At 37.2% G+C, this 64,328-nt stretch overlaps 2 protein-coding genes across 2 annotated transcripts in view; both read right to left on the bottom strand.

Moving 5' to 3' along the window:
* Window positions 1-41,705: 41,705 nt before the first annotated feature.
* Window positions 41,706-60,703, bottom strand: LOC115835069 (tripeptidyl-peptidase 2-like). Its single transcript, XM_030812465.1, is given in 15 exon segments — window positions 41,706-41,787; window positions 42,044-42,200; window positions 42,203-42,287; window positions 43,821-43,958; window positions 44,778-44,874; window positions 46,173-46,273; window positions 46,510-46,626; window positions 47,802-47,956; window positions 50,724-50,830; window positions 52,787-52,863; window positions 53,856-54,013; window positions 54,705-54,873; window positions 55,392-55,507; window positions 57,081-57,198; window positions 60,638-60,703. Coding segments are annotated over 15 exon segments (1,743 nt in total).
* Window positions 60,704-61,695: 992 nt separating this feature from the next.
* Window positions 61,696-64,328, bottom strand: part of LOC115835070 (tripeptidyl-peptidase 2-like) — a 5,554-nt gene continuing 2,921 nt past the window's right edge. The window contains exon 3 of the mRNA XM_030812466.1: window positions 61,696-62,116. Coding sequence (XP_030668326.1) covers window positions 61,927-62,116 — 190 coding nt within the window. The 3' untranslated portion in view covers window positions 61,696-61,926. The remainder of the gene's footprint in view (window positions 62,117-64,328) is intronic.

Raw genomic sequence — 64,328 nt, forward strand, 5'->3', positions numbered from 1 at the left:
CAGTCTGTTTTTTTTCACCTTTGAATATCTCATCATGCTCCTAATGTATATGGAATTGAATCAAATTTTACTCACTATGAAAAGTATGACTGTTGAGATGCAATTGGGTTAATTGACTCAAAAGAGACTTGCCAAATTTCCAGCTGTCTTTCCTTAGAATTAAAGTCCGCTTCTTCAATATGTTTTTATTACTTCTGACCTGAGCTTTAAATACTGTGGCACTCATTTAAATTCCATAACAACCTGTCAACAGTACTTGGAACCAGATTTCTAATGGGTCAGTAACTAAGACAGTTGCCAAAGTTCTATACTGAACTCTGTTTAATTTTTTTTTTTAAATAGGTTTAGTGATACAAGTGCAAACTGGTTTTTATAAAAGTTGTCTCTAAACCACATCTCATATAAAATATGGCTAGTAGTCATCAAACTGAAGTTCAAATAAGCCCAACCATCAAAGGAAATCAACAGGACATTAATGTGTGTTGTTCACATTCTGAAACAGTCCACACTCTAGATGGTTTTCTTAAAATGCTTCCGTGAGCTATCAGACTGTTGCCTCAGCCCAGGTGTGGACCACCTGATTAATTTTCCTCACTCACAAACCACATTTACTCTAATGGAATATTATTTAGTTTAAGTAAAGATGAAATGAGTATGCAGTTAACTTTTATTTAAAAACTACAAGCCATAATGTATTTCCCCTATGTTCTCAGGAAAGCACATAAGCACGTTTTCTCTTAACCAGCCTTCTTAGAACTATGTGAAGATACTGTTTATAAACACAAATAGAAATATTTGCACACAACTGTCTACCTTGTGATCACGCCCTTTGGGGGTAAAGGCTTTTCAGTTATTTCCTTCCTTCCTTCCTTCCGTCCTTTTCCTTCTTTCTTTTCCTTCTTTCTTTTCCTTCTTTCTCTTGCTTTCTTTCTCTCTCTCTCTCTCTCTCTCTCTCTCTCTCTCTACCTCCCTCCTTCTCTTTCGACAGAGTTTCACTGTTGTCACTCAGGCTGGAGTGCAATGGTTCCATCTCGGCTTCCTACAACCTCCGCCTCCCTGGGTTCAAGCAATTCTCCTGCCTCAGCCTCCCGAATAGCTGGGATTACAGGCATCCTCCACCGTGCCTGGCTAATTTTTTTTTTTTTGTATTTTTAGTAGAGACAGGGTTTCACCATGTTAGCCAGACTGGTCTCGAACTTCTGACCTCAGGTGATCCACCCACCTCAGCCTCCCAAAGCGCTGGGCTTAACAGGCATGAGCCACTGTGCCTGGCCAAGGCTTTTCAGTTAATAAGAGTGAATTACTGTTAGATCCTTTATATTTAAAGCAAAGTACTTGCAAATTAGTGTGGATACCTTGGTAGCAATCACTCACCACTACATTGACTTACTGTACATAAAAATATTCAAATTAAATTTTATTTTATAAAATAAATATGTTTATCTGGGAATAATATTTTTCAAGCTGAACCATTTTAGATCTCCTTTCTGTGGTCCAATGTAAAAATATGTTGATCTTTTTGAATGTAAATGCTATAGGTGGAAACCCTGTAATCAATGATATATTTATTACAGTCTGTAATCCACCACCATCTTTCATAAATATTTATTAAGTATGCAAAATATTGATTGCAATATGTTGAAATGTATGTTGGCAGTTGATAATAATTAATAGATAATGCCATTGATAATTTAAAACAAACACATTACGCATTGAATCCAATATCTCCTGAGATTCTGGTTACCTAACTCCTTGGTTGAATGTGCTGAAATGCTCTGAAAATTGAGTTTACAAAATGACAGGCAGTTCCTATTTAATTTTTCCACTTAGTAAGCTACTAGTTCTGAATCACTGAATATATTACAAGAACAATGTGTCAGCCAAGCCCTACTGGAATAACAAAATAAATGAAACAGTTTTCATGTCCCACTTAGCTATATTTAACATTGTAATATTTCACGCTTTTAGAAATCTACTCTCCAATAATGCAGAAAACTCTCCATTGAAGATACTGATTATCAGTGATAAAAATGCCCAGAGATGCCTCTGAATTTCCATGATTAGGGATTTATAAACATTTACATTCAAGCTAGATTTTTCCCCCATTTTGTCAAATATTGGAAGACAAATGGAATAAAATAGGTGTTTCCTCATGAAAAAAATATAATTCTCACCGATAGAGGTCAACCATGGTCAATTAAATAATCAGGGGAAAATGCCTAATTATTTCTCTAGACCTACTTAATACTGGCAGCAATTTTCTTCTTTTCTCTTAAAAAAATAAGGATTTCTGTCTGAAACAATGGAAAAATACTTTCAGTCACAATGTGAAACTCTAACCTCCATCAGCAGATCATAATACACTGCCTTCAGAACACAATCATTAGTTTACTGACATTAAGAAAAGAGCCGACTAGCCTCATTTTTCTGTTTCTTAGTAAATGTCCTCTCCATCAAAACAGTGGGACAACTGTTTGGTTGGAGCAGAACCTCCTTACGTTAGAAAATTGATACTTTCCTTTGCATAAGTCATATTTTGCTGTGTATCCTGGATTTGGTTTCTGGACATAGTCCTTGCTACAGCCTAATCTGGATTCTGGAAATGTGTTTTGTTCTTGATTTAATCTCTAAATACCCCCGTGCCTTTGTAAATAAGGCACTATTGCAGGGATGGTGATTTCAGGGGCAAAGGAAAACCTTCATGCTGGTGGCTGCCGAAATTTTACCAGGTAGCTCCTCTTCTCCTAAGACTTTTTTTTTTTTTTTTTAAGATAGGGTCTCATTCTGTTGTCCAGGCTGGAGTACAGTGGCAAGATCACAGCTCACTGCAGTGTTTACTTATAAGGCTCAAGTGATCCTCCTACCTTAGCCTCCAGAGTAGCTGGGACTACAGGCATGCACCACCATGCCTGGGTAATTTGTGCGTGTCTGTGTGTGTATTTTTTGTAGAGATGAGGTTTTGCCATGGTACCCAGGCTGGCCTCCAACTCCTGGGCTCCAGTGATCCACCTGTCTCAGCCTCACAAGGTTCTGGGATTACAGGCAAGAGACACAGTGCCTTGTGCAAACACCGTTGGCAGTGAGAGTTCTTAAATCATCGATTGTTTATAGCTGAAGATAAGTAAATAAATGCCTCTAATTGTGTGACCCATGGCAAGTTATACTGTGGTTTTCTACCTCCAGTGTTCTTACGTACCAAATGAATTAATGATAGAATGTTGTATTATGGTGAGTTATTATTCTGAAGATATTATCAGAAATGAATGGGTAAGGTGCTTAGCACAGTGCCTGGCAAGTCATTCATGTTTAATAGATGTTGGTTGCTATTACTGTTATTGTTACTGAAACTTCTTTGCAACTTCAGTACAAGTCGGTGAGTATAATGATAGTACTGGTGCTGATGGCTGGTTTAGGCAAAAGAACAGAACCAAAAGGATCCTTAGTCCTTGGGGATACTGAAGATAAATGTACTACTTTACAGTTTTGACTTAGGTCACACCTGCTCCATATGCTTTTTTAGGGAGTGCGTGAGGGAAGGGGCATTGCAGGGATGGCAGAGAGCAAAAACACAGTGGGAAGTGAGAAGGTCCCTGAAGCAGGAAGTTGGAGAAATAAGACTGAGCCTCGGCCTCTGCCACTAACCTGGTGGACGACCATGGCCAATGTCCCCAGGTTTTGATAATGAAGAAGGACCCTCTGGCACTTATCATCCTGGATTCCTTGATGGTCAGTGACTTCTGCATTACTCTATGGCAGAGAACGGGAGAAAGAGTCCAAAGCAGGGTGGGTCCAGGACCTAAAATAAAGCCTGCTCAGGTAAAGGACCTCTAAAACAGTGCTACTCAGACACTGTGCAAATAGACCGCCTGGAGACCTTGTTAAAATGCACATTATTATTGAGGAGGTCTTGTTGGGCTTTGATATTTTGCATTTGTAATGAGTTACACATGATGTTGCTTCATTTTTGCTGGTTATGCCTATAAACATCAATGGCTTGTTCATACAAGGAAAATAACATCTGGAAAAGAATAGGAATATAATTTTACTTATAACCTGAGGTGCACTGTACCATTAGACAAAAAAAATCATGGGCTCAGTTCATAGAAAAACAAAATCTTATTTATATCCTAGCAGAGTATCAGAGTACCATCGCCTTGGTTTCACGAAAATAGTCAAAAAAAACTTGAGTATCTTAAGATAAGTTTTTTCTTTCTATTCTGTAAGGTGTGTGATCTAAAATGACATGGTTATTTTCATTACCCACTGAGAAAGTTGAGGTTTCTTTGCTTCCAGAACTTTCACTTTCTTCCTGGGCAGAGATATTTTTAGCAGCTTTTACTTTTAGCCTGTGAGCCTGTGACTTACCATTGGTATTCATTCTCTTACTTGGCTGTTCTACAGAGTTTAATCAGGAACTTTTACTTACTCTTTCTGTCCTCACCTCTTGTTTTTCTCTCCCCCCCTCAGCAAATTTCATCAGGTTTTGAAGGATGGCAAGTTGTTAGACCTTCAATGTCATTTCTGAAAAAATGGACTTTTTGAAGAAATAATATTTTGCCAGGCAGATGTCACAGATTCTCTTGTGATTTAGATCTTCCCCTGGAATCCTTTCCTCCTGGCCGTGTACTAGAACGAGGATTTGCAGGCCTGGAAGCTGGCCCAAGTATCCCTGAGTATACTGCGGGGAGAAAGGTTGCTCTATTTGAGATCTTAAAGAGACAGAGTCCTTTACTTGGATATAAGTTACTTTTGTGCTTCTGTGTTACTCTTTGACCATCAGTTACCCTATCTGCAAAATGGAATCATACCTGCTTTACTTACACGTAAGGTTAGAAGGATACTATGAAAAATGCATATGAAATTTCATCATCAATACATATTCAAATTAATTATCAGTGGTGGTATTTGAGTTACATGGGAGAGTCTGTCACCCACTGACTTGTCTGAATTATTGTGATATTAAATGGCAGGGCAGGGCTCCACGGAGTCTTGATGGATGTTCAACACTGATCAAGTCATTGGTAAAATAGTAGCCTTCTGCCCCTCAAGCTTCTCCCTGATGAGGAGGTTGGGCAAAAGCTCCTACTCCCCAACTCTGCTGGTTACAACAAATAAGCATGAGCTTTTCTACTTTCTGTATTAAGCTGGCAATACAATTCTCCGAAAAGAGCACTTCCATTTTTCTGACTTACATTGCCATTGCTTGTTAGACTGCCACAAGCAGTTTATTAAGCATCAAGTCAAGAACCATCCAGAATGGTAAGGAACCCACTTCTAAACTCATTATTTCTTGGTGACTTTTGACAACTAACTGCCTTTCGTTGCCATTTCTTCTTACACCCTGTTCTTGCTACTGCTGGTTTAGAGCTCTCTTAAAATGGTTTAGCTGAGAGCACTTGGAAAATGCCTGATACATACATGATCATTTGTGCAAAGTTAATCACTCATACCGACTTTATTGGATCAGTTTTCATTAGAGTTTGTCTTTTGTTCCTTGAAGGAATGCTTAGTAGGATAAGTATTTGGCAACTTCCTTCTCTTGCAGGGCGTATTTCATAAAGGAAAACTGGGCTGGGTGTGGTGGCTCACGCCTGTAATCCCAGCACTTTGGGAGGCAGGTAGATCACCTGAGGTCAGGAGTTCAAGACCAGCCCGGCCAACACAGTGAAACCCCATCTCTACTAAAAATGCAAAAATTAATGGTGTGGTGGCTTGCATCTGTAATTCCAGCTACTCAGGAAGCTGAGGCAGGGGAATCGCTTGAACCCGGGAGGTGGATGTTGCAGTGAGCCAAGATCATGCCACTGTACTCCCAGCCTGGGCAATAAAGTGAGACTCCATCTCAAAAAAAAAAAAATTGGGAAAACTGGTAGAATGTTGAGCATTCATTAGTACTCCTAAGAGTATGTGTTGTACACCTGACTTCTCTACAAGTTTTTAGACTCTTTGGAACTGCACTTTGCTTTGGGATGAATGCAAAGTGTATTTGAGATAAAGAATGGGTACACTCTATTGCCTTTTAAAAGTTGTATCATAATTATGTCGGGCAGACAGTTAAAAAGGTCATAAATGGTAAATTTGGCTGACATCTCTTTTTGTGAGGTGCACCCATGAATTATCTGTTTGCTCATCTTTACCTTTGGGTTTCTCTACATTCAAAGGAAATTCTGTGGTTATTATATCATATTCTGTTGAATTACAAAATAATTATAGGGGAAGGCCCAGGTATGTATGTAATTGTAAATAGTTAAATTTATGAAATATTTCATAATGTTCCCAAATAACCATTTTTCTGAATAAAAGGTCATTGCTAGACTGTCTGGGACTTAGTCTAAGGAATATGAGGAGATGAGTAAAGGGTCATGAAAGAGCACAGGATATAGTAGAAAGAATGTGAACACTAAAGCTGTGCGATTGGGGGCAAGTCGCTTTACCTTTTTTTTTTTCCTGGGGTTGTGGGAGACGGAGTCTCGCTCTGTCACCCAGGCTGGTGTGCAATGGTGTGATCTCAGCTCACTGCAACCTCCGCCTCCTGGGTTCCAGCAATTCTTCCACCTCAGCCTCCCAAGTAACTGGGATTACAGGCACCTGCCATCATGCCTGGCTAATTTTTGTATTTTTGTAAAGACAGAGTTTCACCGTGTTGGCCAGGCTGATCTCAAACTCCTGACCTCAGGTGATCTGCCCGTCTCAGCCTCCCAAAGTGTTGGGATTACAGGCGTGAGCCACTGTGCCTGGCCTCACTTTACCTTTTTAAGCCTCAGGTTATTTATCTTTAAGATATGAATAATGTACTGTTCTTAACAAATTGTTGCAGAATGTAACAAATGAATGTGTGTAAGGTATCCAGTGTAGTGGCTCCCGTGCTGTATATGCTCAAATGAGCTTGCTCTCAACAGGAGGCTAAATCATTCTGCTTCCAAGAACCAACTTGTGTCTTGCAGAGTCTCACCAAAGTATCCCCAAGTAACAAGCAGCTTGTTACTAGTGCTCAGACAGATAGTTCTGATCATCGGTCACTGATATCACTGTAACTACTGACAAGCCTTGTCTGTGCACCTGACATGCTGGCTGGACAGGCGGTCCGGAAGCACCTCCTTCTGTTCTGCAAAGCCAGGAATCTGCTGCTATTGCAGGTCAACCTCGAGCAATTAACTCCTTGTCTCATATTGCTAGGAGGGCTTGGCATTTTGCTGAAGGTTGGGAAGGAAATGGCTCTCTCCTTGTGGTATGCTGTTGTAGGAAGGGTTCCACAGCAGCATTGCTTGGAACCAAATCTGCAGATCTTGAAAAGGCAGCTTTTTTGGTTTGCATATATAATTCTCCTTTGACTCTTGGAATATATACTCTGCTTTCATGGTGAGGTCTCGAGGGTTTCAAGGCATTTGTCATTTTCCACCTGAATATATCATTTGATTTGATTCTTAGACCCTGGAACTGCATCCAGGCATCATACCATACTTTTCTCTCATGATGAATTGTCTTTCATGGAATAAGAAAAACCTAGCTTTTATCTTCTCCTAGCCTCATCCCAATCCATCAAGCATGTCTATACTTGTCTAAGCCTCAATTTAAGACATGAGTCTAATTTTTGCTTTCTTCAGAAGACTCCTCCACACCTAAATAAATCCATAGCTGTGAATAAATGTTCCAGGGAAAAGAATTACCCTGGACATATCTGAGTATCAAATATCCCATTGCTAGGGCCCTATTAAACCTAACTATATATCATAGTCATTATTATTAATACTATGGACAAATAATTCTTAAGAATTTTATTAAATAAATACCAATATACACATGCATTTATTAACAAATAATTTAATAATAAATAGTGCATCTTATTAACAAATAAGAGATGTTTTGAGGTATTTATAATGAATTGGAGGGAGCTTGGGCTTTGCAGCCGGGGCAAGTTGGGTTTAAATTCCTACTTGCTACTTGCTTATTATATGACTTCGAGCTTTTTTGAACTGAAAAAAAAAAAATGGGGCCAGCAGATGGTTGTAAGAATTAGGTGATATAACCGCATAAACTTCCTCGCTCAGTGTCTGCTCAATAATGGATGCTTAATAAATTGGCCCTATTTTGTTTTTATCATTGACAATCTGGCTCTAAGAACTCTTGTGTGGTTAAGAGGCAGTTGGTTGAGGATTTTAGAAAGTGGGATGCAGAGAGACGTTTAGAGAACAGTGCTTAGCGGCGCAAGAGCACACTGTTTCTCTGCACGTAAATACCCCGTTTTGCAAGTACTCTGTTATTTCTGTCCTCGTTCCACTAATTTTGGCCTTTGTAAAATATGCATTGCTTGCCATTTTTCATCCATTTATCTTCTTTCTGTGTCCATTCTTCTCCCTGAAAAACTATGACTTTTAGGACCATATCAATATTGTGTATGGTCAATTGGAGAAGACCCACAGCTGAGAAGGGATGGGGAGCAGGAGGAAAGAGGAATGACCCTCCCCCTTGGCAAAGCTGTGAGGTGGCTCCCTCCAGAGCCCTGCCCCTCACTGTTATATCCTTTTCTTTTTCTAGAGGCTTCCTTCCTGCCTGTTTCACATATGGCAGTCTATAGTTTCCTTTCCACTTCTAGGAAAACTGAGAGAAAATAGTTTTCTGTCCTTTACTTCTTAAAGTAGATTCAAGTCAATCTGTTTTCTCTCCTTGGGGTGTTTACATTTTGAAGTCTAAGTTTAACATAAAAGCCTTTACCTCTAGTTAAAATCATTTTAGGCAACAGGCCCATTGGAGGTTACCTGGTTGCAGGGGAGCCTTTTCTGTCCTAAAAGCACACTAGTCAATGTCCCCTGATAGGTCCTCTCCAAAATGAAGGAGTAGGGGCACACCCGGAGCACACAGACCTCGGGACTTAGTTCATCCCAGTTCTGACCTCCTCTAGTCTCAGCCATTTCTAATAACAACAATATTTTAACTTCTTCTGCTTTCTGAACAAATGCTTGCTTACTTCACAGCTCAGTATCTAAATCTAATCAAGCCAATTATCATGCACAACCTATTTGTATAAATATTTTAACAAATGTAGCAAGAGCAAATTATTAATAGCTGTAAATAGAACAGCTTTCTAAACTGTCACACACTGCCTTAGCATAAAAACATAAAATGTGTATGAGTTACTAAAAAAAATTGATACTTATATTTTGCTCATGAAAAAAATAATAGATCCTTTGTAAGATATAAATCTTAAGAGATTGCCTAGGTATTACACCTGGGTATATCAGCTAAATCATCATTCTAATTATAAATTTCTAGGGACACGTCTTTCTAGAAATGGAGTGCTGAATAAAAAAGCAAACTACTGACAGATTGTCTGTTTTCTGCATAGATGCAGGGTTGTGGAGATAGAAAGGAAGCTCTTGTTACTGATGGTGATATGCAGAACTAGCTGGTGGGGGGTCTTGAGACAGTTTCATCAAATGTGCAGAATTAGGGCAAGTCCAATCACAGGTGTACAGGTAATGCTGGAGATGGGACTCAGTCTACACCTGAAGAGGGAAAAGCCACACATGACTGTGATGAGGCCATTTTGGCTGCATGGTGAGCCCTAGTGCATTCCAGTGAGCAGCAGGTCTCCAGACTTGGGCTGAGGCTCAGCAGTTTTCCTCGGGTTGACTACTGATGGTGACGAATGGGAGCAGGCTCTTAGCTCACGGTTTTGACACCCATGTGCTCTCCCAGATCTCATCAGGGAGCTTTACACACGTGGCAGTTGTTATTTTCTGATCGTCTCTGCTCTGTTTACACAGAGTGGCTTCAAACACTCCTCAGAGTATTGTCTGAAAGATGTGCTCTGGGACAAATACAATTTTCCTGTATATGAAAGAGGCGAGGTTGGCAATTTGAAAATGGAAAAATGACAAACTCGTTCAGTCATCTTATACCCACCAGAGAGTTTTTGTGTCCCCAGTTTGGCCCTCAGCTCCAAAGTTACTTTTGTGCGTCTGAGTGTTATTGAGTCAGTCTAAGATTTTGGGCTCTTTAATCACTTGGACCATGAAGAATATGGCAAAGTGTCAGCCAAGCCTACTTGGGAGACAGAATTGCTGCCTGTTAAAAGGGAAGGTGATAAATATGTCTGATTTGTTACTATGATCAAGTAGGCAAAACTCATTAAACCATAAATTTGTCTAAAAGCATATTGGAAAACTATTTGACCCAGACAGATTCACCAAGGGATAATATATTTCTAACACTGTCTCTGACCAAATGCTTTTATAAGTATTGCCCTTTCTGGAAATTTGGGAAAATGTTGAATTCTGGATCTTTCTGCTCTAAAAGCCTTAGTCATTTTGGAATAGGAGGCACATGAATATATTTTGAAAGCGACATGCTAACCAATTAGAGATTTAACATAGTCAAAATTGTGAATAATGAAAGTTTGTCTTAGGCATCTTGTGGTAACCACCTAGGAGTTTTTAGTTCTACCTGGGAGGGATTTTTTCAAGAATAGGTTTATGTTTTTGTGTTTTCTTACCACCCGACACTACAGTGCTTAAGAAAAAAAAAAAAAAAGTTCTCCAGTCATTTGCGTGAAGCAGACAGCTATTTCATTGCAAGTATGGGAATTTATATGAGTACAGACTATATACAAATAGGCAATTACAGTGGCTGACAGTGGTCATAAATTAGTCTGGCTGAAAACATATCTTGTGGATAATTTCTTCTTATTGTTTTTTAAATTTCCCATTGTTCAAGCAAGGTCCTAGCTTATATATGGCCTAGTTTCTTTTTCTTCCTGACTGCATAAGGAATCTATATTTCCTGGTTAGTTGTATTTTGTGCCTACTCTCCTCTCAGAAGGGATATCCCAGGCATGTTTAATGGCAGCTTGAAATCTGATAGCTGTGGGTTGAAATCCTGCCTCTGGCAGTTGGAAACTGCACGTGCTTGAAAAATTCAAGTACCCTCTCTGAGTCTCTGGGAATCCTAAGATGTAAAACAGGGTAAATACAATACCCTTTCTTGATTGTTACAATAAGTAAATACAATCACATATGAACACATGAAAATATCATCATAGTGCATATTAAGTTTTCAGTGAATGTTACTTGTTCTTATCAATTTTCCTAAGTTTTCAAGTGAGAGTAACCATTATCCAAATTGGTGGTGTGGTTTTTTAAATTAAAGAGTAAAGTATTAATAAAGACCAGGACAACAGGCATAAGTCAGACTGTCCTTGGCATACCAGGACATTAGTCACCATTTTTTAAGGAGTACTAATCCTCAATTCTAATGAGTAAATGAGATTAGAGCTTCACCACTAGTTAATTCTGTTCATCATCTGGACATCAGCATCATCAGCATTTATAATTTTGTTTTTTAGTTCACTCTCGTCACTCTATAACTTATTGTTCATTCCTAATTTTACAGATATTTATGGAGTGACCTTTGCTAAAAGGTCATTATTTCTATTTTAACCTAATAACTTTTCTTTGACATACTGGATATATAAGGTAATGTATCCCAACTCTAATAACTTTGAATAAGATACAAAACAATGTCGTCTTTATGTCAAATAAAGAAATATATATATATATATATATATATACACACACACACACAAATTGTATTTAAATATGTACGGCTGATTGATGAATAACTCGAAGGTTTGGGGTGCTGACCCACTCACAGTAGAAAATTCATATATAACTTTTGACTCTCCAAAACCTTAACTACTAACTGTTGATTGAGGAGGCTTATTGTTAATATCAACAGTTGATTAACTCATATTTTGTATGTTATATGTATTGCATATTGTAGTCTTACTATAAGGTAAGATAGAGAAAAGAAAATGCTATTAAGAAAATTATAAGAATAGAAAACATACTGCTCTTCATTAAGTGGAAGTGGATCATCATAAAGGTCTTCATCCTGGTGTCTTCACATTGAGTAGGCTGAGGGGGAGGGGAATGAGGAGGGGCTGGTCTTGCTGTCTCCTAGGTGACAGAGATGGAGAGGTGGAAGAAGTGGAAAAGAAGGCAGGAGAGGCAGGCACATTTCACTTTATGAAAATACAATGTAATTTCTGTGTAACTTTTTGCTTTTTCATTTCTCTAAAAATGTTTCTATACAGTTCCAATCTTTCTTTCACCATTTGCTTTGTTTTCATGGGCCTCCTGTCTCACAGAGGGGCCTATGTTGTAAAAGAAGCCAAAAGGAATCTTGGATAATTGGAACCCTTCTGCCAAACTGTCTGACAACTGTCTGGCACGGATTCAGAAGCACTCATCTCCATCAAGTCATCTTCTGTTAATTTCTCTACTCTGGCTGTCCATTAGCTCTTCAATTTTTCCAAGATCCATTTCAGAAACCCTTCATCCTGACTTTTTTTCCCCAATATCCACAATCTTTTTAATAATTTCCTTGATAGACTCTGTCATAATTCCTGTGAAGTTATGCACATCTGGACACAGTTTTCTCTGGCAGGAATTTATGGTTTCTGGATCGATGGCTTTCAGGGCATTTTCTATAATAATGATGGTATCTCCAATGGTATAATCCTTCCAGGCTTTCATGATGTTTCTCTGTTTGAGCTCTCTTCCATAGTGTTCATAACCCTTTCCATAAAGTACCATGTATAATGAGTCTGAAAGGTCCTTAGGACCCCCTGACCTAAACGCTGAATTAGGGACATTGTGTTTAGGGGAGAGTAGACTGCTTCAATGTGTTCATTGTTGAACTATGGGGTTCTAGGTGGCCAGAGCATTGTCCAGTATTAAAATAACTTTAAAAAGGCAGTCCCTTATTGATGAGGTACTTCCTGACTTCAGGGACAGAGTCACTGAAGGAACCAATCCAGAAGAAGCATTCTCATTGTCCAGCTCTTCTTTCTGTACAGCAAAAAGACTGGCAACTGGTGTTTACCTTCTCCCTTCAAGGCTTGGAAGTTAGCAGCTGTATAAAAAGGGAAGTCCTAATCATAAATCCAGTTGCATTTGTGCAATACAGTAAAGGGTAACCTATCCCTTCCTTCCTTGTATCCTACCCCTTGCTTATCTTCATTACTAAGAAATGTCATTTGTGGATTCCCTGCCCCCTTCAGAATAGAGCACTTCTGTCTGTATTAAAAACCTGTTCAGGTAGATATCCTTTTTTTCTCTCAATGATTTTCTTAATGGTGTCTGGGAACTCATCCACTGCTTCTTGGTTGGCAGATGCAGCTTCCCTTGTTATCTTCATATTTTTAAAACAAATCTCTTCCTAAAATTATCAAACCATCCTTTGCTGGTATTAAGTTCTTCAGGTTTAGATCCTTCACCTTCCTTTATTAAGTTGTCATACCATGACTTTGCTTTTTCTTGAATCATATTAGAGTTTATAGATATGCCTTTCTTATAGCAATTCTGTATCTACATAAAAGCTGCATTTTCAATTCAAGATAAAAAGGTATTTTGCAAAAAGTCCAAGATTCTCATGCCTGCTGGCATAGCTGCAGCAGTGGCTTCATGAGTCTCCTCTCCTCTCCTCTTTTTTTTTTAACAGTGGTCCTTACACTGGATTCATTTATCTTGAAATGAAACCACAGCTGCAGACCTCAATCTATAATACATACCAAGCAATTTAACTGTTTCTTGTAATGTCGTGACTTCTCTCTGCTTCTTAAGAGCATTTTCAGCATCGCTATTGGCAGTTTGTATGGGTCTCATGTGTTATTCAAGGTTTATGCTATTGCATTAAAACATGTTTAAAAAAAATACACCAGAAACACGAGATCACTTTTTATTGTGATACGTAATTTACCAGAGTTATGACCTGCTCATGCAGAGATGGTTACCATTACGTGGCATTTTAAGTGGATACTTTTGACACTTGAGCTCACTACAATAGCAACAGGAGGTGACTATGAAATTATAGTAGTATGGTATGTGCTACAGTTAATTTTATGCAGTTATAATTTAATACTGCATATTTGTTTGTTTATAATTCTCTCAACTGCAGTGGTACCATGTTTGGTCAGTAAGTATATACATAAATTTTGATACAATTTACCTTTTTATAATAGATTTGTGTAAATTTTATGGTAGAAAATCATCAAATAGACTTGTATTGACATATATTTTATGCATTCATGACACACCTAACTTAAATTTTTTTTATATTTCTAGGCCACATGGTTTCTCTGCATGTTTTTGCAAATTGTCACAAATCTCCACAAATTTTTCTAATACATTTATTGAAAACATTCCACATAGAAATGGATGTGTACAGTTCAAACCATGTTGCTCAAGGGTTGCCTGTATATATATGTGTCCACACCACCAGGTTTCCCGAATAAAAATACACATGTATATCAACCATGCATGTGTATTTTCTCTCCTAACTTCACCTGAATCTTGAGGGCCCTCTAATCCTAACCTTATGCTTCATGCTGCCTACTTCTTCATAAAACCTTTGCTGTATAACATCTTTACTAATTTTTAGAATCATTTTCTTTCTTTTTCCCTTTTCTTCTCAAACCTTAAATGCCGCTCTGGTGTCTTGTGTTAGGGTGCTCCAGGGTAACTAGATTGATAATTGTGTTCACTCTGTGTATCTAAGGTAGTTGTGCCTAGGCATTTATGTATTATAATATGATTATGCACAAATGTTACTATTGATACCACATGTACTAGTTTTATTTCTTTCATGTTAAAATTAACATTGATTTTAAAATGTGTTTATAGGGGCTAAGAATTTCTTTTAGGATATTATCCTTTTCAGAAAAACTATCTTCATTATAACTTAGACTTTGAGACTTTTGCCAAGTGGAAAGAAGCATGAGGAGATGCCCTGTCAGTGTGGAAGACCCGTGGGATGACTTATCCTCAACTAAATTCATAAAGGAAATGGCCTCTTCTGCCTCTGCCTTATTTTATTCTGAACAGATATGGCATTACTGTAAGACATGATGTGGGCACAGTTTTGGCCACCCGTAATTGGAATAAGTGCAGTGGCACTTAGTGGGTAAGAGTCAGAGTTTTTAGACAAATAGCAATGCATAAAACTGTCCTGAACAATGAATATTTTCATATCTTGCATGGCATGGCTATATTTTACATAAAAACACAAAGTGTATTTTCAATGATTTTAATGTGTGCTAACTTTCCCAGGAATGAAACTACACTACAAATCAGGGCAGATTGTAGTTTCTGTCTAGTACATCATCAAGAGATCAAGAGTTGTTCACCATTTTTGAACCTAGCAATGGCAATGCTGCTAGTGGCTTCTCGGCCACCAATGTGTCATCCCCACATCAGTCAGTACCAGTAGCTGTTGCATTTATTATGATTTTATGCATATATAGAAGCTTATCACCAGGTCTTATTTCAAATGTCCAATAAAATGTTCGTCTCAGGAAAGAAATAATGTTGACAATATTCAGTAGAGGTAGTGGTCAGAGTCCACTCTGAAGACAGAAATGATACCAGCTATTTGAACAGAGAAGATTTAATACAAACACTTCTTAATTAGTAAAAAGTTGTCAGCTGGTAACTTAAAGGGTAGAAAAAGAAACTCTAAGTTATTGTGGAAGTAGCAACTTCAGGAAGCAGCTGCCTCCCACCCCCAGAATTGTGGGGAAAAAAAGGAAAACAAAAAACTTGGAATGTCTGGTGAAGCTCAAACTCAGACCTGTAAGCAAGGCGTGGCTCGGCTGGTGCTGGTATCTCTGAGCTCAGAGGAAAGACCCATGAAGCTGGGATCCAGACCTCTGAGGAGGACCAATGGCCTGCTGGTATTTGAGGGAAGAAAGAGACAATTAACCTGGTTCTCCAAGTGTTGAACAAAATTGCAAACCATATTCAGCTGCTTCCACAAGGAGGCTCTGCTGTTGCTGGGGTGATTGAAGCATCGCATCGTAGAGTGATGCTCACAAGATCCACAAGCAGCCAAGGAGCTCCCCTAGAGGGACACAGGAAGGGGCAAGTTTATTCCACCTAGTCCAGCTTTGAAGTCTCTGGTGCTCCTAGTGGCAGATCCTAACAGAGAGAATCTTGGCAAGGCAGAATGTAGTTTACAGGGTCTCAGCTCCAGCAGCATAAAGCAGAGCATAGAAGAGCAAGTTTAGAACCGAGAGACAAAGAGTAAGTAACTGGCACATTTGGCTATTGTTTTATACTTCCTAAATCCAGAGTTACCCATTATAACCACATCATCTGGTATAATTGTACCTAAGCATTTGCATATTATACTACTAGTACTCTATTTGTATGTGTTAATCTCTTACTATTGTCTTTTATGTCACTATTAACATATTACATTGATTTAAGATTATTCTTAGAGGGAGTTAGCAATTTCATTTCAGAATAGCAAAAGAGACATTAACAAATATTTATTATAAAAATGAGTTTCAAATATGATAGAACTGAGAGCCACTAAGTTGATTCAGACAGTATAATATATACTTAGACTTTAGACTACTGGCTCCGAGCCGACTCAGTGGCAATGCCACCTGATATCAGCTTCAAGGCTTGTAAACACAAAGGATCTCATGCGCTGTTAGATTCTGACTTCATTGAGGAAGGCATCTCGCAGTTGGCATACACTGATCTTTTTTTGGAATGGACAGGCATTAATGGAAATGTGAATCTCAGCAGTCATTCTGGCTGTCCTCAGCTTTGTAGCCCTACTTCTGAAAGCGAAAAAGGCACGCAGAGGACGTGGCCTACTTGACCACTGCCATCTGTGCCCTTTCAGTGGCACAACTCTGAGTGACCATTACAGTCAGAGCCTGGGCTTTTAGTGAAAATTAAACTTAAACACAATGGTTACCAGTGGTTGAGCTTCTACAGCAGTAAACTACTCTGATAAAGGTTGTAAACACAACATTTCCAGGTAGTAAATATCATTTTCATTTTATAGATATGGCGATTGACTGCCGAGACCTGGAACTTACCTAAGACACAGCTAGTGAGAGAACTGCCTCTTTTCTATAACCTAAAAGCCATTTCCACTCTGCCTTCGAATAGTAACACAGGAAACAAAGTCATTAATTTTAGGGGATTATTTTTGCAAGTGGTACAATTATGTGACAAATTAATTGACATCGATTACTTGAAAAACCCAATAAGCCTGTAATAGAAATGTCTGACACATATTAGAGTCTCAGTAAATATACGTTGTATATATGCAATGAGTATGTATCCACAACAAATTTTTGTTGCAGTGATAATTTTCAAATTGGTCCATTTTGTTTTTGACCTTTTTATCTAGGTAGTTTTTCTAAACAGCCATTTTGCCCATATAAAGCTAATCATCTAACACTAGAAGACAATTATTCAACAGGGTCTCTTGCCATTTAAACTTCAGATATGGCAAATGGAATTTCACGACACAAGAATAACAAAGACAAGGCCTTACAATGACAATTGTTTCTGGAGAGTTTCTAAGTATAAACCTTGGACACAGAAGGAAGAGTGCTTTCATATCTACATAGTGCAGAAAATAACTGCTTGTAAGAGAAAACTAATTAAAATGATCTGCAGAAATTATATGATTGATAAACCACTTGTCTCAGTCACTCAGGAAATCAGGCATCAAAACCACGATTCTTTTCCATTTCTATGTCTTGTAAGTTTTGATGAAACAGAATTGTGCTCAAAAAGTCAATATCATGAGGCACATTTGGTTCATAGCCCCCTTACGTACATTGTGTAGTAGTTGACAGAACTTTCATAACTGAATGCTAAATAATGTAAACTTCCTTGAAAGTAAAACTTAGGAAAAATGTGGAACGTTTAGGCAGTAATATTGACTAAAAGTGCAATCTTATGCCAGCTGTTAAAATTAGCTAACTGCGAAAAATACTAGCATCAGTTTCCAAAACATGATTTTATCCAGGTATATTAGTGCTTCTTATAGTCACACTGCAGGGCATGAATGGAAACCCATCTTACTGAAAAGATACTTGTTACATTTGAGCTTTGCTTCCCTCTGTCTGAAATATCAGATATTGGGTTGAATACCTGCCAGTGCCCTCTTCTGGATAGAATGTAATACATTTATAGACATTTTCTGCCCTTTTTACATAGGAGCTAAACAATTTCTCCTTGACCTCAGAGAATGGAAACAATTGGTAGTAGAACACAGTCTGGCTGTGTTGTGATCATAAAATATACGCTAGACCCAAATGAATGCAAACAAATATTTAAAATAGATTACCTTGCTTCTTAGTTTTCCCTACACTCCGGAACACTCCAGTGGGAAATTAAGATTGTATTCTGAATTCCGTATCTATGATGGCAGAAAACTGGGTTTTAGAAATATTTTCAACAGGTAAAGTTGAACCAGAAAGGATTTGACTTTCCTTTTACAGAAGCACAATCTTTGAAATCTTGACAGCTTGGCTCCAAATTCTGGTTAGGTGCTTTAGTTTCCTAAGCTACAATATGTGGATCAAGAATGTACCTACTTTATACAGTAACTTTCAGGATTAGATGAAGAACTTTATGTATAATGTGCTCATCTTTGTATCTGACCAATGGTAAACATTTTCTATAATATTTGCTATGATATGAGTTTGTATGACACAAACATGTGTCTCTTTTAATTTAATATAAAGTGCCCAAATTTGAAAAATTAATTATTAGATTTAGGATATATATTTCTAAATGTTAGATTATAGAATTTTAAATATATATATTTTTCCAGTTTAATACATATTTGTATATTTCAATTGTATATGCCAAATACCTTACGGATTCATTTTGATTTCTCAGTTAGAAAATATTGCAGTGAAGTATCTTTTACTATAAAGCTTGAAAATATGGAATATTTTTGACCTAAATATTATTCCCTATCTTGATGAATAAAAGAACACTACATTTGGTGTACTTAATTACATTAAATTTCTAAGTTATGCGAATGGTACATTGTAACATGAACTTTTAAAAAATACATGTTACATGTGATGGGTGCCACACTTTAAGATTCATTTTCATTAATATAAAACAAATAATTCTCTCTGCTTAGCACAGTTACCATTTTTATTACTTTTCCCAACTTGGCAGTGATTGTTTTTAAAGTGGCCTTCATTAAACTACAGCATTTCTAAAGTGACAGAATTTCAGCAGCAACCTAGTCTCTGACTGATTGCAGGTTGACAGTTGAGTACCTCTGTCTCAATTGTGTATCATAGAGAAACGAACCCAAACAGGAACAGGAAACTAACGCACTCACTAAAAAGTATGATTTTGGCACTTAACATTTCTGGCTGTATTTCCTCTTACATAAGATAATCATTTCAAATTCATAAGTTAGATATGAATATTAAATGACAGAACTGATACAAAGTTAAGTGACCACCATAAGTCATTCTCAAAATTATTTTTACATACATATAGAGAAGTAGAAAAGCCATGAGCTTTACAATCAGACAAACATCTGCATACATATCATCTTCTATACTTATTTCTGGAATTTACATTCCCTAACTGTAAGATGGTTGTTGTGACTATTAAATCAGTTGATATGTAAAAAGTGTAGTATCTGACACAGAGAAGGCACAAAGTTGGTAAAGCTAATTTAGACAACGTCTAATACCATTTTTGCATATCACCTGCTTCGTGCTAGGCTCTGTGTTAAGAATTACAGTCTGGGCCAGGCACAGTGGCTCACGCCTGTAATCCCAGCACTTTGGGAGGCCGAGGTGGGTGGATCATGAGGTCAGGAGATTGAGACCATCCTGGCTAACACAGTGAAACCCGACTCTACTAAAAATAGAAAAAAAAAGAAAAGAAAAACTTAGCCGGGCGTGGTGGCGGGCACCTGTAGTCCCAGCTACTAGGGAGGCTGAGGCAGGAGAATGGCGTGAACCAGAGAGGCGGAGCTTGCAGTGAGCTGAGATCGCGCCACTACACTCCAGCCTGGGTGACAGAGCAAGACTCTGTCTCAAAAAAAAAAAAAAATTACAGTCTGTATTTTTTACTATTTCTGGGCAAGGTAGACATGAGGAATCTTGCCCCAGGTCCCATTGCTAGGAAACCCTTAAATTGTAGCAGCTCTTCTCTTTTTCTTCCTTCCCTGATGCTTCACTGACTTTACTTCAGTCTGCCTGCTACTTCAGGTTACATAGATGTTCACACTTTAGGGATCATCAAAGTATATAATTTTGCCAATTACATAAAGACCTTTCCTAACCCCAGTCCCATCAACTTATATTAGTCCTGTGCCCTATTTCCCAAACCAACTTATCTAATGAACTACATTATGGCAGGATTATTTTGGGATATCTGTGTTCCTCCTAACAAATGACAAATTGGCGTCCTAATGACTGGTTTCTTGGCCTCAAATGCTACAAGTCAGGCTCATAGAGGAGCTTCCAGGTAATACAGAAAGATCAGCTGAGCAGTTTTTGGGGAATGCTGTGATTCCCAATTCACTCCACATCATCAGACCGCCTCCTATCTCAATTGCCTTTACTCACTCTACGTAATCCTGGAAAGTTTTAAAAGCCTAATGCACAGTTCTATGTGTGCCATCCCATCTTCAAAGAAGTTATGATTGTACATATTGAAATTCCATCACACATTAAGAAAAATGAATATCTTTCCCCTTCTAAATTGGGTAGATTATTTGGGTCTGAAATACAGAATAAGAGGAAAGAAAAACTAATTCTTTGTCTACTGTATAGCGGTTCTAGCATATGTGATCCTCAGATTCTGAGATTAAAAACATCTGGGTTTTTTGTTGTTTTATAAAAATTTTATTGAGAAAATACCTTAAATTCTCATTTGGAAAATGAAAGGCTTTGATAAAATAAGGTCGGAAGCACTTCTTTTTTTTTTTTTGAGATGGAGTCTCACTCTGTCGCTCAGGCTGGAGTGCAGTGGCTGGATCTCGGCTCACTGCAAGCTCCGCCTCCTGGGTTCACGCCATTCTCCTGCCTCAGCCTCCCGAGTAGCTGGGACTACAGGTGCCTGCCACCACGCCGGGCTAATATTTTGTATTTTTAGTAGAGACGGTTTCACCGTGTTAGCCAGGATGGTCTCGATCTCCTGACCTGGTGATCCGCCCGCCTCGGCCTCCCAAAGTGCTGGGATTACAGGCATGACGGAAGCACTTCTTAACTTAACCCTAAGAGCATATATGTAATTGGAGTTGAAATTAGCAAATTGCATTTAAAGTTGAGAGTAACTATAGACCAGGAAGTTAGGTTTGAAATAAGCATTGTTTTTAGCTTTTAATCAAGACTTGTCATTTAGCATAACTTGCTAGCTAGTGCCCTTCTGTTAATTAATCCCTACATGGGTTTTAAAAGCAGTGGCCTGTCCTTTTGCTTGCTCTATGGACCTTGGATAGTAAACACATGCTAAATAGCCATTTATTTTTACCTACAATTTAATACAGCTAAGAAAATATCAGAGGCTTGGTTTTCAAGACAGCAACTTAAACAAAATTCCGAGAATAGAACTTAAGATGCCTTATTCCTTTGTCTTCAGATTTTCCTCCATATATGAGGCAGAGTGATTTTTGCTTGAGGACTTTCAGTCCATCTTAAGGGACTGAGAAAATTTGGTTTTAGCACCTCTGACTTTCCAACAGCCAAAGAAGTTAAATGATTGGTTTCATTATCAGGTAATTGGATATATGAGCTTTTTCTCCCACCTGTGTACCTGAGTACATTTATTCTCACCTTAATAAAAATAAGTTATTAACTCTCCAGGATAATACATTATCAGAGAAATTAGTGAAATCGGTTTTATTGTTCTGGAAATGAAATTAGGAAATGGCCTGTGTCTTCCATTGCTAAATATTGCCACTGTTTATTCCGTTAGAATTATCCTCTTAATAATTAACCAGAAAATTGATCGACATCACTCCCATTGTTTCCAACAGGAACAATAAATTGATTTAGAAAAATAATATAAAAATTTAAATTGCTAAACTTAGACCAAGTTATTTCTCTAGCATTTACCAGTTGAGGGATTTGGGGTGAGGGCATCTTCATTTTAGGATTGTTTTCAGAGTCAATGAGCTTGGATTAAGTACAATGCCTGGCACACACCTGGAGCTGATTAATTTTGCAGCTCAGCTCTTCCTTCCTCCCCCTCCCCCACCAGCACATACACACAGGAGGTGGGGGAAGAAAAAGGGAAAGAGAAAGAGAAAAACTTAGCTTTAGTCTAAATAGAAGTGAATTTTACTGATCAAAAAAAGTACGTAGAGCATGTATCACACAAAGGGGGCAGAGGAGAGGTGGTAAATGTTAAGGCCAATTATACTCGTTGTTAATGTCTGTGTTTAACTTTGCTCTGTTTCAAATTTGATCAATGATATTTCCTAAGATAATTTCAGGGACAGTCAAACGATAACGGCTGGGAGTTGTGGGGGAACTTTTCACCTAAAGAATAAAGACCAAAACTTGTGATAGTAGGAGGCATTGAAAATCAGTATAAATAAGGGTTTTGGGAGCCATTTCTGACAGTTTTGCTTTTGTAGTAAGGAGTATCACAATTATTTCACTTAACAAAACACTTCATCTACCATGTTAATGAGAAAATTCATACCTGGGCAAGGAGGCTGTGTTCCATCAGTGCACTTCACTTGTGCTGATCATGAGGGAATACAAGTTATCTGGAAATACATCTTTAAAGTCGTCCTGTTGCTGGGGTTTTTATTCTTTTCCTTCTGTGATTGCCTCACAACTTGCTTCCTTTGACAATGTATAATTTGTGTTATTATTATAATAATATTTCTCCGTGCCAGAACCGACCTTAATTGTATGTCCTATCCTGAAATGATTAGCAGATAACGGTAATCATTTTAATGAGTAGTTCACACAAGGTTTCTCCCTGAGTCTCTATTATAAAAGGAAAGGAAAGTATGGAATAAAAAATGTCTTGTTAGTAAGAAAGCTAAATGAAAGAAAGAATAGTAATTTATTCCTTTATTCATTGAATTTTTTTGAACAAATATTTACCAGTAACTAGTTTTTTTGTGCTGGGGGATATGTCTGTGAAGCAAAATAGACCAAAACATCTTACCAAAATGGAGTTGATATTCTAGTAGGGCAAGAACAATTACAATAGAGTATCTTAAAAAATCATAAGTGCAAAAGAAAGATAAAGAAACAGAGTTAGAGGTTAGGAAATGTGTGGGAAGTTCCATTTTAAATAGGGTGAGCCTCAGTAGGAAGATAATATTAAGTAAACATTTAGCAATTATGAGGGACTTAACCTCCTGAATATGAGAAAAGCCCATTCCAGGATGAGAGGTGCCTTGAGCAAAGGCTTCAAGATGAGATATAATTTATGAGAAAAAAAAGGCCAGTTACAAGAGGGAAAAGTAGAGAATTAGGAGATGAACTCGGAGATAAGAGAGACTAATCTTATAGGGCCTTCAAGGTTATAGAGATTTTGGCTTTTACTTTAAGCAAAATGGGACACTATTTCTTCAATTTCATAATTTTGAAGAAATAAATGACGAATTGCCTTAGATTTAATGATGAAAAAATCTAAATTCTGCCAAAATATTTAAAGAGGTTTATTCTGAGCCAATGAGTGACCATGACCTGTGGAAACAGTTTCAAGAGAGCACAAGAAAGTGTGCCCGTGGCAGTTGGCTTACAGTTTAGCTTTATACATTCCAGGGAGACTGCAAATGCAGGTAAAATCATAAATTGATACAGGAAAGATATACATTGGTTCAGCCTGAAAAGGGAAAGCATGTTGAAGCACAGCCTTATAAGTTGTCAGTGGGTTTTAGAGCTTCTTTCGTTGGCAATTGGTTGTCAGAGCTAAGCTTTGTCTAAAGACTTGAGGCGTCAGTAGAAAGGAATGCTTAAGGTAAGGGGGTCTACTCTCTGTCATTTAATGCTATACCAGACTCAGTTTGGAAAGTAAGCCACGTTATATTGGGTTAATTTTAAAAAAACCTAACACTTAATTAGATATTATGGTTTGTAAGACATAATTCCCCAGCCCCCTTAGAAAGAAATCTGGGCAAGAAGAAAAAAAACGGTCAGAGTTCAGTCCTCAGATTTTGAAAGGCTGCAGAGTTGAGAATAGTCTGAAGGAAAACAAGGATGGAACAGAGAGACCATGAAGCTTTTGCAGCTATCCACATAAAAGATGATGGAAGCTTGGACCAAGGTGATAGCAATGGTGGTCATGTAAGTAGCTCTAAAATATTTGAAGGTAGAGTAGACAAAATGTGCTGAGGAATTAGTTGTGAAATGGAGAGATAGAAAGATATCAAGGAACACTCCAGGTTTCTTGGCTTTGTTAGATGGATGGTTGTGGAAGCTGGATGAAAGAACCAAAGCAAATGATTGTATAGAAAAATTGGTTCATTCAAATTATTAAATGAGTTACTAAAGTGCTCTTTAGAGATGACCCATTAATTTGAGTTTGGAATATTTTACTTAGTCAAGGCGTGGGAATGTATGCATCTATTTTCATGTCAACTGTTGGCCCCATTTTAATTTTTTGTGTATTTCAGTTTTGCATTTTACAAGGTTCAGAACACATCATTTAAGTCACTGTTTATCCATTTTTGTTGCGGTTGTTGATTTTCTGGTTGTGACTCTGGTTATTGAAATTAATGAGAACTAGTCTTTGGGAAGATGGATTAAAGTCATTTGGAGAATGCCAGTTCTATATTATGTTATCACTGCTTTCTCTTCTATACTGAATACAAGCTAACAAGAGAAGGCATGGCTTAGAGTTTTTTTTTTTTAATGCTAAGGAATAGCTGTGTTAGAGAGCTTGGCAAATGCCAACTGAACTAAAGTACACTGTATTATTTTTTTTTTCTGTTAAGCCCCTTCTATGTGGTAATAGAATTTCACAATAATTCACAGTTATCTGCATCAGGACCTCTTTAGAGTGCTGTTGACAAAATGTTGTAGTCTTTTTTTGACTATTTTCCATTTGGAAATTGCATCATGAATTTCTTAGAAGTAATTTTAAATACAGCTCCTGTATAGTAATGTCAGAATGGGTAAATTCGTAACGTCCTGATATGGAATTTTTGGCTTCCCTGTTTGTTTTGACTGCTTAAATAGTTATAGCTAATTTTAAAAGTTTGTTACTTAAGAGATTTTAGTTGAAACAAAATATTGCTGTATTGGTATGATTCCATTTATAGAAACTAAATCTGAATCATAATTTTACACTTGGAAACTCATTCTGCTTTTGCTTTTACAATTTTTATCATTAATGTTCTCAATTAATATAGACGTCTGCATAACGCTACCTAAAAGTTTTGGCGCATTTTACCAACTAGATATTATCGCTAGATACAAAGAGTTTGTAGTTCTACATGGAGGACAAAAACACATATCATAGTAATGTAAATAAAATACATAAGATAATTATATAACTAATGAGAATCTTAAACTCATAAAATGTCAGAGGATGAGTATCTATTCCAATTGACAATAAGGCCACAATTTTTTTTTTTTAAAAAAAGAGCAAGGATGAAAATCTTTGCATTAAGTGAAAGATTCAGGAAATGGTAGAGAATATCATTGGGGATATTTTGACCAAAGCCAGTGGGAAGGTCGATGAGTGTTCAGTGGCCGTGACCAAAACATCACAACCAGAGTAAAGGCAAAGGAAAATGTTAAATGTCCTGAACATTTACTGGTATCCTCCAACATGTCTTCCTCACTAGTTGATGGCTACACCCTATAATCAGAGTGTTATTCCTTTACCTGAAGGTTTTGATACATTCTTAAACACCTCAGGTATCTACTCAGAGTTTCAAGGAATCTGTGCCCAAAGGCAAGATGATGCAATTCTGTCTTTTACTTGGTTTAAGGATTATGCTTTGGCTGAATGAATGGCCAAGAAGAGCAACAATTTCACTTTAGCCAAATAGAAGGAGAAGCCTTCCTCATTCTCAAGTACATTAATTCAGGTATCTTTTATGGTTTGTTTTTTACATGATTTACTATTTTGCCTCCTGCTATTTCAACCTTCTCTTTAAAATGTTTCTAATGGTCCTTGAATGTGAGAAGATGGTTTCAGGCCAAATACATTTATTAGAACATCCCGACATCCCTCATGCAAAGGAATGGGTCATTGCCTCTTTGCTGGAGGAAGTCCTCTGTGGTCTTGGTTGCCTAGTGGCTTCCCGTGGGTAGTCTACTGATGCTTAGTCTCCATAGCTTTCTGCTGAGAGGCAAATGTTAGTTGGTCTTTAATTCAATGGCACGATATGACAAATCTAATAAATGTACTTTTCACAAATGTGGGTAAATTAGATTATTCCCACAGAACATGATTCTTCTGGAGCCCAGCTAATCCTCATTCTGCTATCTACATTGACAATTAGTTCTGGAGGGAGGAAGAGAGGCTGTGCAGACAAAACACCAACATTTATCCTTTTAGATTGTAATCACTTACAGCACTTTTAAAAATAGCTTGATTTTCCCACACATTTTACACATTTGGAAACTGGATGGTTGATTTTTAGAAGATGGGTAGAGAATCAAGAGAGTGATTATTAAATATCCTCATCTTAAAAGGAGAAAATGGCTAGCAGGAGAACCAGCAGTCAAAGGGTGAGAAAGCATATTTGGAGGAATTGAGGATGGCCCCAGCAGACTCATCTAAAAGGCTTGTCTAAGACTTGTCTAAGCAAACTGCAGCACCAAACCTGGGAATCATCCTTGACATCGCTGACACCCACCCTGGTTCTTTCAGCAAAATCTGTAGACATTTCATCAAAACATAACCAGAACGTGACAACTGCTCACCACCTTCACTGCATAACTCCAGCCCAAGTCACCATCTTCTCCTGGATGCAAAAGCTTGCTAACTGGTCTTTTGGTTTCTACCTTACCCTCCTACAATCTTTTCTTTAAGTAGAAACCAGGATGAGCCTGTTAATACTCAAGTCAAATGGTATCAGGCCTCTACACAGACACTCCAGTGGCTTCCCAAGTCAATGAAAAGAAGAGGCAAGTTTGTGCAATCTTCTTCCCTCCTACCCCATCCTTGCCTGGTGCGTCATGAATGCATCTCCCAGCTTCTTCCTCTTGCTCACTCTGCTCCAGCTATTATGGTCTACTGGCCATGTCTCATACATGCCAGGCAAGGCACCACTTATTGATCCTACTTGCAGACTACTTTTCTCCCAGATATCTGTGTTTCCTCTTTTATATTCTTTAGGTCTTTGCTCAAAGGTCATCTTTATAATGAGTCTTTTTCCCTGGCACACTGTAACAATGCCTTCCCTCTTATCACCATCAGACTTAATATGTGTTGACACATCTATCTATATGTACGTGTGTATATGTAGTCTGTGTGTACGTATAGTATTTGTGGTGTACGGAGTCTGTTTCCTCCCTGAAGAACGAGCTGCATGGACACAGACTCTCTATGTTTTGTTCACTGCTGTGCCCCAGTATCATGGATGGTACATGGCACATAAAAGACACTTAATAAATATTTATTGAGTCTGGACATGGTAGCTCACACCTGTAATCCCAGAATTTTGGGAGATTGAGGCAGGAGGATCACTTGAAGTTCAGAGTTCAAGGACAGCCTGGGCAACAGAATGAGATTCTGTCTCTAAAGATAAATAAATAATAAAAGTAAATAAATACATATTTATTGAATAGATCAATAACTTATTTTTTAACTTTAATATGATTTCCTCTGGGAAAGCAAATGTGCAAACTCTTTTTCCATGACTTCCTGAAAGTTCAGAGTAAACTATTTCATTCTGTAGAAAAAGCATAAATTTTAAACATGGACTTTTGAAGGGCACTAAGTTGGTGCTAGGGAAGAAAGAATTTAACAAAAACGAGAGCATGGTAAGACAGGAGCCAGTGGCAGAGATCCTGTGTGTCTCTGAGGAAAAGACTGATGGTGAAAATAAAACTGGCCACTAAAATTAACTACCTAAGGGCTCCTGGGTGACCATCAGCAAAGACTTCAGCTCTGAGGAACAGGAGGACAGAGACAGCTCTGACTGCAACCGAAATCCAACACTATCTGAAGAACCACCAAGTCTGTTGGGATTTTTTCCTGACCATTTCTATATCCTCCACTGTTCTCACAGCTACTTCCCATTGTCCACAGGACCTCTTACCCAGATTCTAGCCACCACGTTTCTCAGAGTTCAGCCTTGCCACTTCTTTCTCTACACCATGAATGTAGAACTCTTTCTAAAAGGTGAATGTGATCGTGTTATATTCTTCCTTAAAACTCTTTGCTAGCTTTCCCCATTTAACCAGAGAGAATGAAGTTTGAGTTCTTAATATACGTCGAGAGTTTCCAACGTCATGGCTCACCATTCCTCCAGCTTTTAACTCTCTATAGCTGTGCTACATTGTCTCCAACTGCTGGGTCTCTATGAACTTCCATCCCTCTGCAGCCCCAAATCCTACCCCTCTGTTCATCTTCCATAGTGCAGTTGGATGAGAAGCCTCCCCTGATACCTGCTTCATTGGGCTAGATGTCTTCGTAAGAGTCCTGTAGCATCCTGCATTACAATACAGATTGCACATATTCATAGTATTATAATCACACTTTTTAGTCTTATCAGTCTTTTCTCTAGACTGTAAGTTTTTTATTTTTTGTGTGTATTGTTTTACTTGTTTTTAGTTGACAGATAAAACTGTATATTTGTATAGTGTTCATCATGGTGTTTTGAAATATGTATACATTGTGGAATGGTTAAATCAATCTTATTAATACCTGCATCACCTCGCATACTTATTTTTGTGGTGAGAACTCCTTAAGATATATTGAAACTTTCAAGAATATAATACATAGTTATCAACTATAGTTACCATATTGGACAATAGATTTCTTGAATTTATTTTTTCTATTGAATTGAAATTTTGTGTCCTTTGACCAAAATCTTCTGAGCCCCCACCCCGTACCCCTGGAAACCACCATTATTATGCTCTCAATCTCTGTGGCTTTTATTTTTTAAGATTCCCCATATGAATGAGTCCATGCAGTATTTGTTTTTCTAAACCTCACTTATTTCACTTAATATAAATGTCTTCCAGGTTCATCCATGTTGTTGCAAATGCAAGATTTCCTTCATTTTTAAGGCTTAATAATACTCCATCGTGCATATATACCACATTTAAAAAATCCATTCATTTGTTCATGGGTACTTAGGTAGATTTCATATTTTGGCTATGTGAACAATGCTGCAGTAAACATGGGAGAGCAGATATCTCTTTGACATACTGATTTAATTTCCTTTGGATACAGACCCAGTAGTGGGATCGCTGGGTCATGTGATAGTTCTATTTTTAATTTTTTGTGGAACCTCCATATTGTCTTCCATAAAAGCTCTATTCGTTTACATTCCTTCCAACACAGTGGAAGAGTTTTCTGTTTTCTACATCCTTGCCAACATTTGTTATCTTTTATCTTTTTGATCACCAAAATAACAGGTGTGTGGTGATATCTCATTGTGATTTTAGTTTGCATTTTCCTGATAATTACTGATGTTGAACATTTTTCATATACCTGTTAGCCATGTATATCTCCCTTTGAGAGATAACTGTTCATATCCTTTACCTGTTTTTAAGAATTGCGTTCTTTTGTTACTACTGAGGTATATGAGTTCCTTGTGTATCTTAGATATTAACCCCTTATCAAATGCATTTACATATATTTTCTCCCATTTCACAGACTGTCTCTTCACTCCGTTGATTGTTCCCTTACTGTACAGAAGCTTTTTAGTTTGATATAATCCCATTTGTCTTTTGTTTTTGTTGCCTGTGCTTTTGGCTTTATATCCAAAATGTTATTGCCCAGAGCAATGTCACACAGCTTTTTTTCTATGTTTTCTTCTAGTGGTTTACAACTTGTGTCATACATTTAAATGTTTAAGACTTATTAGGTTAACTCTTCCATTTTGAGCTGATTTTTGTATATGGCGTGAGATAAGAATCTAATTTTATCCTTCTGCATGTGGGTATCCAGTTGTTCCAACACTATTTATGAAAAGACTGTTCATTCCCCATTGTGTGTTATTGACATCTTCGTCCTCAATTGACTATAAATATGTGGTTTTATTTCTATGCTCTGTATTCTGTTCCATTGATGTATGTGTCTGTTCTATTACTCTATGTGATAGTACCATGCTGTTTTAATCACTATAGCTCTGTGGTATGCTTTGAAGTCAGGTAATGTGATGGCTCCAGCTTTGTTCCTTTTGCTCAATATTTTTTTGGTTATTCAGGGATCTTTTGTGGTTCCATACAGATTTTAAGTTTTTTTTTTATATTTCTGTGAAAATTGTCATTTTGATAGAGATTGCTTTGGAAAGTATGGACATTTTAACAATATTAATTTTTCCAATCCATGTTCGTGGGATACTGTTCCACTTATTTGTGTCTTCAATTTTTTTCATCAATGTTTTACAGTTTTTCAGTGTACAAATATTTAACCTCCTTGGTTAAGTTTTTTCCCCAAAACAGTTGTATGTTGCTTAACAATGGGGATATGTTCTGAGAAATGTGTCATTAGACAATTTCGTCTTTGTACAAACATCACAGAGAATACTTACAGAAGCCTAGATGGTATAGCCTACCATACACCTTCACTATGTGGCATAGCCTGTTGCTTCTAGGCCACAAACCTGTACAACATATGCCTGTACTGAATACTCTGGGCAATTGTAACACAGTGTTAAGTAATTGTGTATCTAAGCATACCTAATCATAGAAAAGGTACATTAAAATATGGTATAAAAAGATTAAAAAGTGATACACCTGCATAGGGCACTTACCATGAACGGGGCTTGCAAGACTGGAAGTTGTTCTGGGTAAGTCAGTGAGTGGTGAGTGGATGTGAAGGCCTAGGACATACTACTGTAGATTCATAATCACTGTACACATAGGTTACACTACATTTATTAAAAATAAATATTTTTCTGTAATAAGGAATTAACCTTATCTTACTATAACTTTACTTCATAAAATTTTTGTTATTTTTAAATTTTTTACTCTTCTGTAATAACACTTAGCTTAAACCACAAACACATTGCACAGCTCCATAAAAATATTTTTTCCTTATATTCTTATTCTGTAAGCTTTTTTCTAGAATTTATTCATTTACTTTTTTTACTTTTTAAATGTTTTTGTTAAGAACTAAGATGAAACATATTAGCCTAGGCATATACAGGGTCAGGATCTTCAATATCACTGTGTTCCACTTCCACATCTTGTCCCACTGGAAAGTTTTCAGGAGCAATCACACGCATGGAACTGTCATCTCCTATGATAACAATGCCTTCTTCTGGAAGACCTCCCAAAGGACTCCCCCGAGGCTGTTCTACAGTTAACTTGTCTATTATAGGTAGGAGTACACTCTAAAATAATGATAAAGTGTACCGTACAGTAAATCCACAAGCCAATTGGATAAATAGTAAATCCATAAGCCAAATAACAGTTGTTTTTATAATTATCAAGTATTATGTGCTGTACATAATTGCATGTGTTATATATTTGAGATGACTGGCAGCACAGTAGGTTTGTTTACACCAGAATCACCACAAACACATGAGAAATGCATTGTGCTAAGATGATAGGAATTTTTCAGCTTGATTATAATCTTATAGGGCCACTGTCTCATGTTTTCTGTCATTAACCAAAATTTCATTGTGCAGTAGGTAATTGTATTTTATGTTTTTTGGAGCAATTGTAAGTAGAACTGCTTTCTTGATTTCTTTTTCTGATAGTTCCTAGTTAGCATATAGACATTCCACTGATTTTTGTATGTTGATTTTGTACTTTGCAGTTATACCAAATTATTAGTTCCAACAGCTTTCTGGTGACATCTTTAGAGTTTTTAATATTTATGAATGTGTCATCTGCAAACGGGGATGATTTAACTTTTTCGTCTCCGTTTTGGATGCCTTTCATTTCTTTCCCTTGCCTAATTGCTCTGCCTAGGACTTCCAGTACTTTGTTGAATAGAATGAGAAGAGTGGGCATCTTTGTCTTGTTCCTGATCTCAGAAGAAAAGCTTTCAGCTTTTCCCTGCTGAGTACAATGTTAGCTGTGGGCTTGCCATATATAGCCTTTTTTGTTTTGAGACATTCTTTCTATATCTAATTTATTAAGAATTGTTATCATAAGAGAATGTTGAATTTTTTCAAGTACCTTTTCAGCATCTATTGAGATGATCATATGGTTTTTATCCTTCATTCCACTAATTTGGTGGATCATGTTTTTATGTTAACTATGTTCACATCCCTGGGATAAACTGCACTTGATCATGGTGAATAATCCTTTTAATGTGCTGTTGAATTTGGTTTGGTGATATTTTGTTGAGGATTTTTGCGTCTGTGTTCATCGGGGATATTGGCCTGTAACTTTCTTTTCTTGTAGTGTTGTTTTCTAGCTTTTATATCAGGCTAATGGTGGCCTCGTAAAATGTTTAGAAGTATTCCCTTTACTTCATTATTTTGTGAAGATGTAAACTAAATCTATCTTGTTTACAGTTGTGTTTCCAGTGTCTAACATGACACCTGCCACATGTTAGGAATTCAAAACTTGTTTAATGAATAGTTGTATTTTTCCAGGTGTCAATATCTGAGAGTCATGGTTCAGAAGAATACTCCCCAGGTAGGGAGTTGGGTGAAAGAATATGCTATTTTCCTCCCAGCAACAAATGTGTAAACCTGGAGCTCATAAAGAATAGTGCTGCTGGGCATGGTGGCTCATGCCTATAATCCTAGCACTTTGGAGGCCAATGAAGGAAGATACATTGAGTCCAGAAGTTTGAGACCAGCCCAGGCAACATAGACCCCATATCTACAAAAAAAAAATTTAAAAAATTGCCAGATATGGTGGTGCACACTTGTAATCCCACCTACTTGGAGGCTGAGGTGTTAGGAATGCTCAAGCCCAGGAGGTTGAAGCTGCAGTGAGCATGAATACACCACTGTACTCCACAGCAGCCTGGGTGACACAGCAAGACCCTGTCTCAAAAAAACAAGAGAGCTCTTCCTTCTTTGATGAAACTGTCTCGGACTTGTTGGGAAGGGCAGAGAGAGAAGGAGCGAATGAGAATAATACAACTATTATTGAGAGTAATACAATTATTATTTCCCTGTTGGAAAGAACTATCATCAAGATCTTTCCTTAGCTCCAGGGAATCCCCCATCTCCCTCAGATCAAGGCCTTGGTCTTTCTTTTTCCATTAATTTTTACACAGTTCAACTATAAATACAGAGTATTAAACATGTTAATGCAAGTATAATCATAGGCCTTTGATATAAAAATTACATGACAGAGAGATCTTCCATTTGATTGTTATTGCTTTTTCCCAATTAGCATGAAAGACTTAGTCAACTAATAAAAGGTTTAAGGAACGAATGAGTCACTGATTTTCAAATGTTTTGAAAAATTTCCTTGCAATGAAGTTGGCAATAATGCCTTTCTATACAGCTTTAAAGGGGGAAATATGTTTTATTGGATAAATTTAACTTTCTTGGCACAGTGTCCCAATTATACATAAATGTTGGGCTTTATTAGCTGGCACCACTGGAATAGAACAAATCTTGTGATTATTTTAATCCATCATCAAAGGTGCTCCTAAATTCCATAGCAAGCATATGGTGAAGGCTGTGGCCTGCTGTCTGCTGCATGTTGGAATAGGCGTGTGTGGGGAGGGACAGACTCAGAAACCACTGCAATAATGTGCTGCCTATCATCTTTTATTAAAATTTATTTAATTTTTGTTTATTTATTCATTGTTTTGAGATGGAGCTTTGCTCTGTCACCCAGACTGGAGTCCAGTGGCATGATCTCAGCTCATTGCAACCCCTGCCTTCTGGGTTCAAATGATTCTCCTGCCTCAGCCTGCCGAGTAGCTGGGTCTAGAGGTATATGCCACTACGCCCAGCTAATTTTTGTGTATGTGTGTATTTTTAGTAGAGACGGGGTTTCACCATGTTGGCCAGGCTGGTCTCGAACTCTTAACCTCAAGTGATCTGCCTGCCTCTGGCTAGGTGGAGGCAACAGATACAGTAAGAAGTAAGATATATTTTCAGCATTTGCATTTCAATGCCTTTAGGTGGGGCATGAACTCTTCAGTTTGCCACAAATACCACCACATTCTATTGCCATTCATCAGCCAATTTACACCTTCTATTACTAGCCCTCCTCCAGTAAGACATTTGATTTTGAGACCTCAGTTTACAATCCTATTTCTCTATTTCCTAACTTCTTTGTTTTTCTTTTTCTATCATTTGAGTGAGGCTTCAGGTAATTTTTACAAAAGCGTAAATGAATAATATGCTGCCAGTCCTTTCTTATGTAAAATAGTCTTTCTGTTTTCCTCACACGTTAAAGCAACTTGGCTGTGGGAAGATTAATGAGTTGTAAAAGTTTTTCCTTAAAATCCAGTATATAACACTCCCTTATCCTGTATTACTTAGTTGACAGTGTTGGTAGAATTTTGGGAAGGGCTATCATTAAATTTGTTAAGAACTCATAGGGTCCTGTATTAAATGATTTCTATTAGTTAAATATTTCTTTCTTTGGGCTATTAATTGCTACTTTTGTTCTTGATGATTCCTTATGAATCCCATAATTCTGAGAGTGATATTTTGCCCTCCATCCTTCATTTATTTATCCTTTTCTGCTTTATTGTTTACGAATCAATTTTTATTGATTTTAAATAACTTCTGGGAAAGATTCTAAAGATTGTTCTGTAAATCAATGATCCAATTTTCCCCAAGAGTTAATGCTACTTTTTGCTATCTCCAATGAGAAGGGCAATTTTGTGTCCTGAAATTCCATCTTCTCTCCCCCTTCTATCTCTGCCTCTTGTAATGCCTTTATACATTGCCTTTTCCTGCTTTGTGATTTTCTGTTCTTCTTTCACAAATACAGTATTTACTTGCATCCTTATGTAAGGCAGCAGTGAGCTCTGCCTCTCAATTTTCATGATTTCCCTCCTTATTTTGCAGTGGTATAAATAGAGTCCATGCTATTTATATTTTCCATTTACTTTTTGTATGCAGGGGGTTGGAGGGGAACGGCTGTTCTAGCCCTGATAGTTTTGCCAATAGTAAGTCTGTTCGTGAGAGTGTAATTCCCACCACTCCAACAGCAGATTGCGTCTATTACAATCTTTCAGGACGAAAATTGGACTTCCTCCTATTCTGATTTCCCAGATCTCTATATAGTTACATCTTGAATGATGAAAAACAGAAACAACTGCCACTATATCATTACTCAGTAGGTATCTCCTACGGAGAAATGAAGAGTAGAGAAAGATAGGATGTGTCTGTATCTAGTTGTTCACCATCGATGGAAAAAGAAGTGATGCAGAAAAGGGGAAGTAAATGGATCACTTTCTATTACATCTGGAAAAATTGCTCATACAAATGGACCCAAGAAAGACAGTGATAAATCTCAGTTTACTGTTGCTTTTGAAGGAAAGATTTTTGCTCTGTTATTTAATCTTAACATGATGATTATAAAAAATACCAAGAGGGAGGAAAAGTAAAACAAATAGTAAACAGGGAGAGACCAGTATAAAGCAAACTGGAGGCAAATTGATGACTGTCATCAATCTAAAATTGAGTATCCCCCAGAAGATAGCTGAGGCATCAGATCATCAAGCAAAACTTCCCTGTGACACATTTTACTGTGATTTATATGTATAATGAAAAAATGGCTTTGGTAGCTTTTCCTTTGCTTATCCACAAAGAAACTACGTTTAAATCTGCCCTGCAATCTGGATCTGGTTCTCTCTGCCTTGTGGTGCTGTTACTTTTCCACCCACGATGTGCATGCACGTGCTTCTAAGGGTAGCAGATAACTCTTGTTTGGTTATTTGCTAAACTTCTTTTTCTCCTTCTGTGATGTTTACCTATGATTTAGAGAGAAAGTAGTTTGGCTGATTTTGTTGCTGGTTTAAGCTCTGACTTATTTCACTGCTAACGTTATAGGATGGCAGCCTGTTCCCTCAGATGAGCTTAGAAAACCTTTCAGTGATGTTTTTATGTGTGTTTTTTTTGGGTTTTGTTTTTTTTTTCTAGCAAACAAGATTGCAGTCCTTAGAGAAGCAGTTACCAACTGGACTTAACCTTTGTTGTAGTTTTGGCTTCATGGCATTATTCATGAAAATAGGATATGAAAATAAGTCTTTGTACTACAGTCTACAGAGGAAAAATTTAAATCCTGTTTTAAAAAACATACCTTATTTAACACAAATATAGCATATTTGTCTTATTTTCCATGAAAACTCACTGGTTTAGTTCCTTTGTCAAAATATTGCTCTTAGAACTTAAATGTGTACAGATACATATTTTCTTCATTCATCTGATGATGGACACTTAGATTGCTTTCAAATCATGGGTATTGTGAACAGTACTGCAATAATCATGGAAATGAAGGTATCTCTTTGATACATTGTTTTGCTTTCTTTTGGGTATATGCCTATCAGTGGGATTACTGGATCACATGGGAGTTCTATTTTTAGTTTTTTGAGGAACCTCCAAACTCTTCTCTATAGTGGTTGTAATAATTCACATTTCCACCAACAGTGAACAAGGGTACCCTTTTCTCCACATCTTTAGTGGCATTTGTTATTGTCTGTCTTTTGGATATTAGTCATTTTAACTGGAGTGAGATGATATCTTTGAACAGGGAGAGAGGTATGCTGCTCTTAGGCAGGCAGCCTGTGTGTTGTGAGGCACTTCCTCCTCAGACTCAGAGGTATTTGCTCTTGTTTTAGTACAGAAGAGAGAAAAGAGAATTGAATTTAAAATGAGCAATCTTTAAAATTAATTTAGGATTTACAATTAATTCTAACAAAGACCTATCAAAGGTGGGAAAAAAGATATCCTAGCAACCTCAAACTATCATTAAAAGCAAAAAAAGAGACAAGGAAAGTTTATGATGAATTATCTTAGGGAAACAAAAATCAAGGTTTTGTAATCAGCATTTTATGTATTACATATATCAAATTAACAATTATAAATGTTAGTGTAATCCTACAAGACGTTTCAGGACAGGGAATTTTTTATTAGTAAAAATTATAAACCTGGTAGTCTTAATTTCTAATCAAAAGAAAAATGGCGCTATTTTCACTTGCTGTATCACAATAATTCCTTCTTTGTACCAATAAATATTAATATTTTTATGACAATTCTCAAGGAGTTAACATAGTATCAATTTAATAGAAATAATTTTGTAACTTTAATCTTGAGAAATCTTGATTATGGTTTAAAAAGACAGTCAAGAAGAATCTTCAGAGCAGAAATGCTATGAAAATTTCTCTACAGTATATATTTAATGTTAAGTTTAGAAAAAAGGCATTCCAGCTATTCACGAAATATTTCAACAGTGTTCAAACCGAACAGTGTTATTTAGAAAGTCAAACTCACCTGCCAAACCAGTAACTACACTTTGGGCAACACAACGCGCTATAAGTTAAATTGTGGTTCAAAATAGCAACTTCTTCAGTTCTTAAAATTGTTAGTAACTGAATACTCAAAATTTTAAAAGCTTCACATAAACTATTTTAAAGATTTATATCATATTTGAGTGCTATTTATGATCTGTTAAAAGTGACAATATTCAGGCTGGGTGCAGTGGCTCATTGTCTGTAATTTCAGCACTTTAGGAGGCTGAGCCAGGAGGATCGTCCAAGGCCAGGAGTTTTAGACCACCTTGGGCAACATACACAGTAAGACCTCTCTCTATAAAAAGTAAAAATTAGCCAGGCATAGTGGCACACGCCTGTAGTCCCAGCCACTTTAGGGAGGCTGAGGTGGGAGGGCCACTTGAGCCCAGGAGCTGGAGGCAACAGTGAGCTACGAACGTGCCACTGTACTCTACCCTGGAGTGTAGAGTGAGACTGTCTCTTAAAAAAACAAACAAACAAAAAATATATTATTGCATTTTAGGAGGAATTTTAAAAAGGGTGACATACCTTTTCAAATCAAGTCACTGAAACCCAGAGGAAAAAAATCTATTAAGAATTATATACAAAATGCTATTTATCTTCATCAATTGGAAATTATACATGTATTTTTTTCTTTGTAATGTGACTATAAAACTTTAATACTAATTATTTCTAAAATAAGAGCTTTATTGTGTACTTGCACTGAAGACAGAAAGGAATGAGCAGAGATAACTCTAGCTGCCAAGTTCTTCAAATGAAGCTTTACTAATCACCGAGTAAATGCCTTCCTATTCATTCAATGTACTATACAACCTAATTCAAACAACATCTACCCAAACTGGCAAAAGGTCAACAAAAATAAGAAGAAAAATAATTGGCTATGGCCTTCGTGAGAAGTGCCTTCTATTTTTAATAGATTCCTAGAATACCTTTTCCTTGTTCTCTAAAGCAGTAACTTGCAAACTATTTTCACAATGTCCCAAAGATATACACATTAATACATAAAATGAAATTATAATTTTATGAGCCTGATGAACTGACATTTCCTATTTTTAAAAAAATGCTGTTTTTATCCCATTACATGGCCCCCAAAAGGTCAAGACACCCAGCTGAGAAATACTGATCTTTAGATCTTTCACCAGAAAGATGATTCCTAGTATCTGTATTTTGTTTGGACAAATTATTTACTATTATGTAATAATATGGACATTTCAGAAGACATTTTAATAAAGGAATTTAAGCTGTTACAGAATGGTGATTCCCCAGTTCCATATCACTACTAATTAAGAAGCATAAAGTTATCTTTTATTTATACATTAGGACATTACTGATTTTCCCACTGTAATTCTTTCTGTTTAAAAAGAAATCATGAAAATGTTGAATGACGTAGCAGGTCTTCACCAGAAAGCTTATTAAATATGCGGTTCCTTTCATATATATATATACACACACACACACACACATATGTATGAATGTATGTATGTATGTTTTGTTTTGAGACTGGAGCACAGTGGTGTGATCTCAGCTCACTGCAGCCTCCACCTCCCAGGCTCAAGTGATCTTTCCCCCTCGGCCTCCAATAGAGTAGCTGGGACTATAAGTGTGCCACCACGCCTGGCTAATTTTTGCATTTTTTTGTAGAGACAGGGTTTCACCATGCTGCCCAGGCTGGTTTCAAATCCCTGAGCTCAAGGGATCTGCCCAATTTGCCCTCCTAAAGTGCCGGGATTACAGGCATGAGTCACTGCGCCCGGCCCTAAAACATATTTATAGCAGAAATTTTCTTTTCTGAGTTAAATCTGGCCCCAGCAGTAAATCAAAGATTGCTTAATATGCTGCAGAGAGGCTGATCAGACCACTTAGTAGAGATGGGCTTAAAATCTGTGTTCTTAGCGTAAGCTGTAATTGTCAGTGAACAGTCCTTATTTCTGTTCCTGCTGCATCCATTGCTCTTTATTGTTTCTCTTCTTTCAGAACCAGAATGGATACAAGAGCAGGGAATAAAGTTCACTTTAAAAAGCTGCAACATTTTATTAATCAAATCACCCAATTTAAAAGTGCTTTTAGACTTTAAAAATAATTAAGTGCTTTAGCTTATTATGGCTAAAAAAAAAAATTACATCCATCTCTCTATAAAATTGTAAATATGAAAAATTTCAAATATTGTTACTTGTTGTCATATCTGTAGCAAGAAATGAATAGCATTAAAATTTTTGTATACACAGAGAAAATGAGTCTTCCAGGAATTTATGGTGGGGAAAAAAAAAACCTTTAGAAAAGCAGTATGTCAACAATGCTTCTAAGTACAGCTAAGAGCACTATACTTCAGAATGCAAAGAAAGGAAACTAAGGGAGACTTATTTAAAAAAAGGTTTATAATAGTGACAGAAAAAAGTTTAATATGCAAATAAGGCTTTAAGACATCTTTTTTAAGAACTGACAATCAGTACCTTTTTAAATTTTCCTTGTCGTTTTGCTGCAGACTGCCCCTGGGAGTTAGAACGACATTCTGTAAGAAAACATGCATAATCTACACAGGATGGAGACAGAACCTCTGTCTAATTGTCTTTCAGTTTATGTTCCACCTGTGTCACACCATTTAGAAGGCTCAGGTCTGTGATTAAGATGGCATGCTTTTAAAGAAAGCAACATTGCCACTTTCATTTCTTACATAAGAAAAAGTACTCAAATATGTTATTACTAAGAGTACATGTCAACTTCTTACTGAAAAATTTAGTAGATCAAAATCCATTACTTATGAAAGCGTTTCTTAAAATAGTAAATTTAGTTGATGGTCTAGTCTGATTAAAGGGCACCACAACAACCCCACAGCCTATGCATTCTTATAAAAAGCAACAAAGTTACTGTGAAAGTCAAAGTGAAGTAAAAGTTACCTTCCCAACTACCAAAAAACAAGAAATGCTAAACCACTGAGAAAAGATTACATAAACAATGTGATGGAAGTTATAACGAACTCAACAGCTTTAAATTACTGCTTTCTCCCAGGAAAGTCTCCCTTGATAAATAGCTACCACAGTTAACATCACATATTTATAATTTAATTTCACAATTGTCTCCTAAAACAATGTAACTGGGAAGTAGTAACTATTTCTGAATTGCTAAAAGCCCACTTTTACTAATAATGCTTTTCTGTTATACTCTTCACAAGTAAGCGGACTTTTCAAAGTGTCACCTCTCATCTGAATGAAAATTCATAGCTGACGCCCAATAGCTGAAGCAGCTATGCTTCCTCTGAAATGAAATCTACAAAAAAAACTACCAGGGTTTCTTAAATCAGTGCATGTATTAATTGCAAATCATTAACTATTGATTTACTTCAAATTATACTAAAGTACGTATGTATAAACAGTACAAAGAAATGAGACCCAAGAAATGTCAGGGTAGGCAACTTTTTCTAAGCACAAATTTCCCCAATTATGCTTCAATGACTGACAGTAAATAAATGGCCTTTGGTTCAATAGTGGCAAAAAATATATATAATTCTTAAGATGTATGAGAACTACTCATTTTGATAACAGCATTTATGTAGTAGGCTTACTTAGCTCTGTAAGAAGTAATAGTAAAGATAAATGCAAAACTGTTAAGAATGACAACTTTTACCGGCATTGAGCTAAAATGATGATTATGACAAAAGGTGATAGATCTATATAAATACCATTCTCATAATAAATTTGTAATGAAAACACAGAAGGAAAAAACAAAAACAGGTAGGTACTTGTAAAACTGTAACATTTATCTCTAAACTACAACAACCAGAAACATATTTCTAACAAAAAGCATCATTTTGAAATTAAAAGGCAATACCAAAAGAAATATCTCATATTTTCCTACTTAACCATGTGAAATTCCAACAAGAAAGGTCTGTAGAAGTGTGAAGAAACATGTTTTAGAGTAATAATTGTTCTGACTACTTTTTAAAAGCACCCCAAGATAATCTGATTTATTCCTATGTCCATAATCTTATATGGACAACCAATCTTATTGGTTAAATTTCTATAACATGTTCTAATCTTAAACATCACATTTATTTAAGCCAAGTTTGATTTGTATTTACATGTTTCACAGGAAGTTCAAGTGTATTAGCCATAGGAGTAAGACAGGTTCAGGGCCTGAGTACTGTAGGCTTGTGAAAAAGAAGCCTAAATATTTCAAAAGTAGGATACATTTTAAAAGACAACTAAATATTAACTGACCTTCACTAGTAACCTGGGAAAAAAGGATTAAGATTTTTTTCCCAAGAGTATCTTCTCTTTTATCCATTCTGAAATGTGGAATTAATTGTTATCTTTAAAGAAATGGAAATTTTTTAATAGGTAATTTCGGTGTTTAAAAAACTAGTACTTACAGCTTTCTTTCCAGTTCAGTCTTTGACAATGTTAAGGATCCTGCAAGATAGCATCCAGGTCCTGCCCCTTTAGGTATTCTAAACAAGAGAATTCAAAGAGAAAAAAAGCAACAAAAGAGAGTTTCACAAAGACAAGTAAGGGGAAAAACATGAAAACAATTCCACAGTGAATTTATTCCCATAGCTAAGACTTCAAAAATCAAAGGAAGAAATAACTTCAGCCAAAAAAATAAATGACTACATACTCTAAATTTAGCCTAGATGTCATGAACTGACATTAAAAGGACTACAGTGTATAAGATGTGCAGTAAGTATAAGCAATGTTATCACTTACTTATCGTCAGGTAAGGAAGTAACAAAGAATGGCTGGTTATATTTGGGTGGTAATGTCAAATTGTTTGATTTCTTCTTCCCTAGAAGTGCAAAACTATGATTTTCATGAATATCTAAGCTCAAGGTATTAGACAATCTATGAGAAACAATAAATGGAAGTCTTTAAGGCGTTCCAAATCACTGATTTGCTCATGGCGAATCTGCAGTCGAACTGTATAATCTCCTTTCTCCAGTTTCAAAGAATACTAAAAAAGAAAAACAACATTTGGGAAAAGTTAAGTTTAACCAAGTCAACGGAAATCACTGAAAGAGGATAAAGTGAAAGTTACCATTCACAGACTTGCTCATAATATGTGAGGTTCAGTGCAAGGCACTATCCAGACTTTCATATACACATGAAGTCCCTAGTACGCTGGTGAGCAGACAGGATCAGGGACATCAAGTGACCTGCCTAACATCACACAGCGTAAAGTGTAAGAGAGCTGGAGTCAGGTCTGACTTCAAAGCCCTCATTCTTTCCAGAACGACAGAATACTCCCACATTTTTAGAAAACTCAGTGGCTGCTTGAGAATGACAAAAGCAATGATTTTCTAGTTCATGGGTCCCTCAGAGACATATAAGAAACACTACCAAAAAAATGAGCAAAATTGATGCACCATAGAATATCTAGGACAAATATACACACGCACACACACACACACGTGTAACTTATGACTGCTGGTAATCCTTATTTACTTTTAGAGAGGGGGGCTCACTATGTTGCCCAGGCTGAAGTGCAGTGGCTGTTAACTGGTGCAATCATATGCACCATAGCCTAGAGCTCCAGGGCTCAAGTGATCCTCCCACCTCAGCTTCCTGAGTAGATGGGATCACAGGCATGTGCCACCATGCCCAGCTGATCTTCAAATTACAACCAAAATGTCACTCCTTTATTACAGACAGGAAAAAAACAGGAAACCAACAGAGATCAAGGGATACAAATCTATTACGCAGTTAACAGGTTCAAGAGGAAGAGATGCTGTATCCTGTGTCAGCCACTTTTTCTGAGATTTAAAAAGTAACCAAAGTAATAGCACTGCAGTAGGCCAGTCTGTAATGAGATGTGACTGCTACTTGCTTTGAGGAAAATGGATACCATTCCTTTAACAACTAATTGAAAAAAATCTCCATAAATTATTTTCATTTGTCAGCATAAAATTATACATATTACAGGAAATATCTCATCTCTTTGCAGTAATATCCAAGAGATAATATGTCTATAAACTATGTGATTTTTCCCTGCAATAAAACAGCACAAAGCATAGTGCCTGGTATGTAGTAAGTGCTCATTACAGAGTTGTCCAATGAGGTAGTAAATTTAAAAGTAGAAATGAACTGAAGACACGTGGCCACTGCTGCAGTGCTCTCTTTAGCCCCCTCAGACTTAGGATCATTTCAAGAGGCTCACACATCTTTGATGTATGCTTTGATCATTCTACCTTCAGATAGGTAGAATCAGTGTATAGGAAGGAGAAACACTACACACCAAAAGTTGTGCTGGCCAGTGTGGGCAAGGTTCACCCTTGTCCTCCTCTAATTCATGGTGAAAGAGTTGACACAATCTGTTCTTCACCGACTACAACAAACAACAGGCTCTCATGGTTTGCGAAAGTACTAAATGCAAAGCTATAATTTTTGCTTCTTTTAAAGTATGAACATTACCATAACAAGAAACCAGGATTTTGTTAGTTCAGGAAACAGCTTCTGTTAATTCTAAAAGTCACCATCAATTTTATACCTGATGTGGATAGGCATCACCTGAACCCATCTGTCTTTTGTTCTGGTCAAAAATAATCCACAGTTGGCTGTCAAATTCAGATTCATATAATAGTTCACAAAGTAGTGGGCAGCTTGGAGTTACTTCCCCACTCTTGGGCTATTAAAAAAAAAAAAAGATTACTTGGCATGATCTGCATAAAATTTCTGATACAAATTTTTAATATTGTTATTGACATGAGACTTTTTCATTTAAAAAACATAAAAAATACTTGTGGTAAAAAATTTTGAAAATATAGAACACACAGTATTTTGGCACTTACAAAAGTCACTGCTTTCTTACAAACTTTTAAAAATACACACTTGGCTATGTGTATTCATTAATAAAGCAATATATACATACTTCAGGACCTCTAATTACTTTATAAAACTGAAATCTGAAAATTCACTGAAACCAATCCATTTCCCTAACATTATAACCAAATTGATGTGTTTTTCAATAACAGTTTCATTGAAATCTCACTGATCTTACAACAATTCTTTGGTCCAGCATTTACACTGGCCTCCATTACTTTTACCACCCATTCCACATGGGAGCTACTCTGATCTTTCCCTGTTCCAGTGCCTTCTTCGCAGAAAGCAAGCAGGCCCAGCACCATTACCAGAAGGCAGATGGTATTTCTGAGCCATCTAATTATCCCTGGGTCGGATGGCACCAATGGACAGTGATCAGTGATTTTATGAACTAAGGCTCAAAGCCAGGTCACCACTCAATTACGTTTTGTGACTTTACAACTGAATGGCATTTAATTACAAATTATAATTTCCTAAAGAGTAATTCCAAATTAACCAACGTTAATCACTTGATTCTGTTTTTTATATATACCATATACACTGTCTTTCCATTTTTGATTTTATGAATCATAAATAAAACACAAAAGTTCATCCTAAGGGTATACTTTACTAGGCAAACACTTACCTGATGAAAGTTATATGTCAGGACCATCTCATAAAGCTGACGGTTATTTGGCAAAACATCTCTTGATCCTAAAGGTTTTGTTTTTGCACTCACTGGGCTGTAATGAGGAAACTACATAACTGGTTTGATTCAAGAGTTCATTGAATAAGACATAAATAAATAAGACATTGAATAAAACCATAAGCAACAAAATCTGTAACATACTGCAAAAAGTGGCAGATGAACCTTCCTGACAGCTATCCTTTTCAGTATACTCTACAATATTTCAATCACCAACTTACATAACTATTTGATTGAATCATATCAATACATACAGTTTAAATTTTGCAATAATATCACAAAGGCAATCTTTTCATGGCAAAAACATTTTCAAATGTCAACAAATAGCTCTTAACACAACCAAATCCTAACACTAGGGTGACAACTAAAAGTGTTGCAAGACAGGTTCTGATTTGTACCCCTTGTGCAAACTGTTGACAGTACTGTGTTGTGTGCAGCACAGACCTCCCCAGACCCCTGCTGCTCACCAGATGGCAGGGGCCACACTCAGCCCTCCTCCTGGCCGAGGGAATGGTATTTCATATTTTTAGTAGTCCTCTGAAGGAAGCTGCTCATGTACAGATTTTATAAAGGAGAAAACTGACACTGAAGAGTAAGTTTTAAATATAGTTTAAAATGTCAGTGAAACATAATCTACTCCTCTAAATTTAGCTCCAATTTTTTAGATTTAGGAAGAAAACATCAGGATAAGTTGGATATATCTTCAAAAGCTGGATGTTTTAATTTTTATTGATAATTCTAGGAAGCAGTATATCTTAAGACATTACCGTGTCACTGACTATTGTCCCTAATTGGTTATTTTAATGTACTTAAGACTAGGCTTCATGCCGATGAGTTAAGGTCAGATTAAACAAAAGAAACCAGGTATCTTTATAACACAGTGAGTATGTGAACACAGGTCAAGGTGCCCTGCTTTTGTAAAGGGAACTGCTGAGGCACAAACAGCAGGCTACAGTACTTAAGTTTCTACCATTCAATAAACAGTTTCTAATAGTATTGCAGTTTCTAAAAATGATTGCATTAGGATTCACAAAATAATATCAGAGAGAATGTTAACTTGCTATTTTACAGCAAGAAATAAAAAGGTTAATGTCCACCGATCCTAACCAGTCATGACTGGGATCAGCCATCCACCATCCTTGACTTTGCTGGTCAGGTGGGACAGTGAAGCTAGAAGCTGATACTGGGGCTGCCTTGCAGAGATCTGCAAGGATAAAATTCTCACCTCTAGCATGCAGGTGGATTACAAAAAAAAAAAGGCCCTTTTTGAAGAGTGTAAGAGATCCCCCCCAATCTATATTCAATATTTGTAGTTCCTAAAACATTGAATGATACCGTAGTGTTTGGACCCAGTTCTTCAAAGTTATGCAGGGAGCCAGATCTTCGTATTTCAAGGAGGACTGAACATCAAAACAGTTGATTCCTTCCGATGCAGGCTACAAAGGATATTTGTCAAATTACTTTCTCAAACTTTACTAAAAATAAGCAATATTTTGTACCTAAAATAAATGTGTCCAATATAAAGTTTATAAGTACCCACACACAAACCTACTGCTATCTTCAGAACCACAGGTAATTTCCCCTCATTAAAGTTTAAATCTAACCAATGAAATTACTCTCCAATAACACAAGTAACTGACATTAAAAATCATGAAAATGTTGTGGAACTTACAATGTTTAACTGAGGAGCAGTACACACTATCCCATGGAAAGAAATGGTATAATCAATGTTGACATCACTGAGACTTGCCCACCAACGAGCAATGCAAAATTCAATTGCTTTTCCACCCTGCAAATAAAAGTAAATAAAATATATCTTTCTTATTTTTCTCAAATTACAGAATATAAATACTAGCTGTTTCAGAGCAATTCTATGTTTTCAAACTTTTCCTGTTTGTAGCAAGAAAACTCAAAAATTTTAACAGCTATGCTGAGTTAGACAAATCATTTGCAGAGATATGATGCAAGTATTTAAATATACATAGTTATTTACTCATAACCCTATGCTGCTTGTCATAAAAGATCCTAGGCAGCTTCTGAAAGCACATATAATAAAGCAAATGTGATTTTATTATTTCGAAGTGAAATAAAAAATTAGGACCAAAAGAAAAATACTCAAGTATAACGACACAAGAAAGATACTTCAACTTTCTAAGGTATACTCAATAGGCACAATTGAGTTTGGGCTCACAGCTGCCTGGCAACCAACACAAAATGACATTACGGTCATTTACATCTTTCTCCCTATTAAAAAATAAAGATAAGAAAAGGAAAAAAAAAAAAACCTGCTCTTAGCACTGAGTTTTAAAGTAAGTTTTCTAGTAATCAGTGATTTAAACGTTTAAAAAGATGAAGCAACACTCATCCATGGAAGAACACAAATGAAAGTAACCAGAAACCAAGAGATACTGGGAAAATCCCAGAACCAACTGAAAACACAAAGGAGTGAGTTGAAGGAAGAACATCAGTACTTTCACCTTCTATGGAAGAAAGACTAGTCATCATTTCCAACACCACAGATAAGAATGCAGTGCTGCCATCATTTGAGATAACTTAGACATGAAGTAATAGCAGTTTTCCTATAATGCAAATTAGCCTCATAGCTTAACAACACAGCATTAGTAAAATAAGTGACATGCAAACAAGTCTTAAAGAAATTAATCTATTGTACAACAAAGAACAATCTAAATCAGGGTCCTAACTACGAGGCACCAGAATCTACCAGACTAGTATGTTTCTTTGACTAAACTATTCAAGAATTACAGCGATAATTACCTCCAACTTGATTTCAAGTACCCTAATTAGATTTTCTATCTTTCTACCTCATTTTTTTTGGCATTAAAAAAAAATATAATCCCAACGTGCTAAATACAAACTATAAAATGAAATGCAAATACTTAGTCTTAGCCCATACCAAAAAGGCAAATAAATTGTTTCAGGATTATAAACTGTAATTAAACTTACTAGGACAGGAAAAGCTTCAGTCAGTGTTCCTTTCTCTGGAAGAGAACAAAACTTATAGAATTCATGGCTTCGATATGCTCTTTGCTTCACAAGCTGGACCGCATGTAGAACAAACTTTGCTGACACCTCAGAAGAACACGAACACACTGTCACTTCTAAAATAAGAAAGAAGCAAAGCTTTAAACTTATAAGACCTAAAATTGACATAAAGTGGCTTTAATAATGCCCACTTAGGGAATAATTCCCATGTAGGGACATAATAGGGATCAAAAATAAAATGATATACTCAATTCTGCATATTTCCATAAAAACAAAGAATCAACAAAATATTAATAAAGTTAGAAGACTAGAAGATTTTCTGTGGCAAAGAAAGAAACTCATATTAAAATGAACCACCACCATGATACTGCAAACACCTGGAAACAGCAAGCTGTCCAAAGATGCATACACAATTATATTAATCGGGTACCTTTTAAAATCCCTCCTTGTTTTAGCTGAAAACCAATCAATCAATTCCAGATAAAGTAAGGAAGGTTATATTTTTGGAAACCTCTATTTGTTATCATGCCTCAATTCCTCATTGATAACTTTTCCTAATCTCTCTTCTTGGTCTACTTGTGTACTGTGTGCTTCTACAAAGCCTGGCAGGACTACACATGCTTAACTTCACTCTGAGCCAGCGCTGGAGGTAAGCCAAGATCACCACAATGCCAGATTGGCAGCTTTTCTAAAGAACACCCAAGCTAATTCAAGGGAACCGAAGCAAGGCGCAATCCCACGGCTCACAAAACCAAGTGCGCACAGAGCTCTCAGAACCTAGTCAGTTGCTAAGAATACAAAATCTAGTGTTATGACAATATTTCTAATTATTTGAAATAAAACTAAGACTGTTAAATGCTCTTAACTACTTGCATTCTAGATCATTTGATAATTTTTATTTAAAAAAACAAATTCTTTTCAATACCAACCTAAACCAATCATAAATCAGTGCCATTTATCACTAAAATACCCAGTTCAGCATTAATCAACCATAGATTTGTATTTTTTAATTTACCAGTGCACATTTTACCAGAGCCTGGAGCTCTACAACTCCAAGGGGCCCTATGAAAATGGTACCCCAGAAATGTTGAACACAGCAACTCTGACTCCACCCCCTAGAAGTACTGTCAAGTGTGAGCGTAATCCCAATGAAGACAAGCTATGTACCAAGTACTATAAAACCCCTAATCCTTACAACAGACTAACAACTATATTTATAGCTGAAACAGAAGTTCAGAAAATTTAGAAACCTGCCCCCAGGTAACCATTAGTGTATGGCAGAGTGTGGATCCAAACCCAGACTTCTCAATTTCCAAAACCTGTGGCCTTCCTGCCACTCTGTGCTGCCTCCCTCTAATCCAGTTCTCTTAACTGCAATATCTTGGACTAGATGCTCTTAAGGCCTCTGGAAGCAGGGTCCTTGTCTAAGTAGCTCACCACCTTAGCCTACTGAAAAGGGCCTGGCACACAGATGGTACAGAAAAATATGCTTAATGAATGAGTCTAGTACAACCCCTGATTATCCTCAGAAGCCTCTCAGTGCTGCAATAGCTCCATTATAACCCAGTGTGCAAATTAACAGGCTATATTGGGCGCTGTTCAATTCACTGCTTTAGCTCTCAGCTTTTGCTATTATTTTGCCTTTACCTAATTACATAAAACAAGAAAAGTATTTCCTGTGATACCAGGTGACAAACAGATGGACAGCATACAGATAGATGACCAGAAGATGGTATGGGGAACCAAATGCAACCAGTTATTCCCAAACCAGGTCATACATGTGTGTTTTCAGTATTTCATTTTCAATAAAGTCTCAGATGTAAATATATCTGTACTTTCATACAAGTGCAAAAAACACACTCCTAAGTAAAATACAAGCCATTTTTACTAATGATCCCTATCTACCTTATAGGGTTCTGATGGGACTAGACAAGATAATCTCTGTAAAGTGCTTAGCAGAGGGGACAAATCCAAGAAGTATCAACAATGCTGGCTACTAATTTAAATTGGGTGACGCTTTCTTGACTGCCCATATTTGCTTCCTTCTATCAATGGGAGTGAGCTCTGACAACCGACATACCCCTCCATACTGACTGCTAAATGGTTAATTTAGGACACACAACTTGTGAAGGAAAATATGGTATACCCACAGCTCTTGTATAAAAGAATGACAGGAGCACTCTCACAGGACTGTACATGTTAATTCAAGAGCTTTGTGTTAGGCAATCATTTACTCTCAAAATTTCAGAGACACTGAAGTGAAAATCTTTTATAAACAGAGCTTCAAAGATTAAAGCTCTACTTCTAAAATTCTGAGAGTTTAACAGTTTGAGGTCTAAGCAACAGCTGCATTGTTTAAACTGATTTCAAAAATTAGGCCGGGCGTGGTGGCTCATGCCTGTAATCCCAGCACTTTGGGAGGACGAGGCGAGTATATCATGAGGTCAAGAGATTGAGACCATCCTAGCCAACATGGTGAAACCTCGTCTCCACTAAAAATACAAAAATTAGCCTGGCCTGATGGCACACGCCTGTTAGTCCAAGCTACTTGGGAGGATGAGGAAGGAGAATCGTTTGAACTGGGGAGGTGGAGGTTGCAGTGAGCCGAGATCGTGCCACTGCACTCCAGCCTGGCAACAGAGTGAGACTCTGTCTCCAAAAAAAAAAAAAAAAAATTATTACCAGATAAGGCATTATTCTAAACTAAGCTCAAACCTTAAATATTAAAAACATCTTAAGATGCCTTAATTTCCTGTATGGGCCAATGCAAAATAGTACTAGATCTTAAAAACGTTTTGACCTTTACAGAAAGTCTAAGGTACAGCTATAGTCATTAGAATGTAAACAGAGATAAGTGGTCACGCAGATTTTAATTTTACCTACCAGCCCATGTTGCACCCTCAGGAACCTCAATAAAATGCCTTCGAATTTGACCAGGTTTAAAGTGTACATCTGTAAAGGCTAGATCATAATGTGATGATTCATTTACTCTGAAAATTAATAAAACTAATTAAACATATATATTTATTATAAGACCACAGATACTCTAGATTTTAATGGATAAATGCAAAATAACAATTCATTGGAAATAAACACAGGGACTTGGAAGCTGGTTACAAAACAGTACGTACAACATTATTCAATTTTTACAGTAGGTTAGCAGAGATAACCTCTGAATAGCAGAGTATAGATGATTCTACTTTTTGTCTCTTTTATGACTTGTAAGATACATTCACACACACTATTAAAAAAGCATTCTCTTTTTTGTTAAAGGCATTCTACAACATTCACAGAATTTTCCAATTACCAGATTCCAAACTACAGTGAGTCCTAGATATTAAAATCAATGATAAAGTTTTATGTCACTGGTATTATAGCTATGAGACTGGTGTTAAATTAAGCTCCTCCTGTAGCTTCCAAACACTCCCATGATGTAAAATAGTAAAGAAAGGCAAACTACTTTCAAAGCATTTTTGTAAGAAATCAATGAAATAAAGTTCAAATGCGTAACTACCCACCACGGAAACAAATTTTATGCTAGAGACAAATTCTTGTCAGTAGGACAAACAGTTAAATGAGTGCCTACTACATATGAGGTCCTGTTATTAGGAGCTAGAAACCTAACAAAGAAGAAAATATGATTCTTTAACCTAGACAATCTAGCATGGAGAGAATCATCATCAGAGACATTTAACATAAGATGCTCCAGATAGACAGGAAGAGTTAGGGAGCCTGGGAAGCTTCCTGAAGGAGATCGCGTGGCAGCTGACTCCTGAAGGTCTTACACATTACCTTGTCTAAATTACTACTGGACTTCGAGGGGATATACGGCTGAGAATTTAACCGTTGCACAATTTTTCCACGTGTATACCACTTTTTAAATTTATTCTCCTCACTTTCATCCTATGTTTCTCATGGGCTGAGATCTACTGCATACTTAATATTTACCAGAGTAACAGAACTGTTAGTTTAGAATTTCCACTTGGTTTCCAGTACTCTCACAATCCCAATCTCACCTTCATCCACTAGATAATTTATTTTATACATCCTGTATAACAGTAGTCCCTGTGCCTTCGGTGGGTTCACAGTCAAAGAGTGTAAGTTAAATAAAAAATTACAACATATTGGCTAAAGTCTGTCCAGGGGCATGTAAAATGTGCCACGAAGCAGAAAGAAGGGACTCCCTTCACTCAGGGATGACCAGGAATGCACCTGGTCACTAACTGAAGAGACAGGAAATTGAAACCAAGTTATCGGCTGTGCACATGCACAAATCCTGAGAATCCTGGAGTGCCAAAATCAGTGAGCTGGCCAAAATGTGTAATTTGGTGTATGGAATGACAGGAAACACTGGCTAGGGCTGTAATTGTGAGGGAGCATTGTTTGCTATTTTAAGGAGCTTGAACTTGATCTTTGGAGGTGCCACTGATATATTTTAAGCAGGAAGTAATATAATCTGCTGATTTTTCCTTGGTTCCAGAGGAATAAGATGGAAAGTTAAGAGTTTCTTAACTTCTGTTTCTACAGTAGATAACTAGAAAAGTGGAAGCATTAAGAGAAGAGAGAAAATCCCAAATACGACAGAGACAAAAAGGGCAGGAACGAAGGGGAGTGAAGTAACATTGTCAAATACTGCAGTGGGATCAGGTCAGACGAGCCTGAGTTATCCTCTGAACTGGGCAATGCAGAGCTCAGAGTGACTCTGGTGGAAATAGTTTTGATGCAGAGGCAGGGCAGATGCCAGGTGCCATCAGTTACTCTCAGAGCACACAAGAGACAGCATGGCTGACTACATGACACCTAAAAATGCTAGCTGGGAGCAGAACTAAGACAAAATCCCCATCACCTGGTTCTGTATTAGTGATCCTTTAAAAGTCCACAAGACTCCATGAATAGCCATTAAAATCTTAGATGTAACAGTAAGCTGTGAGTAACCTGTTACTTACTTTGCTGCTATAACTGCAGTGATAGGAACTCTGAAGAGCGGACCTGCGTTAGGGGATGCTATATCATAGCCACATACCTTGAAAAAAGAATTGGTAAGTTTCAATATCCATAAACAAATGTTTAAAAGAGGGGGGAAAGGTCTAAACTACTGACAGAATAAATCAATCTACTCTTAATCAAGGTCTTAACCACAGGTTGACACCAATCTCCAGATACTAGGTCACATAATTAATAGCAAACAGCCCAAACAAATGTATAGCAATATTTGACTAGTTCAAATGGGAAAATGAGACGTCAGGTACAAAATAAGTGCATTTTAATTACTCCCAACTGAAAATTAGCTCAAACTAGTACTACAGACAACTTTAGATGTGGAGATACTGTTGTGATACTATTCTATGCCTGGTTTACAACTATTTGTTTAACAGATGCTTTCTTCATCTGAATACTAAAAAGTATAACTGGCTGGGTGTGGTGGTTCACACCTGTAATCCCAATGCTCTGGGAGGCCAAGGCAGGAGGATCACTTGAGGCCAAGAGTTCAAGACAAGCCTGGGCAACATAGAGAGATCCCGTCTCTACAAAAATAAAAAAATTTAGCCAGGCTTGGTGGTGCATGCCACTAGTCCTAGCCACTCAGGAGGCTAAGGTGTGAGTATCACTTGAGCCCAAGAGTTCAAGGCTGCAGTGAACTACGATCACACCACTGTACTCCAGCCTGGGCAACAGAGCAACAAGTCTCTTAAAACAACAACAACAACAAGAAGTAACTGCAGCTTTGTTTAGCTGACAAAAGAAAACACCAGTTAGAGGGAGATCTGATTGAAAGGTTCTGCTGTACCTCTTCTTTCCTTTTATTTATTCATACAAGGACAAAATATGATTCTTTAGAAACTTCACTGCTTAAATGAATATAGACACACCAGAAGAACTGCACAATCTGGCAGATGGATAGGTCTAGTTATTTCTTAGCAAGAAAGCAATACATTGCAAATATACTTTGGATTTTTTTTAACGTTTTAAACATTTTAAAGAGTGAAGAAAGTAAAAATGAAGATACATCAATACCTCTGTATAATGCAATCCTTCTCTTAGGCCCCTGGGATCCACACGTATGTTTATGTGTCTACATTGATTCATGAGTTCCAAATGGCTGGGACACTGAACCCAAGATGAATTTGAAGTCAGAGCTAAATGAAGCTGAAGGGATATTTTTTCAGAGTTTTCTGGCATGAAAAAGACCAAAAATTAAAGATGAGTATTTTTTTCCTTTTTTCCATTTAAAAATGTCATATCTTTCCAAAAAAATTTAGCGACTTAGTTTGGTTGGCTGTAAAATGCATCCAAAACACAGCTTAAATAAAACAGTCAAATAATCTTCCTCACAATTTAGATTACTCATGATGCATTTATACTTTCACCAAGCACTGGTATGACCTTAAAATAAAGAGTTTAAGTGAATGGTTTCATTACTGCACACAGGTCATAGTAATCAACTGAAATGAAGACGGCCAGATAATAGTGATGATTATTTTTGTTCACATCTAATCGAGCTGCAGTTCTCCTAGACTGCTTCTACTTTTCATTATTCAACTGAAAGCTCTGTCTTATACCTAAGTAGGTAAAGTGGAAAAGAAATTTGATATTTTATTATCCACAATTTAATAAAGCTGTGGGTCACTGAGGCTCATTCTACTGTTTTCCCTGGTAGTTTAAGATGCTAACTAAATTGCCATTGTACAAGGACCCCAAATTGCTCTAATACTTTCTCTTACGACTATAAGATTTAAAATAATCATACTGTCAATTCATGTATTCTCTTCATAACACTGGCCCAAACAGCAATTCTTTATTATGATACCACTCATTCAAATAGCAAATGGGAATACGTCAGCTTACTGCCAGCCTATTACTGACCTGTGTTCTCTGGAAATACAGGTTCAATGCCAACGCCATGATCTGAAGGTGCAGCCACCTGAACAGGATCTCGGAGGTAGATGCCACGGTTATTTCCAACAGTAACAGTAAAACCTAATTTATTAGCAAATGATGTATTCTGAACGAGGTAGTCATAGGCTCTATCAACCTAGTGAAAAGAATATACATGGTAAGATATAAATGGTTGGATCAAAAAATTATTTTGTTGCAAATCACCAATCAATTTGATTTCAGTTGTAAAACAAAAAGTTAGTGGCTATATTCACTTCTCAAAACTACCTAGTACCTCAACTAAGAGGACAATTCTACATTTCTAGAAACAATACCAGTCACATCTTCCACTCCACTCTATTCACACTGTTATTCTCAAGTGACCAAATTTAGGAACTAATCCCTAGGCCGTTATGATTGGCCAGTTTTTGACCTCGATTTCTTTGAATTTCTAACCTCTACATGGCATCCATCTATTACATTTCTTGATCTTAGTGCAACAAATTTGTCTTAACTACAAAATTTGTTTATCCTTTTTGCTTATAGTTCTATGGCCATATAATCCATAATTCAGATATACTGAATCATTGTTATAAAACAAAATATTACCCAATAATATCTAAGATATTATCTCAACGATGCTTTACAACCCATTTTTCATATAGGCAACATTACCTGAATAATACCATGTCCTTGAGCAAATACTTCGATATTGTCAGCCTTCACTGCAGTGTTTTCTAGAGCTCTTCTGACTGAATGAACTGTGTAGTCAATGTTATTAGCTTTCAGACCTAAAATTAAGAAACAAAAACGGGTAGTGTAGCACTCACTATCTGAAACCTTAGCCGCCCACCAGTATGACTGATCACCTGTAGACTCTCTGGTTTTAATGTCTTGTGTTCTAACACTCATTTTAAAATTTTTTTTGAAGACCTGAACTAAACAGTCTGACTCAAACTGCTTGCATTATATGAAGGCTTCATTCCACAAAAATCACTGTGTTCTCATTATGTGGTGGGCAGAGACTCTGGTGTGGGTTTTGTAGCGTAATATAAATGTACAAAGCAGATACCTAAAAGCATGTGAATGATATTTTCTTTAAAACACTGCTGGGTTAAACAAGATGGCTGTTGGTTGTGGTGTTCAACCCAACTGTATGTTATAAACCCCAGGGGAACTCAAGCAAAAAAGATGCTGAAGTCTCATGACAGACCAATTAAATCAGAACCTCTGAGGACTGTCCCAGAGATTGTTATGTATTAAACAACTCTCAGATGATTCTAGGGTACAGCCAGGTTGGGAATTACTGTTTTATGGGAAGAATATGGAGGCCACCAATTCGTAAGAGGAGTGCTGTATCATTCTTGTCCTCTCCAGAGCTCATCAAACACATAAACATTGATGATATTGTCAGACACAACACAAGCATGGAAACATTTTGAAGTTATAACAGCAAATCAAGGAAGTGACCAGTTTTCTGAGAATCCAAAAAAGGTGAAGCTCCATCAGAGGAATTGACAGATGAGCCGCCTCTTAGAAAATGTACAGGAGTCTGCAAGGCCACGATGTGGCAGAAAGGACTTCAAGGCAGAGTCCAGTACACCCAAAGATGGAAGCCAAGAGGCCTTGAAATAACCGGTGAGGCTGAAGACAACTAGAAAGAGGGTCATGTTAGGATCCATCCTAAGAGTGTGGGCTCAACCTAGAAAAGGACGTAGCACTTGACAGTGGTACATCATCACAGGCTTATGCTGGTAGCACCAGTGTGGACAGGCCACGCTGAGGAGATGTGGTGAGCAGAAGAAACTGTGGTGTGGGTCAGAAAAGGGGTGAAGAAAGGAGGCAGAGGAGAGACAACTTAAAGAGGGACGTTTGTGAGGAGGGAGCTTCACAGCAGCCTGGCTACCCTAAATCTGAGTCCTGGCTAAACCCAGTGCCACTCTATTTAATCCTGTGCACCCTCCGAGAAATCCTTCTTTCTACTTCATTTTGCTCACAGCATCCATTAATTTCTAACATGCAACATCTACAGTTTTTTATTTTGTTCAAAGTCTGTTTATCCCAACTATTATATATATATAATGATATAAACTCCACATAGGCAGGTATTTTTGATGCTTTGTTCACTAATGTAGCTCCAGAGCTAAAATACTGCTTGACAGTCGTTAACAGCGGACAGCCAACAAATATACTACTGAATAAACACATATTCAAATTATCATTATCACATAAGTTATTCGTTACCTTAAACTCTACTTTGTGCCCAGGGAATTATCAATTCTACCACATGTTCTTACCATGAGAGCTTCAGAAAACAAAAATATCGGTCTGCAATAATATAAGGACAATAAGGAACACGCTTACCTGAAAGGATCAGGGCAATGCCTCCACATGCATTGGGGGAAGACATAGATGTTCCATTCATTAGCTGCGTCCCTCTCAGTGTCCAGTTAGGAATGGAAGCAATGGCTCCTCCTGTGCACTGATACTCACACCAAGGGCCCCGTCAGCACTAAACGGAAAGCCATTGAAGTTTGCTTAGGATGGTGAAAGCTAAACATACATAGGCATTTTTAAGACGGCCACTGATTAAATCCAATAGTATAACACTATGTACTAACTGCACTCATTACAAATAATGACAAAGATATTATTATGAAAAATCAATGGGGGAAACACCCAGCATAGCCATTTTCCCATAGGCAGCATTTATTTTTTCCTTGGAAGTATACAGAAATGTCTGTGTGTATATACGTATCTGGGCATGTGTGACAGGCCACAGTGTCAGGTATATTTAGAGAGAGAAAATAAATGTCACTGTTCTGACTCTTTGATGAATGTACTTCTCTCTTATCTGTAATAAAAAACTTTCCTTCTGTTTAAGGTCTAATATGGCACTGTACAATAGAAATATAATGTGGGCCATATAAATTAACATTTTCTATAAGCCACACTTAAAAAAAGCTAACAAGACATTAATGCAATTAATTTTAATATGTTTAACTAGACATAGCAAAAATATTAGCATTTCAACATGTAATTAATAGATAAAAAGAAAAATGAATTAGTTTACATTTTTTTTTGTACCAAGTCTTTGAAATTTGGTGTACATTTTATACTTACAGCACATCTTAACGCAGACTAACCTCACGTCCCTGACTGCTGCCATACTGGACAGCTCAAGTCTAACAGGACTGCCCAGCTGAGGGCTTCAACCAAGCAAAGTCTGATGAATTAAAGCCCTTAGAATTCATAACCACATTATCATCCAACAAAGCTCTGTCCTCTGCCCCAAGTAAAGAAGGAATGGCACAGAATAGCACACTACTTCCACCTCCCTGGCAAAGTGGCCATACATTCCCCAGAGAGGCTGCCAGACTCTCCTTATACCATTCTCCCAACTGAGTGATCTATTTTTACTCTTGGGTAGAAACAGTAGAGCAATTTGGCTTCACATTTTTATAGAGAACTGAAAGCAATACATATATATTCCTCTTGAAATGGGCTGACGGCACCTCTTTTAGGAAATATCTTAGAGCAATTATTATTCGGTAAATATCTGTTGACCTGTAACGATGTTCACAATGTAATACTGAATGACAAGTAGGCTACAAAAGTGCCTGAACAGTGTCATCTCCCACTAATTCACGGGAGAATGACCAAAAGGATGTTCATCAATACGTCACCTGTACATATCACAGATAACAAGGTTTAGGGTGATTTTCTACAGTCTTGTTTGCACTATATTGCCTAATGGTGTTCAGAATGAGCATTGGTATTTGATAGCATTGGAAAAAATAACTGGAAAAAGTCATGAATTCTGACTACTTATTGCTCTTTATTAATTTTCCACATTTGAAAAAGCATTTTATAAAAGAAGATACTCAAAGGGCAAATAAACACACGAAAAGATGTTTAATTTCATCCGTCATCTGGGAAATGCAAATTAAGCCACAAAAAGATGCTTCTACATACCTTTTAGAATTGCCAAAATGTTAAAGGCTGACAAAGCAAGTGTAGATGGAAGTACATACCATACACTGCTGGCTGGAGTGAAAGCTGAACACTGCCACAGCCTATGAACCAGCCATCCTACCTCTAGCTACACACAATACCAAAATGTGTGCACATGTAACTATGACACCCACAAAAATGTTCATGGCAGCACTGTTTATAAAATTCAAAAACTTAAAAACAACCACAAGATTCATTAATAGTAAATAGTTACATGTACATCAATTCATAGAACTGACAATTATACAGCAATAAATATAAACTACTACTATGTACTCTGAGATAAAGCTCACAAAAATAAGGCTGAACTAAAGAAGTCACATACAAAAATGGATATTGAATTTTCATATAAACTGAAACTGCTACTATTTTATCATTTCCAATCACAAAAACAGCAACATCATATGGTCCAAACTAATGTGGCAATGGAGATCAGGATAGTAGTTAACTGTAGGAGGTGGGAGGTACGTTACTGATTAGGAAGGGGCATGATGGGAGTTTCATTATGTTTTATTTCTTGACCTGAGTTGTAGTTACAAACAAGTGTCCACTTTGTGGTAATTCAAAGAGTTGTACAACTTGTGATTTGTATCTGTTGTTGTACATGTTATATATAAAGTAACACTAAAACAAAAAACTAGCCTTTTAGTGAAAAAGTTTCTTAAAAGACATGAATATAGAGAAATATCTCACTATTCTCAGAAAAACAATAATACAAGCACAATGATAAATGACAACTGGCACTGGGCCTTAATGTTTGGGGACTACAGTGTGTTGGAGTTCGGGGAGAAGTAGGCAGGCATCTCTAGGTGGCTTTGAACAGGGTCTGCAGCAATGCTGAGACTCCCCTGCTCTGGCCAGCTGTTGTCATGCAAGAAAACATTCACCCAGCATTGTGGATTCTGGCTTTCTTATTTCTTCCCCCAGATAAAATTGGGAAAGCACAATTTTAATGTGATTTTTTTCCCCCAAAACACCTTACACCAGTTAGAATGACCACTATCAAGACTGACCACGGCAAGTGTTGCTGAGGATACAGAGCACCTGGAATTCTCATACACCGCAGTGGAAGTGAAAAGGGTATAGCCCCTTTAGGTAAGAGCTTGGATATTTCTTAAAAAGTTAAGTGGCCGGGCATGGTGGCTCACACCTATAATCTCAGCACTTTGGGAGGCCGAGGCGCGTGGATCACGAGGTCAGGAGTTTGATACCAGCCTGGCCAACATGGGGAAACCCCGTCTCTACTAAAAATACAAAAACTAGCCAGGTGTGGTGGTACGTCCCAGCTACCCAGGAGGCTGAGGCAAGAGAATCACTTGAACCTGGGAGGCAGAGGCTGCAGTGAGCCGAGATCGTGCCAACTGTACTCCAGCCTGGGCGACAGAGCGAGACTCTGTCTCAAAAAAAAAAAAAAAAAAAAAAGTTAAGTACATATTTACCATATCCAACTGGTTCTCTCAGCTATCAGCCCCAAAATAAATAAAAATATATGTCGACAGATACCAAAACAATCTAAATGTCCATCAATGGGAAGCTAGATAAACAAACTGTGGTGTAGCTATATAAAGAACTATTACTCAGAAATAAAGAGCCAACTTTATAATCATAACATTAATGAATCTCAGAATCATTATGCTGAGTGAAGGAAAGAAAACCGTATTTTTTATTCCACTTACATAAAATTCTGGAAAGTGTGAAATAATCTGGAGTGACAGAAAACAGATCAGTGGTTCCCTGGGATGCGGGTGGAGAAAGGCTGGATAATAAAGAGAGAAAACTTTTGGGGATAAAGAGTTATGTTCATTACCTTGATTGTGGTGGTTTCCTGGATATACTGATATATTTACATAAAAGCTTATCAAATTATGTATATGTATGTATGTGAAGTTTTTGTACTTAAGCTATACCTCAATGAACTGGGAGGTAGGAGGGTAGGAGGGGGACGTTAAAGAGTTAAAGTCATCCCGCTTCATTCTCCTTTCTCCCCCCACCCAGGGAGGGAGAACTCCCCCCAGAAGTAGCCACCATCCTGGAGCTGGTGTGCATAATCTTTCCATCTATATATTTAACATTTTCACCATATAAACACACATATCCATAAACACTGCATAGTACTATTCGGCATGTTTTAGAGTTTCACATGTTTCATCATCAATACGTATTTTTTCAATATAATTTATGTATTAGGGGTTTATACACACAGCATTTTGATTGCTGTATAATACATTCGGCCCTCTGTATCCACAGGTTCCGCACCAACTAGATGCAATTTAACCACAGATCAAAAATATAATTATTAAAAAATTATAGTATAACAACTATTTATATAGCACTTACATACTATAAGGTATTAGAAGTCATGCAGAGATGCTGAAAGCATATGGGAGAGCATGTGTGTAGGTTACACACAAACACTATGTCATTTTATATCAGGTACTTGAGCATCTGAGGGACATTCCAGAACCAATCCCCCCAGATACCAAAGGATGACTGTATTTCATAGTAAGAATAACACACCGTTGTTTAAAAAATCTATTTTTTTGTTAATAGGTATTTAGTTTCCAATTTTTTCGAAATCACACAGTGCGCCGTAGTGAGGATTCTTTTATCTGATTCTCTGTACTCATGGGTGAATTTCTCAAGAGTTAAGATTTCGAGGCAAAATTGCTGTTCATGAGATAAATTCTATTGATGGATTTTGAGATGGGAGTTTTGTTCTCGTTGCCCAGGCTGGAGTGCACTGGCACGATCTCGGCTCACTGCAACCTCTGCCTCCTAGGTTCAAACGATTCTCCTGCCTCAGCCTCCTGAGTAGTTGGGATTACAGGCATGTGCCACCATGCCCAGCTAATTTTGTATTTTTAGTATAGACGGGGTTTCTCCATGTTGGTCAGGCTGGTCACAAACTCCCAGCCTCAGGTGATCTGCCCACCTCGGCCTCCCAAGGTGCTAGGATCACAGGCATGAGCCACTGCACCTGGCCTATTGATGGATTTTCTGATGTTGGACCATGCTTATATTCTTGGACTGGATCCTACATGGTTATGACCTTAAAAAACAACATCTTGCAGGTAAATCAAATCACATTTATGATTCTGGACCTAGTCCTTTAGCTAGGATCTCTAGCTTAAAATTCTCTAGAAGGTTGCTGTGGGCTATCGCAATGTACCACTTTATCACCTCATAAATCTATATCTCATTGGTCAATCTGAAATGGGATACCTCCGCTGGTCACAATGGAGAGCAGGTTTCCATCATCGTATATATTAACGGAGTAATTCAACATCTCAGCTGTGCCAAAAGAGCCATATTCTTGGGCTTCTTTGTAGTTTCTCAACACGGTAGACTTACTCAAGTCCCCATCTTCATTAGAATCAATGCAGGCTCTATTAATTAAAAAGAAATGGAGACAGTAAAATTTATTTTCTTACCTTTCTAAAAATCATGTAACATAGTCTCTTCACTATTTTACTATACTACTACTTCTACCACATGAAGTATAAATATAATGACTGCCTGGTTTAGCCTATTTCATAGAGTGGGCAGTAAGGATTAGGTAAGATAGCATACAGGAACCAGTTCTTAAATCATGCACAAAGTGCTTTAAAAATACTGTCCCTCACAAAACTCTAGGTTAAAAACCACCTGGACTCTTAAGAATTAGAGCTAAAACTTGGCTTAGAGTTTTAGAGCAGTTTAGGATAGTTCAGACACATGGCCTAGGTCTAACTTCCAGCTGCTTCTTTTAGTAATGGCTTCAAGAATCTAACAGCAAACTCTTTGAAACTAGGTGAATTTAACTGAGCTTCAGTCCTATAGTTACAACAGACTTAAATTTATTTCTCACAAAAAGCATTTTCTACATTATTTTATGGTTGTCTTCCTTCATGTTTTTTCCATTTCACTAACTAAAATAGTTTTTAAATTATATTCCAAACACTTTAGAACATAGCCTGATTAAAACAAAATACACTTAATATTCAAAAAGTCATAAATGAAATGAACATCATTAAAAGTTCAATGTTATGTTTTTAGCTCTCAGTATGTTTTAAATGCAAGAACTGAATTTTAACAAGCTATGCGAGTCAGTCAAAATTGCCAAGTAAATTAATGGAAGCCTACTGGCAGAGCACAGAGAGAAGATTTATCGTAAATACTGAAGCATATTTCATTAACAAATTACAACACTTTGGAAAAAAGGATTCTTAAAAATTTGTTTTTATGCATGCCCTAATATGACTGATGTCATTTCAAATACAGAATATACCAAGGTATAGGAAACTAAACACTTATGGGGAAAATGAGGCAAAGAGCAAACAAGTCACATATTAAACAGAATCAGGCTTGAGATTAGTTGGTAAAGTGCATGTCACCAAATCTTCCATATGCTACAGAAAGTACCACTTGTCTCCCAAATGTATGTAATCGGCCAGCATCCATCCTGGAAGTCATCTACGAAGTCCTCCCTCTACCCTTCCCCCAGCCCATCTAATGGCACAGTCCCATCTCCATAATGTGTCCGCCTATTTCCACTGTCTCTTCCTTACCACTGTTGCCTGATGAGCTGATGGCCTGCTCTGCCCCTACATTTGACTCCTGCTTAAAACCTTCCATGTCTTCCAACGGCTCTTGACACTGAAACTCCAGGGCAAGGCCCCTAATAACCCTCTGCTCACCTCCTTCACCTCCTGCTCCCATCATATCCTCTGTGGCCACACCAAACTTCTCACAGTTCCTCCAACATCATCCAGATCTTTCCCCACCCTTTCTACCTCTCTGCTTAGTTTGCTGTGATGATCCTTCAAGTCTCAATTTAAGATGTTATTAATACTTTTGGGAAATCTTTCTCGATGCTTCCTAGACTGGTTTAGACGTTCCCAACACTTGCTTCCATGGAGTCTAGAGTCCATGGAGTAGCTTCTATGGTGTCAACCTGGTACAAAGAAGGTACTCAATAACATCTGCCACATGATTAAAGAATTAACGAAATCATCATCCTTAACAACATTCTCACAGCAAATACAGTGACACATTCCACAGGTCAATTTCTTATAACCACCATCATTGGAATGACTCAACGATACAACCAACACATCAAAACATAAATTATTACTGACTTCTCTAAATAACACGACAGAGGACAACTATGAATGCGGTGCAAGGTTATAACTTTCTGAAGGTCTAGTTGACTGAATTTAAGTAGTAGCTAGAATACAGAGAAAGGATATGAAAATGAGGCTCATGCACAGAGCAGGGTACATGTAAGTGGGGAGGATGATGAGAAAAGGCTTTCGTTTTATGTATTTCTCGACATTTTCACACATCTCTCAGTTTTCTATGGAAAGAATCTAGAGCTTTCATCAAGAATCTAAAAGGAAACATGACATAAGCAAGGTCAAAATCCACTGTAAAGAAATCAGCTAATAGCTTCTCCTTTATGTAATCCTCTGTAAACACTGTTTCTCTCAACCAGTTTTTGTTCCATTTGGAGTGACAGTGAGTCTGAGGCTCTGCATCCTGACAGATGCTCAGAGCAGAGTCATCTGAGGCCACCCGTTAAGTGCAGAGATACACGCTTAACAATTAGCAGAAATGTGG

The sequence above is a fragment of the Nomascus leucogenys genome, chromosome 5, assembly GCF_006542625.1.
Source record: "Nomascus leucogenys isolate Asia chromosome 5, Asia_NLE_v1, whole genome shotgun sequence".
Lineage (NCBI taxonomy): Eukaryota > Metazoa > Chordata > Mammalia > Primates > Hylobatidae > Nomascus > Nomascus leucogenys.